The 70,404-nt window shown below is 47.7% G+C and overlaps 4 protein-coding genes across 6 annotated transcripts in view; 3 read left to right on the top strand and 1 right to left on the bottom strand.

The window, feature by feature from the left end:
* ARHGAP36 (Rho GTPase activating protein 36) overlaps positions 1-15,406 on the top strand; it is a gene marked incomplete in the record, with an annotated part of 89,955 nt that extends 74,549 nt beyond the window's left edge. The window contains 3 exon segments of the mRNA XM_034782071.1: positions 2,024-2,200; positions 9,123-9,220; positions 13,785-15,406. Coding sequence (XP_034637962.1) covers positions 2,024-2,200; positions 9,123-9,220; positions 13,785-14,046 — 537 coding nt within the window.
* Positions 15,407-21,363: 5,957 nt separating this feature from the next.
* LOC117883190 (centrin-2-like) lies at positions 21,364-32,282 on the top strand. 3 transcript variants are annotated; one of them, XM_034782277.1, is made up of 5 exons: positions 21,364-21,413; positions 24,052-24,207; positions 25,996-26,124; positions 26,709-26,846; positions 31,317-32,282. In XM_034782277.1, the coding sequence occupies exons 1-5, from the start codon at positions 21,411-21,413 to the stop codon at positions 31,401-31,403; spliced, it is 513 nt and encodes a 170-aa protein (XP_034638168.1). In that variant the 5' UTR covers positions 21,364-21,410; the 3' UTR covers positions 31,404-32,282. The 3 variants fall into 3 exon arrangements, with proteins under 3 accessions (XP_034638168.1, XP_034638169.1, XP_034638167.1); XM_034782278.1 differs by lacking the exon at positions 21,364-21,413 and adding an exon at positions 21,624-21,869; XM_034782276.1 differs by lacking the exon at positions 21,364-21,413 and having other exon boundaries at positions 23,923-24,207.
* A 4,766-nt stretch (positions 32,283-37,048) lies between these two features.
* Positions 37,049-46,793, bottom strand: LOC117883189 (glutamine amidotransferase-like class 1 domain-containing protein 3A, mitochondrial). Its single transcript, XM_034782275.1, has 4 exons — positions 46,610-46,793; positions 40,951-41,122; positions 39,105-39,306; positions 37,049-37,757 (listed from the first exon to the last, which is right to left on the bottom strand). The coding sequence occupies exons 1-4, from the start codon at positions 46,715-46,717 to the stop codon at positions 37,565-37,567; spliced, it is 675 nt and encodes a 224-aa protein (XP_034638166.1). The 5' UTR covers positions 46,718-46,793; the 3' UTR covers positions 37,049-37,564.
* A 4,626-nt stretch (positions 46,794-51,419) lies between these two features.
* LOC117883436 lies at positions 51,420-66,986 on the top strand. The gene is given in 10 exon segments (XM_034782727.1): positions 51,420-51,605; positions 52,106-52,219; positions 55,485-56,027; positions 56,030-57,169; positions 57,756-57,855; positions 58,554-58,702; positions 58,877-58,989; positions 60,940-61,029; positions 65,040-65,162; positions 65,754-66,986. Coding segments are annotated over 10 exon segments (2,637 nt in total). The 5' UTR covers positions 51,420-51,544; the 3' UTR covers positions 65,958-66,986.
* Positions 66,987-70,404: the final 3,418 nt, after the last annotated feature.

The raw sequence follows: 70,404 nt of genomic DNA, 5'->3' as shown, positions 1-70,404 counted from the left end.
TCAAATGCTTGTGCACCCATACTGTATGTATCTTATTATATGGAGATATACCTATCTCATAGAACTGGAAGGGACCTTGAAAAGTCATTGAGTCCAGTCCCCTGCCTTCACAGCAGGACCAAGTACTGTCCCTGATAGATTTTTGCCCCAGATCCCTAAATGGCCCCCTCAAGAATTGAGCTCACAAACCTGGGTTTAGCAGGCCAATGCTCAAACTACTGAGCTATCCCTCTCCCCCAAGTGTCCAACCTGCAGCACCACTGCAGCACAGCTAGGGCCTGAGAAGGATGCCTGGGACGTACAAGGAACAGACTGTGAATTGCCCTGACATCTTCTGTAGGGATGGTAACATAGGAGGGACAATGGCAGTTGCTTGCCAGTGATCTGTGCCTCTTTACTTTTCCAGTTTTTGCAGCATCAGAGTACAGTGTTCTAAAAGGATTTCCCATGTTTTCTGAATAGTGGCTTTGTGTTGTGATTGGATCCCATATAAGCTACATCCTTCCCACATTATGCCATGACCTCAAAAGGCATTACTCTTGTACTTCTATGCCTCTGGTTTCCTGCACTATATACTGGATGGCAATATATGTCAAAATTGAAGGACTCTGGTTAATTATTCGGCACCCAGCACTCTGCAGTCCTTCTTCTGCATGAGTCCTGTTCACATTGCTCAAGGACTAGGGGGTTTGAAAACAGTCAGTTTCAGGGATAGTTCTAAATGGTTAAGCTAAACATGGAAATCTGGACTCCCCCATACTGAAAACAATATGAGCCATGCCAGCTCCTCGGTGTTCCTCCAGCCATACCACCTTGTGCTGTGAGCCTGTCAGATCTAGCAAACTAAATGAGGCTGGGTTAAAAATTCCCAGAAAAACGTACACAAAGTAGCATTTGGTGTTGTGACTAGGCAGGAGCACCCTTCCTGCTGTGTCAGCACAGAGCCACTTGTCAGCACAGCATTAAGATAGCTGCAGGAGGTGCTTTATGCCAGATGAGATACACAACTGAAGTCCTGACCATCTGTGGTCATTTAAAGATCCCATGCAAGAATTGGGAAAGTATCCTTGGTATCCTGGCTAAATTTCCATTTAGAGGCTGTAGGCAAAATGAATTACCTGCAGCATCCTTAAATTGCCTGTGCAGCTACAATTGAGCATAATACATATTATATGACTTCCTTGTCTACTTCCTGTCCTGAACTGTTCTATACTGTTTCTGTGTATTGTTTAACAACTGTCATGTTCCACCTCAGAGAGGGCAGGTGACATTTTTCTTGTATATAGGCTGTAGAGCAGGGGTAGGCAACCTATGGCACGTGTGCCAAAAGTGGCACGCGAGCTGATTTTCAGTGGCACTCACACTGCCTGGGTCCTGGCCACCGGTCTGGGGGGCTCTGCATTTAAATTTAATTTTAAATGAAGCTTCTTAAACATTTAAAAAACCTTATTTACTTTATATACAACAATAGTTTAGTTATATATTATAGACTTATAGAAAGAGACCTTCTAAAAACGTTAACATGTATTACTGGCACGCGAAACCTTTAATTAGTGTGAATAAATGAAGAGTCGGCACACCACTTCTGAAAGGTTGCCTACCCCTGCTGTAGAGTGTCTTGGTATGGAACGGACTATGGAAATGTTATTTGTTACTTTATTATTTGAGCTGTGAAACTGAGATCCCAGCATGGGTGGGACAGGTAGAAAGGTCAGACTGATGCTTATAGAAGGTCGGAGGGAAGGAGCTTTCAGACACTGCAAGCCAACTCAGAAAATTCTCCTTGGCCTGGTTGCTGATTTAGTGGAAGCACAATGGCAGATAGAGTCTTTGCTCACAGGGTAGCAGGGACTAGAGTGGAGAAGGAGCATCTCACCATGCTATGAACCAGCCCTGTTCTTCTCCCGGGAAGTGGTACGCAGCAACCTTCCTTTCGCCTCAGTCATGGGGCGAGGGAGAGCACCTGGAGCGAGTTGTGTTACTGGGTCGATATCTGATACTAATTTCTGTGTTTGGTTGTTAGATTCCTGGAAATAAAATGACAGCCTCAAATTTGGCTACAATTTTTGGCCCCAACCTGCTGCAAAGAGAGAAGCTTCTGGAGAGAGACCCCAGTGCCCATGCCGTGGAAATTGAAAACAGCGCTTCTATCATCCTCGTGCTCCAGAGTTTAATTGAGAACTATGAAGCTTTGTTCATGGTAGGGAAAGAGGCATTTACAATGAAATTTCTTAATCTTCCCCTCCTCTTTGCAGTCTCCTGTCATGGCAGTAGAGCAGGGCAGTGGCCACAGCCTGCCTTCTTAGTAGAGAGCTTTGTAACTGGCCTCAGAGACTTGATTTGTTCATTAAGTAAGTGGGGGAATGGTCCCGCTATTGTGTGGAACTTTCCTGGCTTCTGCACTATCCCAGTGAAATGGGCTAGCAGAAGGATCTGAGTCCTCGCTCCCACTTCCTTTACCCAGAGGCCTCCCTGCCCTTGAGGACTCCCCTTCCACTCTCCTGTCTGGCAGAGTCCTCATAACTAGGGTGACCAGACAGCAAATGTGAAAAATCGGGACAGGGGTGGGGGGTAATAGGAGCCTATATAAGAAAAAGACCCAAAAATCAGGACTGTCCCTATAAAATCTGGACATCTGGTCACCCTACTTGTAACCCCGACAAGGCTGGGCCCAGGATTCCTGGGGGGCTCAACCCCCAACCCTGCTGTGGTCAACTAGGACAAGGACTAGGATGTCCCCACTGCAGGGTGCTCTTTCCGCACTGGACACTTCCCTGACCCACTGATCATTTCATACAATTGAAGCAAATACAAGTTATTTAATCAACAATTAATTTAAAAAAGAATAAGGAAAAATGGGAAAGATTAAAGGAAAACACATCACCCCGCTCTGTGGCAGGGAACATTACAAACAGTGTCTCTGGAATGTCAGGGCTGTTCACAGTCTGTTCCTTGTAGGTCCCAGGCCTCCTTCTCAGGCCCTGGCTGTGCTGCAGAGACGCTGCAGTTTGGACACACGCTCTGGTGGTGGCCACACACCTCCGGGCTTTGGGTGGTGGGACCCTTCTTCCCAGTGTCAGCCCCCCCGTTGGGTTAAGCTCCCCTTCCCCGTCTGGCCTGCAAGGACCCTTGGCTGGGGGTGTCTTTCTGTGCTAGGCCCTTTGCCCAGGATCCCTCCTTGGCTGGTCCCAGTTGCTCACCGCACCCAGCTTCAGACTGCTCCAGCTCCAGCCCCAGCTCCACTGTTCTAGCTCCGGCTCCACTCTGCCTCAGCACTGATGCTGCTGCTCTGCCGCCAGCCCCCTGTGCTGCTTCTCTGGCCCCTCTGGCTCTGTGGCTGCAGCTCTGCTCCCAGCACAGGATCTGCTCTCCCTGGGCTGTGTCTCTGGCTATGTGGCTGCAGCCCTGCTCCCAGCACAGGATCTGCTCTCTGGGCTGCTTCTGTGACTCTGCTCCCAGCTCTAGGGTAAACAGATCACCACACTGAAATATCAGGACACGTTGGGGTGCCGTCAGCCCCACCCACAGTCCACCCTCGCGCCTCCCAGGCTCCGTCCCCACTTTGCCCCAGGTCCCGCCCCCTTCCCGCACCCTTACTCATCCCCGGCCTGAAGCTGGCTTGCTGCGTCCCTCCTCAGTCCCCCCACCCACCACTCACCTCCCCGCCCACTTGCTCACCCGCCGCTCACCTCCTCACCGCCCCGCCTGCCACTCACCCCTCCGGCGCCGACTTCCCCTCTGATGGGTGGGTGCTCACCCACCCCCTGCCTCTTCCTGCCCCTGCACCGCCCTCGCCCCGCCCCCATTCCATCCCCTTCCCCCAAGTCCCTGCCCTGTCTCTTCTCCGCCTCCTCCCCTGAGTGCACCATGTCCCCGCTCCTCCCCCGCCCTCCTGGAAAGTGCCAAGCACCGCCAAACAGCTGTTAGGTGGCAGGAAGCGCTGGAGGGAGGGAGAAGCGGGGACGTGGCGCACTGGGGAGGAGGGGGAAAAGGAGGCGAGGGGGGGGGGAGCTTGGCTGCAATTTTCCCCTGTGGGTGCTCCAGCCCCAGAGCACCCACAGGGTCAGCGTCTCCCTCCCACTCGCCTCCTTACCTGAATATCGGGACAAATGGCATCCCGATTGTACGTTGATCGGGATTCATAGATTCTAGGACTGGAAGGGACCTCGAGAGGTCATCGAGTCCAGTCCCCTGCCCGCATGGCAGGACCAAATACTGTCTAGACCATCCCTGATAGACATTTATCTAACCTACTCTTAAATATCTCCAGAGATGGAGATTCCACAACCTCCCTAGGCAACTTATTCCAGTGTTTAACCACCCTGACAGTTAGGAACTTTTTCCTAATGTCCAACCTAGACCTCCCTTGCTGCAGTTTAAACCCATTGCTTCTAGTTCTATCCTTAGAGGCTAAGGTGAACAAGTTTTCTCCCTTGTCCTTATGACACCCTTTTAAATACCTGAAAACTGCGGAGCAAAGGGTTAAATATCGGGACAGACATCTGGTCACCCTACCCAGGTCTGACCTGCTTCCTGGGCTGCTTTTCTGGGCCCTCTGGCTGGCACAGCCCTGTTCCCTAGATCAGCTTGGGCCCCTGCTCTCTTCTTAGCTCGGACCCACTCTGTCTGATCCAGGCAATTCCAGCTCACACGGCGGACGGGACCCACCCTGATTAGCCTGCCTATCCTGTCAATCAGGCTGACCTAGAGCATTGGCCTCTCCCCATTCTTTTAGTATTGGGAGCTAGCCAACCAAAACACCCCCACTGAATGTTAGTAAGGGGAAAACAGTCCCCTTACACTTGTGTTGATATGAGTTGTGTGGTAGAGATTCATTCTGGGCCACATCGTGATTGGCTCTGGCAGGGGAATGTGGGGCAGAAGGTCGCACAAGGAACTCTCTCCCTCTTTCCCCTCCCCTCTCAGCTTCGGCAGATCATGCAAAGGCCAATCACAGAGCAGGCCCTGTGACAGGAACTGCTCGCCTCTTACCACTTTCTGAGACAAAGTCACCCGGATACGGGAGAGGAGTGGCAGGGCCAAGGGTTCAGCCCCATTGCACTGCCCTGCCAAGCAGTGCCAGCTCCCTGGGAGAGGGACCTGCACTATCCTCATTCACAGATGGGCCAGAAGGGACCCTCTTGGCCATTAGTCTGAGCTCCTGCAGGCACAGGCCAGAGAATCATCCCAGAATTTCTCCCTGTACACCCCCCACTGCAGAATTGGCCAGATCTGTTCTGGGGTTTGGTTTTTTTCACCTTCCTCTGAAGCATCAAACATTCTCCATAGCTGCAGATGGGATACCAGATAGGGCGGAGCAGTGCTCTGAGCTGGTACAGAGAATTCTCTTTCTAAGTGTTTGGCTGATGTGCCTTGCTCGCATGCTCAGGGTCAAACTGATGGCCAGGTTTCTATTTGGGAAGAAATTTCCCCCCAGGTCAGAGAGACAGGGACCTTGTTTTTTCCCCACTTTCCTTTGCAATATGGGGTGCGGATCACCTACTGGGATCACCTGGGTATCTCTCACATTTGGGTGAAATTTGATAGCCTGTGATATACAGCAGGGCAGACTAGATGATCCAATAGTCCCTTCTGGCCTTAAATTCTATGAAAACTATGAAAATCGGCGAAGATCATTTCCAGGCTCTGCAAAGTGACATGAAATAACTTTGACGAAATGTTCCAGCTCAGTGAGAAAATCAGGACTGCTTTTGAAAGACAGCACAGATTCCGGCACAAAGAAAGAACTTATGATGGACTATTTCAGGACCAAGAAAGAGATGACCCATGAGGACAGACAGGGTCAGAGGAAACTACCTAAAGGCTCAAAAGGAGATGACAACGCAACTGTCATAGCAACTAGCTTCTGCACATGTGCTTGTATCAATAATACAGGCGGAGCTGTCACCTGCTCTCTAGCTTACTCACACCTATTCCAAAGGCATTCCACTTCTGCATAGGGACAGGGAAAACAATCGGCATCTCTAAGACACGCAGCCCTATGTGTTTGGGTTTGTATAATAAAGTATATTCAGAAAATATATCTCTGGGTGAAGAGGACATCAATCATACGAAGGCATTATGGAAAGTAGCAAAATCATATGGAGCTCCAGATAAGATAATTGCAATTATAAATGTTAGGTACAAAGAGTCCTGTAGTGTTGTAAGAATTAAGAAGCTGGTTTAAGTCTAAGTTTGGTGTAAGACAAGGGGGCATGGAATCATCACTGCTTTTCATCATGTTCTTTAACTGCACAGTAAGAATGTTAGATGAGTGGGAGGGTGTGACATTGGAGGATCTAGAATTAAGCTCCTTTGCTTATCCAGATGACATTGTACAACTGGCAGACACATTTGAATTAATGATAATACTCTTTGCTCCCTTGGAAAATTGTTGTAGTCCTTGTGGACGTACAATAAATGCCAAGAAGATGAAGTGGTTGTATCTTGGAAAAAGGGTAACAGATAAAGTGTTGAAAGGTAGCAGTGGTGATGTCGCAGAACAAGTAGAATGCTATGTGTATCGAGGAAGCGTGGTCACTCCACCAAGGGTTCCATCAAGGATGAAGTTAAAAGGCAATGTGTCTTAGCTACAAGTGCTGAACTGATTAAATGTATGGATTGATGAAAACATTCTGTTTGGTTCCAAAGTGAAAATGTATCAAACCAGTGAGCTAACAGGGTTACTCACTGGTCTGGAAGCAGCATCATTAAATAAAACAGACATCAGAAAGGCAGTCGAGATGAGTTCTTTGAAAGATGGCAGGTGTAAAGTGGAACAATTTAAAGACAAACGAAGAAGTTAGAAGGAGAGTAGGAAGTGAAATCAAGGTACTGGATTGGCTACAATTGACAAAATTATGATGGTGAGGTCACTGCTGAAGACAAACAAATGAAAGGGTGACAAAGAAAATAATCCAAGCACAACCAAGGTCAGTTCAACCTAAAGGCTGGCCACTGACTAGATGATGAAACATGGTATGCAGGGACATGACCAGGCTAGGCAGGGGAAAGGTATCTATATAGCAAAAGTGTGAGCCCACCCATCAGTTTCCTCCTCTTAAACATCAACTCAAGGGGAAAATGTAAAAAAGGTTGCATCTAATACATAAGGAAAAACCCACAACAACACAACAAGCAATGAGCTGTAATAGCAACTGGAGGTAACTTGTACCTGTACCTCAGTGATCAGTATGCTCCATCCCCAGTTCTCAAGTGCACACAGTGTTTCTAATTGGGCTGCATGCCAAATGCAGGCTCTGCCAGTTAGAAATAAGTCTTAGGGGACATGGCTTGTCTTTTTGCTGCTCATCAACTGCATCAAGTGTGGTTGGCTCCTGACTCCAGCTCACCTTTATTTTAACACATATGATGTAATAGGAAGATGTATCAATCACCACATGAGTCCCTGAACTGTTACAGCTCAGCCATCTCCACTTGACTTTCAGCATCCCACACCAGCTGTGCATATAAGTGAATCTGCAGCGCCACAGGGTATGTAATCTGGGAATGGCTTCATCGGTCATGGCAGAAGCAGCGATGAAGACCCCATTAATGTTGTGCTATGGGAAAACAGTTCCAGTCTCAGCCCGTTTTTAATAATTCTGGTATCATGCACTTGGTCTCGTACTCTATGTACATGTTCAGGAACCTGCTGTGATGATTCATTGAGGCCTGCGTCACTAAATAGTACCCTTCTTGGCCATGTACTCCTGGGCTTCTCTCTTTGCAGGCACAGAAAGGGCACATGAGTTCAGTCTCTAGTGCAATACAGATTGGGAAGCCCAGTTATTTAAATCCCTCAAAGACTTTTATTGGCCTTCCATGATTTCATGATTTTGGGCTACTTCTATGTAATGCCATGCAACTAGAGCTGAGCAAATTGATTTTTTTTTTTTTGGCTCAGGAGGCCAAACCAAATAATCCTGAAAATATTTCAGTTTGGTTCAAACAAAAACTGCATTTATTTTTGGTTTCTCTCACTGAAATGAGAAAACTTAAAAAAAAAATCATTTCAGTTTGAACAAAACATTTTGTTTGACTCCAAACAATTTTTTCTTCATTTTTTGTTTTGTTTTTGTTTTTTACAAAATAAATTAAATTTCTAAACAAAATTCTGTTTTTATATTGTAAGTCCAAACATTTCATTTCAAAATGGCTGAAATGAAATGTTTGACTTTTTTGAAAAAGTTTTCCATTTTTTTACTGCTCGAAACGATTTGCTGAATTCGATCTGAATTTACTAGCCTCCATCCAGCTCTAAATGCAAATTTCCATGACAGCAGCACCCAGGAGGACCTGTCTGGGGAAGCGAGTTTCCACAGCTCAGTCCTTCCAGTTGTGGTCAAGGGGCAGATCCCTAAGCAGAGCATCACTGCCTCAGTGACTCCCATCCTGGAGTGCGGTACAACATAAACTGCTCCATGAGGAGGTGTGGGGGTGGAGTTGCAACAATAACTCCCTTCACTGCTGGTCTCACTCTCTGGCTCTCCACAAGTCCTGCAGCAATCTCCTCCGCCACCATGCTGCAGAACCACAGATACCTGGTGATGACTTCAAAGCCCCAGCAGGAATCTCTCTGGGTGACAAGGCATGCAAGTTGAGCCATCTTCCTGGCCTTTATTTTGAGACAAAGACTGAGAAATTATACCTATTGCTAGGGTCTTATGGGAGTTTGACATCTTCTCCCACAATTCATATGGGCTCCCAGAAGGCCTTTTGAAATCTCCCAGAAGCCACGGCTTCAGGAAGATGTGCTGGAAAGTGCAACCACAACAATAGAGTTAGTTTGGGCCCATGGTGCTCTGGGACCACACTGGTCAGTCCTACTAGTTCAGTGATCAATTCTTTACTGCCCACTTTGCCCATTGTCTAGAAATCCCTGCAGAGTAAGCTCCCAGTTTGACAACGCAGCCTTGTTCTCTGCTCAAACTCGCTAGGAAAAGTGTGAAGTAATATATCCATGTAAAGTCAGTGCATTGTGTTTGTGGGTAAACAGCACAAGTCTTTAGGCCTTGCATCAAACTCTTGTGTGTTTGGAGGGCAGTGGCTTAGTTGTTTCTGCTTGTTTTTCCTCTGAGAGGAGCAGGTGCCATATTTACCTGTCTCTGTGACTCTTGCAGGTGTCTTCAGAGGTGCAGCATGACATCCTAAGGAGGCTGTTTCAGACAGAGCCTGATGTCATTGACTATCTCTTACGCAGGAAGTTCAACACCACTCTGTAAGTCCTTGTCAAGAAAGAATTTGAAGTGCTGCTGCTGGGGTGCCTGGGCCATTAGCTCTGCAGAAACCAAGCTTTTTGCAAAATGGCAGCAAATTCACATCATCAGTGACAATTTTGCAAATTATTCCTTCTGTTCTCTTTCCTGCCTCTCTCACTCTCTCCCTCCTCCCCAACAGCCCTTTCTGTCCCCTCCCTCTGAATTCCCAGTCTTTTGTCCCCAGGCCCCTCCTTCTCGCCAAAACATTCCCTACCCCTACTTCTTCCTGTCCCCCTCAAACATCACATTCCCCCTCCATCTTCTCCAGGCCATTCTCTCCTTCCTGCCCTAAAAGCTGCCCTCTTCATCCCCTTACAAAAATTCCTCCCATCTTCTGTTTGCTCCCCCTCCCAAATATTCCTCTGCTCCCAATGTCTCTCTGAGGCATGCATCTACAGTGCCTCACTGAGCCCTCCTGACTCCATTCCTTTCAAGGTACATCTACACTGCAATAAAACATCTGTGGCTGGCCATGTCAGCTGACTCAGGCTTGCGGAGCTCGGGCTGCGGGGCTATAAAATTGCAGTATAGATGTCTGAGCATGGGCTGGAGCCCAGGCTCTGCTACCCATTCCCTCTCGAACTCCTTCCACAAACCCATTCCAAACTACCTTCCTGGATGTTGTCTGTGCCTGCATGCATGCACCTGTTACTGTCTGCCTATGCCTACGTGCGTGTGCACCTGACAGTGTCTATGTGCACCTGTGTGAATCATGCTTGTGCCTTTGAGTTTGGCTGTGTATGCATACATAGACTGTGTTTGTGTGTTTGTGCCTGTATTTGTGTATGTGCGGGCATCTGTGCCTCTGTGTATACATTCATAGATTTCTAGATTCCAAGGCCAGAAGGGACCACTGTGATCATCTAGTCTGACCACCTGGATAACATAGGCCAGAGAACTTCTATCAGATTATTCCTAGAAAAACATCCAAACTTAATTTAAAAATTGCCAGTGATAGAGAATCAACCATGACCATTGTTAAATTGTTCCAATGGTTAATTTCTCTCGCCATTAAAAATGTATGCTTTATTTCCAGTCTGAATTTGTCTAACTTTAACTTCCAGGCATTGGATTGTGTTTTACCTCTCTGTACTAGATTGGACAGCCCATTATTAAATATTTGTTCCCTATGTAAATACTTATAGACTGTGATCAAGTCACTCTTTAACCTTCTCTTTGTTAAACTAAATAGATTGAACTCCTTGAGACTATTACTATAAGGTATATTTGCTTAATCATTCTTGTGGCTTTTCTCTGACCCCTCTCCAATTTATCAACATCCATCTTGAATTGTCAGTACCAGAACTGGACACAGGATTCCAGCATCGACCGGCCGCACCAGTGCCAATTAGGAGGTAAAATAACCTCTCTGCTCCTACGCGAGATTCCCCTGTTTATGCATCCCAGGATCGCATTAGCCCTTTTGGTCACAGCATAGCACTAGAAGCTCATGTTCAGCTGATTATGCACCACGACCCCCCAAATCTTTTTCGGAGTCATTGCTTCCCAGGATAGAATCCCCCATCATGTAGAGATGCCTACAATCTTTGTGTAGATGGATACACTTACATTTAGCTGTTTTAGAACACACATTGTTTGCTTCTGCCCATCTTACTAAGTGATCCAGTTCGCTCTGTGTCAGTGACCTGTCCTCTTCATTATTTACCACCCACCACAATCTTTGTGCCATCTGGAAATTTTATCAGTGATGATTTTATGTTATCTTCCAGGGCATCAATAAAAATGTTAAATAGCGTAGGGCCAGGAACTGATCTCTGCAGGACCCCACCTGTAACACACCCGCTCGATGACGATTCCTTGTTTACAATTCATTTTGAGACCTATCAATTAGCTAGCTTTTAATCCATTTAATTTGTGTCAAGTTAATTTGATATTGTTTTAGTTTTTTAATCAAAATGTCATATGGTAGAAATCAAATGCCCTACAGAAGTCTAAGTATATTAACTATTACCTTTACCATTCAAATTTGTAATTTTCATCAAAAAAAGATATCACCTTAGTTTGATAGGATCTATTTTCCATAAATCCATGTTGATTGGCATTAATTATAATACCCTCCTTGAATTCTTTATTAATCAAGTCCCACATCAGCTGCTCCATTATTTTGCCTGGGATCGATGTCAGGTTGACAGGCCTATAATTACCAAGCTCATCCCGTTTACCCATGCACCAGTACCTGTGTCTGCTTGTGTCTATGTGTTGTGAGACTCATAGGCCAGTTAGCTCAGGTATTTTTAGGTTGACAGGCTGCTATCCACCCAGGGCCTCAAAGATTCTCAACCCGTATGGCTTACTAAAAGAAATGTGACTGCATCAATTTTATACACTTTATTAAAATGCTTAAACTAAAATCAGACCAAGAAAACATATCACCAAACCTAAGCTATTATTAATAAATATTAAATTAACTTAAAAATAAAGCGGCTATCAAATCATGATCAATTCAACAACCCAAACAAGTTAGTCTCTATATTGGATTGGTGTGCAAGCATCAAATTAGTTAAATCATCACATTAATAACAAAAACAATCAATACTTATAAAGTCGACAAAAGAATCTGAGAGATGGCTGTCCACTTGGTTATAAATTCCAACTAAAGAATTTCACCAATGTCAATGAAATCTATAACTTAAAGCTGCTTCAACCTCTTAATACTGAAACCAAATTATTATCTAATGTCCAAACCACAACTTCAAAGCCAATTATAAGGAATCATTTTTAGACTTAAGTTCTCCCCTCCATGCCCCCTCACTTCTCCCAAAATGTTATAATACAGACTTTAGCAGCATACTTGTGAAAAGCAGAAGTTTGACAATTATTTACCAGAAATTACAGATGACCACCTCAAGTTTCTTAGGACCTTTCGACACAGAACACACTTTCATGAGCGTGTTTGTGAGACAATATTTAGGACTGTTGAAAGCTGGGAACTTTTCTTTCTGGGGTTTTCCCTGTGTGGGCTTTATGGGTGATTAAACACAGGCATACAGTCACATGTCCACCTTCATACTCTAAAAATAAAGAAAATTAAAATGCTGGGATGTCTCCCAGTTAATAAGAAACAAAAGATTTTTTTTTTTAAGAAAAGAAAAATAAGATACTTATGATCACTGGGGTTCCAAACCTCTAGCTCTCACTATCTTCTGGAATCTCCTAGAGCAGGAGCTGAAGGTGCAGTCAAGGAGCCAGAGAATGATGATCTGCTGGCTGAGTGCTCCTGGCTAGTAGGCCTTCTTCGGGGTACGGAGGCTGATCCAAGGTTGGCATGGCCTGGCTGTTGATGCCATAACTTCCTCTCACCAAGGAGGCCAGTCATGGATGTTCAGCAAGGTTAGCCTGCCTTTAGGGAGCTTGTTGACTGGAAAGGTAATGCTCCTTGGACTTCCCTTGGATCTTCTGGTATATAAATTCCGCTTGCTGCACCTCTCCTTCTGGTCTTCGGACAAACCAGAAGCAAGGCCCAGTTTGACACCATGTGAGCTGGTCTAGTCAAGTTTGAATTAGGACAGCGTTAGCAAGCATCAATTGGGAAAGTCCAACTTAGCCAGCAATCTAAAAAATATCTGGTGGTTGCTTATCACAGAGACTGTTGGTCTCAAACTCCCCCGAAATACTGAAAATTCAGACAGGTGAGACAACTTTTGGTTTTATTGAGTGAAAGTTCAATATACAAACATTTATAAAAATAGCTAACAGGAAAACCCTAGCAACAGAACTAGTCGCTGAACAATAAATTAATTCATCAGCAAAATTAAAAATGAATTCATACTTAAGATAAATTTAGTCATCTGCAGTTTCTTCTCTGTTATTCTAAAAAACAGACAAATGCTCTGATTCTTCTTGCAAACAAGGCAATTACAGGAAAGTGTCTGTTTTGGAACTGGTCTCTAGGTCAAACAGCTTGTTATCTGAAATCTATATAGTGACAGAAAGAAGAATAGCTCATCAAGATGAAATCGATTTTAAGTATGTGTATTTTATATAAAGTCAGTATGCCTATACAAGCTATTCTCCTTGCAGTATACATGCAGCGGGGCCTGTGTGTTTGCCTAGGCCTGTGTCTGCCTCTCAGTTTGTGTGTGTGTGTGTGTGCACGCACGTGTGTCAGCACTGCATGAGCGCGTCTGGCTCTGTGTTTGTGTGTGCATATGTCTGTGGGTGCATTTGTCTGTAGTCATCGCTGCCGCCTTGCTGGTTAAAGTGGGGGTGCTTGGTGGGTGAGCCTGACCCCTGGACCACGGTGGGATGGAGTGGGAAAGTTCAATGGTCCAAAAAGTGCTGAACAGCACCACAACATCAAAGATAAAAACAGTCAAGCAGGCTAGCCAGTAAGGGGTAGCAGCAAGCTTTGCCAGTGCCCCATATGAGCTGTGCCATCTGACTGAGCCTGCCCAGTCGGAGGAGACAGCCCATTGCTTGGAGCCACTCCTGACAGCCTTTCTGAAACTTGCTTGAAGGTCTGAGTGGTTTGAAAGGTCACCCACAGTTTCTCTTTTCTCCTAGAAGCACAGACAGTGATACATCTACAGAGAAGCATCCTCGCTCCCTACTGGCCAGCCAAAACTGCATGCTGGCAAGTGGTCAGGTTTCCTCGCATCTGTACAGCCACGTCTCATTCCTAAACCTGCATATTGAGAATAGGCAGACCCAGGGCAGCCCAAGCTCCACCCTCACTTTTAATACGTACCAAACAGGGCAACTTGTCCACCACAAAAAGAGAGACTTGGTCACCCAGGAAAGAGTAGGGACATCTTGGGAAGCATAAATCTCTGAGGGGACTTCTCCATTCGCAGTTATCAGCCTTCTAATTCATATCAGTGCATCTCCCCAGGTGGGAGGCACTAGTATAAATTGCACAGATGTTTCACTGCCATATAGCAGAGCTAGACCAGATAGTGCTACACATGTAGGAGCCCTGTCTACATTAGTACTCTCACTGTTGCTGCCCTAGGGAATTACATTCTGATTTTTGCCAATGTAGACAAGACCTAAGGATACATTAAGCTGAATTCCTGTCTGGCCTCGCCAATGATTAGCAAGAACATACAGAACATGTAGAGTTATTTAAAGGGTCTTCTGTAAAATTCTTGTTTGTTAAAGTCTGCTGGAGAGTTAGCATATCACAAAGCTCTGTGCGCGTGTGTGTTCAGGAGGCAGTGTGCGCACAATGGCAGGGAAAGCACAGTTTGTGTGTCTGTGAGGCATGATGGCAGTTTGTGCCTGCTGCTGGTAGCAAGCCTAAAAAGCCTTGGTGCTGCATTTTCATCTATCAAGAAACCTAAGCTGGTGCAGAATATGGCGCCTGTTTGCTAACGTGAGCAGTGCATCTAGTGGCAGCTCAAGTTTCCTGCGCTCCAGGATCTGCCTGTTGGTTTCTGGGTGGAGTTTAAGGTGTTGGTTTTGGCCTATAAAGCCCTGACCTGCTTGGAGCTGCCTACCTGAAAGTTATTGCTGCCCATGCTGTGCTGCCACTAGCAGTGGCCCTTGAGCTGGACCCTTATAAAAGGAGTGCACTGTCTGCTAGGGCCCCTTTCCTTCAGATCACTCACTGGCAAGGTCCTCAGTAGTCCCAACCTGTTGACCTTCCAAGGCATATTGCAAAGCTCATTGGATGGGATGGGCACAGGGGTAAGCAGAGGCTGCTAAAACCACGTTCGTCTAGGAGGAAAGTGCACTGGGATTTTCAGCTAGACAGGCCACACAACGTAGTGGGCCGGGGGTTAGACAAGGTTGGGAAGGAGAAGTGGTGCTGCTCTGGATGATGCTTTGTAACTCCCAGGTTATTGTGTCTGTAAATGTGTTGTAAGCATCTCCAGAGCTTTGGATGGGAACTCTTTTGGCTGGATTTTCTTTTAAGTCAAAATAAATAAATATATATGCAACCAAAAATAGTAACTTTAACATTTTATAAAGGCATAGTAGCACCTCTGTGTTAAGATTAGATCCAGTTTTTCATTTGAAGCAAGATTTCAACCTCTTTGTTTTGTATGGAGAATGCAATGTATCTCCCCCAAATTTACGGCTCATGAATTGTGGGTAAAGACTGAATTTTCTGAGCATTTTCAACTACATCTGTTTAAGTTAATTACAAATTAATAATAATTAAAATGGAAACTTTGAGATGTTTTTCAGCCTCTGCCCTTTTTTCATAACCCTTTTGCTAACAAATGGCGGGTTTGTGTCATTCACAATTTCCGTCTAATTAAAACTCATTGCCAATTATCCTCAAATATATATTTATAGTAATTAGACTGGAATAAAAGGTAACATTTCCCCCCGTATTTTCCTTATAGTCCATTATAGTCACATTTTCCTTTACTCAGAATAGGTACCATTTTCCATAATTTACAGTGGGATTGAAGCAGCCAGTAATGGTGGTTATTACTTCATGGGGTGGGGAGGGGGAGGAGGAAAGTGAGGGGAGACAGAAGGATGGTGCCCCTAGTAAAGATGGCTACCATTTCCCATTTTTAACAATGGAACTGAAGCTGACCAGAGCTGTGCTCAAGAAAAGTGGCCCTCATTTTATTAGAGGCTTTGCTATCATACTTCTTAATCTTCAGATTTGCCAACGTATGACAGAAGGCACTGGAACATATGAAAAATGTCTGAAATTGGGAACACTTGTGTTTGTTCACTATGCCATAATCTACAGAGTACAAAATGTTTAAGGACATTCTCTCTGTTTAATTCATACAAACTCCTTTTTTAACAGGAGTTTTACCATGTGTCACCACCAGGCACTGCACTTCTATATTCTCAGCAAGAGTGTTACTACTTGAGCTACAGTAACCTTCTTTGTGGAGCAGCCGCTAGAGCAGAGCAGACAGACACACACACACACACCCCTCTCTCTCTGTAGACTCCTTGAACTAAGGACTCTGTTTAATTCTCAGCTGTCTGAGACGGCTGTGGTCTTGTGGTTCAAGCAGGAATAGGAATAAGACATTTTGGCCTGTATTCCCAGCTCTGGAAGGGAGAGGCATGTGATGTACTGGGAAGAGCAGCAGTTACAGGCAGCATATTCAGATTCTGTGTGAGGGGCAGCGTGGAAGCAAAGTGGCTCGACTTTATTCTTAGCTCTGCTAGAAATGAACTTGTTCAATTTCTTAGTTATCTTATTTGTAAAATGAGGTGGCTGATACTTGATTGCCACATAAAGAAGATGTATGAGCTTGTTGCTGAGTAACAAGCTCTGGGAAGTGGAATGGTTGAGCTGTGACGGTGTGGACCCAGTGAACCTTCCCCAAGAGAAAGGGCATTTCCATAAGGGTGTCTCCTTGTCCTAGTCCCAGGCCTAAACTTAGCCCACAGAAGCCTACCCTTAGTAACCCTAACTCTAGGTTGCGGAGCCCTACTGACCCCAGGTGTAACCCTAGCCTAGAGAGGCCTACCATTAGTAACCCTATCCCTATCTTGAGGATCCATACTGGCCAAAAGCCTAATCCTAGGCCAGGGATCTCTACCCTTAGTCATCCTAACCCTAGTGTGGCAAGTTCTAGTGACCCCAAGCATAGCCCTAGCCTAGAGAGACCCTACTCCTCTAGTAACCCTCACTCTAGATTGAGAATCCTTACTGGGCCCAAGCTTAATCCTAGCCTGGGAAACGCTATTGGCCATAGGCCTAATCCCAGCCTAAGAATCCCTACCTTTGGGTCTCTAACCCTAGCCTGGGGAGCCCTACTGGCCCCAGATCTAAACCCAGCCTGCAGAGCCCAACCCTGAGTAAGTCTAACCCTAGGTTGGGAATCCCTACTGACCCAATGCCTATTCTTAGTAACCATAACCCTAGCCCAGGGAGCCCGACTGTAGGGCCCCTACCCTTAGTTATTATAATCCTAACCTGGGGAGCCCAGCTGGCTCCAGGCCTAACTCTAGCACAAGGACCCCTACCCATAATAAACCCAATCCTAGCCCTGGGAATCTTACCCATAGTTACCCAAACCCTAGGGTGCGAAGCCCTACTGACCTGAGGCCTAACCCTAGCCCAGAGACTCATATCCTTTGTCACCCTAACCCTGGCCCAGGGAACCCTACCTTGTCACCCTAACTCTAGTCCAGGGGATTCTTTTAGGCTCAAGACCTAAACATAAGATGGAAACCTTTACCCTTAGTAATGTTAACCCTAGCCCGGGGAGGCTTGGTGACCTCAGCCGTAGCTGTAGCCCACAGAGGCCTGCCGTTAGTAACACTAACCTTAGCTTGAGGATCCCTCCTGGCCACAGGCCTAATCCTAGCCTGTGGAGCCCTATCCTTAATAAACCTAACTCTAGTGCTGGGAGCCCTACGGGGCCCAGACCTTACCATAGGCCAGGGATCCCTACACTTGGTAACCTAAGCAGAGGAACACTACCCTTGGTAAGGCTAACCCTAGCCTGGGGAATCATACAGACCCCAGGTGTAACCCTACTCTAGAGAGGCCTACCATTAGTAACCCTAACCCTAGCAGGAGTGTCACTACTGGCTATAGTCCTACTCTTAACCTGGGGATCCCTGGCCTTAATAACCGTAATACTAATTAGGGAAACCCTACTGATCTGAGGCCTAAATCTAGCTCCTAGGGGTCTATGCTAAGTAACTCTAACCCTAGTCCAGGGTGTCCTACCCTTAGTAAACCTAACCATAGCACCACAAACCCTACTGGCCACAGCCTAGTGACCCCTACCCTTGGTAACCCTAACCTGAGCCCAGGGAGCCCTAACTTTAGTAGCTCTAACTGTAGCTCGGGGAGCTGTACTGTTGCCAGGTATGACCCTGGCCTAGAGAGGACTACCATTAGTAACCCTGACCCTATTTTGAGGATCTCTGCTGCCACAGGTGTAAGTCTAGACTGGGGATCCCTATCCTTAGAACCCCCTATTTTAGGCAAGGAATCCCTAGCGACCCGAGGTCCCTAGCGCAAGTCACATCAGCTGCAGCCTGCCAACCCCCTAACATTGTCCCACTGCACCAGCAACTTCAGGAGCTGCCTGCCAACACCAACTCTACCAGCCAACTCAGTAGCTGCACACCAACCCCCTAGGCCTGCCCCCTTTGTGCAAACTGTCTCGTGTCACCCACCAACCAACTGACCCCAATGCCAAACACAACCCCTCTCAGGAGCTGCCTGCTAGCCCCACCCCCACTGCTCCACAGAAACTTGGCCAACCTTCTAACCTTGCCCCCCAGCAAAAGCTACCTCAAGAGATGACCGCCAACCTTCTAGCCCCATCCCCTATTCAAGCCTAATCTTAGCTTGGGGAGACCTTTCCTTAGGGTACCCCAGCTTGGGTTACTAATGAGCCTCAGGCCTAATTCTACCCCAGGAATCCCTACCCTTAGTAACTTGACCGCTACCCTTAGTCACCAAAACTCTAACCCAAGGATCCCTACCAGTTCAAAGCCTACATATACCCTGGGGACCCCTACCCTTCGTATCCCTAGCCCAGACAGATCTAGCGACCCCACGTGTTGCCTTAATCTGGGGTGGATTCCCCTTAGCAACCCTAACCCTGCATTGAGGCTCCCTAGTGGCCATAGGCCTAATCTTACCCTGGGAATCCCTACCCTTAGTAATGCTAACTTTAGCCACAGGAGGCCAACCCTTAGTAACCATAAACCCTAGCCCAGGAACCCCTACCATTAGTAACTCTAACCCCAGCTCAGGGAGCCTTTTAGTAACCCTAACTGGAAGACCCCAGTGGGCCTCAGGCCTAACCTTAGCATGGAAACAAGTCTCCCTTCCTCCAAATAAAGTTGCCTCGCCACATCCACAAGGGGGAGAAAGGGGAGATTCATTCCCATCCTGCCAAAAGCTTGAACTGCTTCTTGACTGCCCAAAGCCTACCCTCTCTCCACACCTTCCCCAGGAGTCAGTATATGCAGCTTCTAAACTGTTAGCTTTCGTCCTGTCAAGAGGGGACAGTGTGGAACTAAAATTAATTAAAAAAAAAAAAATACAATACAAGGCATACTGAAATGATTGGGTTCATTTTCAAGTTTAATTTGATTTAAAAACCCATTCATTTAAAGAAGTCTTCCTGTCTGCCTGTATGAGACTGGAGCGGTGTGTGTGGTGCCTGAATTAGTAGGAACATAATAACGTATTCTGGTGCTCTCAAGTGGCAAAAATGCCTAATTACATGAGTGCTTAAAAAGTAAACCCATTTTCAGTTAAATGTGAGAAGCACTTATAAATTAAGTAAGGAGACTTACATAAATAAGTTACACGTGAAAAAGATTTGATCATCCAGTATTTAATGCTTCTGCATGCACCATCTGTACTGCTGGCCTCTCCCTCAGCCTTCCCTCTCCCTTTTTCAGAAATGCATCTACTCTTACAGAAAGTGCCATGGGATTTCAAATCTCCATGCAGCTCAGTTTTAAGCCCTCATCCCATTATTAAATGGCATGATCATACAGATGGATTTTGAGAGGAAGCAGGTACCAGTGGCCAGGTGTGTACTTTGACCAGTCCCACTGCTGCAGAGGGTGTAAATCAGTGCAGAATTTGCCCCATTCATCCTCTAACCTCTATTCACATTCCCCTATACAAGACTGCAACACTTAGAAGATGGAATTTCATCTGATATGCAATACAAGTAATGCAGCATGCTGAGCTTCTAAATGTTCATGTTGCACTCTCTCCATCAGCTGCACTGTTAGAATAGTATCACAATCTCTGAAGCACATAGATGGCATGAGTCCAGTACATCTTGCTATGCTGCCTAGTCACACGAAGTGTTGACACAGCACAGGATGCATGCACATACTTAAAAACCAAAACACAGCTGGTTTAAGTTCAAGTTAAAACATAGCAGCTCTACCCTCCTCTTTAAGGAAAAAAGAATACAGAGCTTTGGATACATTCCTGTTGCGTAACCAAAGAACAGCCCCTATTTCCCACTGAGGTTTCTTGTATATATTGCTGTAGTCCTCCAGTAAACCTTACTTGCTAGAGTTTATTTCCATCAAATCTCCCTCTTAATGGGTGAAGTGCAGGGGAAATCAGCGCTCACACAAAGCTGTGAGCAGGCCCATCAGGAAGGCGAGGCACAGTTTATCCTTCTAATTACTCCTGAGCTTGTCTTCTGTGGAATCACAAGGCAGGGTCACTGTCAGACACTGCCCTGGGTACTCACCTGTCCAGGGCCCCCCCCGGGGGGGGGGCAAGTGGGGCAATTTGCCTCAGGCCCCAAGCCTCGCAAGGGCCCCCACGAGAGTTTTTCGGGGCCCATGGAGCGGGGTCCTTCACTCGCTCCGGGGGCCCAGGAAAACGCTCGCGGGTCCCGGGCCCCCGGAGCTTCTTCCGCTCCGGGTCTTCCGCGGCAGTTCGGCGACTGCGGGTCCTTCCACTCCGGACCCGCCGCCGAAGTGCCGAGTCTTCGGCGGCGGGGCCCCCTGCCGCCGAAGACTCCAGGCCCCCTGAATCCTCTGGGCGGCCCTGCGCCTGTCTGGAATGAGTCCCCTGGCCTCTCTGGTGATCCATCTGTTAAAAGGGTGGTGGCAGGGGGCACAGGCAGGAAAGACGCTTCTCGCACGGCAGCGGAGGGCAGAGAATGCAGCTTCCCTGGTGGCTGTCCTTCCGCCTACATGCCCACAGAATGCAGCAGTAGGATTTCTGCTGCAATGGAGCAGGCTTCCGTTTATTTCATTTACCTTCTTGTATCTGAGTTTCTCTCCATGCCCTGATGGAAGCAACCCTTAAACACCGAAACCCACAGAGAGAACCGGGCTAGGCTGCCTTCGGGGCGCCCCGCTCGCAGCCCCACATGATGGGGGGCTGGAAGGAGACTGCCCCAGAGCATGGCAATGCTGTTCCCAGAACGAGCTGTGCAGGCACAAGGGGCACCTCACCGCCAGCCCAGGCCGATCGGCGCTCCCCGGAGCTGAACTCGCAGCCCCGCCACCACTCGCTCCCAGCCACTAGACTCTCCCAGGAGCCCCAAGAGCTTCCCTAACATACATCACCGCCGCCTCAGCCAGTCAGCGCCTCTTATGGCGCCCCTCCCACTCCATACCTCGGCCAATCGCCATGCAGAGTGGTCTCCGCCTTTCGTTGCCATAGTACCGGCAGGGACGGGATTAGCCAATGGGGTGGGGTGGGGTGGGATTGTTGTCGGCTTGCTGCCCCTGTCGCGAGCGGGCGGGATGGTGAGTCGCGCTGGGGAGATACGGGACCCTACCCCGGGTCCCTAGGGTGCGTCCCCTTCCGCCCATTAGGTCTGCTGCCTCGCCCAGTGCCTCCCCCGTTCAGCCCCATTCCGCCCCTTCCCCCACAGCCCCGCCCCATTCTACCCACAGCCTTGCCCTGTTCAACCCCTTCCCCCTGCAGCCCCGCCCCATTCCACCCTTCCCCCACGGCCCCGCACGATTCTGCCCTACCCTGCAGCCCTGCCTCTTCCTTCGTGGCCCTGCCTCCGTTCCACCCACAGCCCCACCCTTTCCCACCCCTTCCCCCTGCACCATTCTGCCCTTCCCCCGTGGCTCCATCCCCGCTTGCTCCTTTCTATTGCCCCACCTGTAGCCTGGAGAAGCTCGGTACCTGTGCTGCGGCACCCGGGCCATGGTGGAGAGGAAGAGCTCCCCCAGCCCGGGCTGCAGCAGAAGGTAGGGTTCCCAGGTGTCCAGTTTTTGACCGGAACACTTGGTCGTGAAGGGACCCTGGCAGCTCCAGTCGGCACTGCCAACCGGACCGTTAAAAGTCCAGTCGGCGGCGCAATGGGAGCCCGCCACTAGGACAGGCAGGGAGCCTGCTTTAGCTCCGTGTTACTCCCAGAAGCAGCTGCCAGGTCCGTGCGGCCCCTAGACACGTGGGTGGCCAGGAAGACTCCGCGCGCTGCCCCCACCCTTAGTGCTGGCTCCACAGCTCTCATTGGCCAGGAACCACGACCAATGGGAGCTGCAGGGACGGCGCCTGCAGGCGCGAGGGCAGCGCGCGGAGCCCTCGAGGCCACCCGTGTGCCTAGGGGCTGCAGGGACCTGGTGGCCGTTTCCTGGGAGCTGTGGTAAGCGCCACCGGGACCTGCACCCCTCCTGCACCCCAACCCCCTGGCCCAGTCCGGAGCCTGGTCCTGCTGGGGCAGCTCCTGTTTGGTGTGAGGGGTGCAGGTGGGAATGGGGTGTGTATGTGTGCAGGAGCTCCTATTTGGTGCTCAGGGTGGGGATGGGGATGTGGGGGGGTGCAGGAATCAGGGCTGGGGAGGTGTGTGTGGGGTGCAGGAGTCAGGGCAGGGGGCTGGGTGTGTGTGTGGGGGGTGCAGGAGTCAGGGCAGGGGCTGGGTGTGTGTGAGGGAGGTGCTGGGAGTGTGTGTGGGGGTGCAGGAGTCAGGGTGGGCAGAGGGCTGGGGGTGTGGGCTGGGGTCATGGGGGTGCTCACGGCAGGGGGCTGGAGGGGGTATGCCCCAATTCCAGCCCTTTCCCGAAGGCCCCACCCCACCTCTTCTCTTCCTTGGAGCGGTGAGCGTGCTGAGGCTCCGTTCTTCCCCCTTCCTCCTGCCGGCAAACAGCTGATCGGCGACAGGGAGAGGGGGAGGGGAGGGAATGTAGCACCCTCCGGGGAAGAGGCAGGGGAGGAGCTTGGCTGCCGGCAGAGCCTGCCCTGCTGCAGCAGGAGCCGGCAGCATCAAGCTTCTGCCCCCAGAGGAGAGAGTGGGGGCGAGGAGGGGGGGGCGGAGAAGAGCGGGCCAGGCCGGGCCCCTTTGGACTGTGGGCCCGATGCCATGGTGCCAGTGGCGCCATGGTAAATCCAGTACTGGTTGGAGCCCCAGCCACCCTCCACACACACACACACACACACACACACACACACACATCAGTCTGACTTGGGTCAGTGATAGGATGAGGGTGACTATATTTCCCAAAGGGAAATCAAGACACCATGTGGAATTTAGGGGTGTCCCCCTCCCCTGTATGGGGCTGGCCTTCGGGGGTTCCCATGCCCCCGTGTGGGGCTGGCCCGAGATGTCTGGCATCGCTGCTCACCCAAGCCCCACCGTGCGGGGCTGGCGTTGTCGCTCACTTCCCCCCTGAACATTCTTTCACACCTCACTAGGGGGGCAAGCCCCACTTTTTTGGCAAAAATTGGCATTTGTCCTGTTTGCTCTTTCCAACTGATCATCACTTGGCAAGAGCAAATGGGACAAATGCCAAGTTTTGCCAAAAAAAATCAGGACGTCTGGGACAGGGCTTAAAAAGGGAACTGTGCCAGCCAAAACAGGATGTATGGTCACTGTAGTTGGTGAGCGCTCTGGGGGGCATGGATCAGCATTCACCTCATGCTCCCCATCAGTACCCAGCCCAAGCTGGGGGGAAGCTAATGATCCAAACAGTGAACCAAATTTGGTGAATCCTGGTCACGTGCCACCTGAGGTATGTTGCACATATGCTAAGAAGTGAGCAGTCTAGACTTGGGTCCTAGGCCCTGCTAGTGGGGGTAGGTCAGGGCCAAAGTCTCACTGAGACTCGGGTCCAAGCCCTGCCATTTTGCAGTGTGGATGCAACTCAAGAGGCAGATCCAAGTCAGAAGGTCTGCGTAGTGCAGTATGGATGCATTAGCATGGCTGTGAGACCCGAGTCCAGTAATTCTAAGCCCAGTTTACAATGCAGTGTGGACGCTCAAGTGTGGGCTTGGAAACACTGAGTCCACAAGCTCGGGTCCCACAGACCCAGATTTATAATGCAGTGTAGACATACCGTGGGAGGTGCCCTTTGTGAGACAGGGTGGGGCAGGCAGGCTGGGTCCCTAATGCTAGTGATCCACCTGGTCTCTTGTTCTACTAATGTTTCCAAGGCTTCCAGCCCCAAGAAAGTGATGGAAGGGGCAGTGACCCGGAAGAAGGTGGCACCCAAGTTGGTACTCACTGAAGAACAGAAACAGCAGTTGCGAGAGGCCTTTGATTTGCTTGATACCGATGGCACTGGTACTGTCGATGTGAAGGACTTGAAGGCAAGCAAGAAATCACAAATACACTGTGTACTTGTTGCAAAAAGGCCTAGACCAGCAGATGGTAAAACAGGTCTAGTGCTGTAGCTTTCAATGCTAAAAACTTGTGTGTTCTAGAAAACTCAGGGGTTTGGGTAAGAGAGGGTTTCCTCCAGCTCCATTCTTCTCACCTGACTGCTCACTGGCTCCCCTGCCAGCTGCCCCTTTCTTCTCCAGCATCACTCTTTGGGATATAGCTGACCAGACAAATCAGGGACATGGATCCAGAAACTCAGTTTTGTGGTTGTGGGTAAGAGTTAAAAAATCTCCTCCCACTGTCATGCAAACCACTTTGTTTCATATCCAAATTAAAGATCTCTTCTGTCGCATTCACATTTGCTGCACCAAGATAATATAGTCTATATAGCAGGAATTTTCATAGAATCATTGGATATCAGTGTTGGAAGGGACCTCAGGGGGTCATCTAGTCCAACCCCCTGCTCAAAGCAGGACCAATCCCCAACTTTATTCTAAGGTTCCCAGAAACCAGGTACTACTGCATAATATACTTTGTGTGATTCTTTACAACTAAGGGGTAATACTGCAGTAAAAATGAAACACACATTCTTTATCTCTGTCTATGTATATAACCCGTAGTGGTGAAATAAATATTTCCCTAATCATCTATAATTGGTAGGTGTTTGAGGGGACTAGGTGCTTCAAAGGCCTGGGAATGGGATGTAGTGCTTTTTACTTCCAGATTGCTGGTTCAAATCCAACCCAAGGCAATAGTGACTGAAAGGCATTACAAAATGTATGCCATCAAATGGCAAAGTGAAATAAATTGTGTAGACGTCTCAGTCCTGGTATCCCAATCACAATAGAAAACCACACCATCAGTGGCATTAATTGATCTTGTTGGCATCTCAGCAGAGATGCCAGTTTGAATGGACCTTGCAGACTGAACATGCTTAGACCTCTTAGCTGTAGTGCCTCCAGGGAAAGTTTGAGGCACATTGGAAAGGCAGGGTGGCGGAAGTCTGCATTGCTGCAGTCTATTCTGTATCTGTTTCTATGTTCCAGATAAACAGATTCAGCCTTCAGGGCTGTTGATCTGGCATGTTTCACCAACACTAAATTCTGTGTCTCTTTCATACACTATTTAAAGGACATTGTCCACTTAAAAGTCACATTTCTGTCTGAAAATGTGTGACCTACTTTTGTTATATAAATCACCTAAGGTGAGTGTAATTGAACAGATTAGAGAAGGAAAAACATTTTCTTTTATTCCCACCCCGCAATTTGTTTACATAGTGCTTCTGACAACAATTTGGAAATAGTCAGTTTCACTGTTTCCTCTGTCTGGTAAGTCAGTTTCCCCTGTGTGTATCTGGGACTGTCACACAGAAGCAAAGGAGAGAAAAGCATTTTAAACTGTGTGTGTGGGGGGGAAGTATTGTGAAACTTCAAAAATTGGCAGAGAGACTCAGGGCTTGGTGTAGTATAGTATCATTCATTGGCGCTGTAAACTGGATGCTTTAACTCTGAATGCCAAAAAGCAAATGTATAAGGTCAAAGACATCAGGGGCTTGTCTGGAATAACTGCTCCACATGCTGCGCAGGCCATCTGGGACACCTGCTCTTTGTCAGATCCGTTGCCTTGCTAGCGTTTATTATTTGACTTGCAGTAGCACCTTGCAAGCACCTTGTGCTTCCATCCCCATTTTTTTTTTCATAGTATGCGATGTGGTTTCAGTTGTCTCCTGCTCTTTGCTTCTGTTTGCATTGCCAGCCTATCTTCCATGTTTGCAGGTATCCATAAGAGCCCTTGGGTATGAACCCAAGAAAGACGAGATGAAGAAAATTGTATCAGAAGTTGATAAGGAAGGATCAGGGAAGATCAACTTCGATTCCTTTTTGTATGCGATGACTCAGAAAATGGTATGTAAATCGGGTTAGCCACAAAAGTCCTGGGCATCCTTAATATGAAGGTCTTTGATGGGAATTTAGAGCACTTAGGACCCAAGAGAGTCCAGCATTTCCAATTCAAAATACTAACCAGAATTCAATAATATTAGAAAGAGAGAGAGGGGGGAAGCCAGGTTCGCTGCTAAAGACAATCATGAACAAACAAGTGATAAACAAACAAGAACAATTTAACATCCATAGAGAATCCTTATGCAAGACCCTCTGAAACACTTCAGCCTACCTGTTGTGCTATCTCTGACACCTGCCCTTTCCCTCAGTAGATTTAATCCACCTCAGTCTTAACTTGGACCACTACCAGGATATTCCTGTCCTGGTCTCTCAGACTCTTGCAACTTTGTTCATGGCTTTTCCTTAAGTAATAAAAGAGAATGACAAATGTAAAATAGTGGCAACAAATGAACTTTGCAGTGACCAGGTGCCATTCAAGATATATTCTTTTAGCTTAGATTCTTAATAATGTGCATGAGAAGGGATGTTAGAATGCTGGTGGATCACCTTCACCTTTGCATATTATCGTTCTGCACTTCTTTGTTAAGTCTGAGCCAGAATCCAGAGAGGACATTCTGAAAGCTTTCAAGCTCTTTGATGACAATGGAACTGGCAAAATCTCTTTCCAAAATCTCAAACGTGTGGCCGGTGAGATTGGGGAAAACCTCACAGATGAGGAGCTGCAGGTTTGTAATGTACATCTCTTTGCCTTCGCACAATGTTGACATGAGTCTTTGTTTCATGGAAGATTAATTTAATTATTAGAGGAACTGTGCAATGTTCTGAAATATTTTACTTTCCTAGTGGCATCTTCTTGTTGCTACTCTAGTTTGTGGGTGTGTAACACTGACAGACCACAGTCATTGGCGGGCAGGATCAAGCCTCGGGCCTCTGGAGCTTAGTGCTCCAAATGAGCTAAAAGTTATATGGCTGTTAGCTAAGGCTGTAGAGCAGCTCATTAATCTCTCGCTCTCTAAGTCAGTGGTCTCCAAACCTTTTTATGCCCAAGATCACTTTTTGAATTTAAGGACAACCCAGGATCTATCCCGCCCCTTCCCCAGAGCCCTGCCCCACTCACCCCAGACCCCACTCTCTCCATTGCTCACTCTCCCCCACTCTCACTCACTTTCACGGGCTGGGGCAGGGGATTGAGGTTTGGGAGGGGGTTTGGGGTGCTGGCTCTGGGAGGGGGGTCAGGGCTGGGGAAGGGGATTGGGGTGCAGGAGGGTGTTCGGAGTGCAGGAGGGGGTGCTGGCTCTGGGAGAGGGGTCAGGGCTGGGGATTGGAGTGCAGCCTTCTGCCGGGTGGCAGTTACCATGGGCAGCTCCCAGTTGGCGTCACAGTGAGGATAAGGCAGGCTCCCTGCATGCCCCAGTCCCACACCGCTCCCAGAAGGGGCCAACCTGCCTCTGCGGCCCCTGGGAGGAGGGGTAGGCGGCATGTGGCTCTGTGCGCTGTCCCTCTCTGCAGGCGCCGCCCCCAAAGCTCCCATTGGCCACAGTTCCCCATACCCAGCCAATGGCAGCTGTGGGGGTGTGCTTGCAGGCAGGAGCAGCAGCGTGCGGAGACCCCTGTCACACACACCCCCGGGGCTGTGGGGGCATGCTGGCCACTTCCGGGAGTGGCGTGGGGCCATGGCAGGCAGGGAGCCTGCCTTAGCGGCAGCCCTGCTACACCACCGGAGATTGCGATCAACTGGGAGAGTCCCGAGGATCGACCAGTCTATCATGATTGATGGGTTGGAGACCAATGCTCTAAGTGGTCTCAGTGCCATTAGATGGGGCAGAACACCACACCCAGGAGGTGTGTGGGTTACATACTTCTCCTAGCTGAGGAAGCATGTCCCGAGCTTCAGAGACTTCCCAGTTCAAATCCTGGACGAGCCCCTACTTATAACACCGACAGACCCTGGTCGTCGGCAGGCAGGATCGCACCTGGGGCCTCTGGAGCTTAGTGCATGAGCCTCTACTGCAGGGGTCTCAAAATCTGTGGCCCAAGAACCTCCCCACTGCAGTCTGCATAAACTTTTTAAAAAGTTCTTTCATCCTGCCGGCTGATGGCGCTGGAGGGGGTGCAGGAGGGGAGCAGGCAGGAGAGATTCACACAGGGCCGTCTCCAGGGTTTTGGCCGCCCCAAGCAGCCAAAACAAACAAACAAACAAACAAACAAAAAACAACAAAAAACAAACAAACAAACAAAAAGCCGCGATCGCGATCTGCAGCGGCAATTCAGCGGGAGGTCCTTCACTCCCAGGCGGAGTGAGGGACCATCCGCTGAATTGCCGCCGAATACCTGAAACTGCCGCCCCGTCCCGAACGGCCGCCCCAAGAACCTGCTTGAGAAGCTGGTGCCTGGAGCCGGCCCTGGATTCACATGCCCCTCTCCCCAACTTTGCTCCATTCTGCTGCTCCGGGGACCCTTCCAGGGGTTGCACTCGGCAACGTGTCATTCACCTCGGGCAGTTTGGCTCCCTGCAAACGGTTCCCTATCCCTGCTGTTGCCGGCAAAGCCACGGAGGAGAGAGACCCATGCATCTCCGCTGCCTGTGGACAGGGCAGTGTGCAGCAGAGCTGCCTGGCTGTGCCTCTGCATAGGAGCCGGAGGAGGGACATGCCACTGCTTCAGGGAGCTGCTTGAGGTAAGCACTGCCCCAAGCCTGCATCCCTGAGCCACCCCTCCCCGCACCTCAACCCCCTACCCCAGCCCCGATCCCCCTCCCACCCTCCAAACCCCTTGATCCCAGCCTGGAGCACCCTTCTGCACCCTAAAACCCTCATCCCTAGCCCCACCTCAGAGCCTGCACCCCCAGCCAGAGCACCCCCCCCAGTGCACCAACCCCTTGCCGCAGCCCTGATCCCCCTCCCGTCCTTTGAACCAGGGCCGGCTCTGGCTTTTTTGCCGCCCCAGGCAAAAAAGCCTCCCGCCGCCCCCTGCCCCCCGGTGGGGAGCGCGGCAGGGAAGGGTGCCGAGTCCGGCCGCGGCCCCACTCTCCCCAGCTGGCCGGAGTGCTGGGGAGGGCGGCGAGCCTGCCGCGACCCCGCTCTCCCCGGCTGGCCGGAGCGCCGGGGGAGGGCGGCTCTGCTCTCCCCGGCGGCCGGTGCGCCGGGAGGAGGGCGGCGAGCCCGGCCGGGGCCCCGCTCTCCTCGACCGGCTGGAGTACCGGGGAGAGGGCGGCGAGCCCGGCCACGGCCGCACTCTTCCCAGCCAGCCGGAGCGCTGGGGGGAGGGCGGCGAGCCTGTTGCGGCTCCGCTCTCCCTGGTGGCCGGAGCGCCGGGGGGAGGGCGGTGAGCCCGGCCGCGGCCCCACTCTCCCCGGGTGAGCGCCGCCCCCCTCCAGGTGCCGCCCCAAGCACATGCTTGGAGGGCTGGTGCCTGGAGCCGGCCCTGCTTCAAATCCCTCAATCCCAGCTCTGAGCACCCTCCTACATCCCAAACCCCTCATCCTCAGCCCTGCACCCCCAACCAGAGCCCTCAGCCCCCCACATCTCCCCCTCCACCCCAGCCCCCTCCTGCACCCTGAACTCTTCAGTTCTGGCCCCACCCTGGAGCCTGCACCCCCAGCCAGAGCCCTCACCCTCTCCCGCACCCCCACCCCAATTTCGTGAGCATTCATTGTCCGCCATACAATTTCTATACCCAGATGCGGCCCTCTGACCAAAACGTTTTCCCACCCCTGCATTAATCGCTCTCTCTCTCTTGGGCTATGTCTACACTGGCAATTGAATGACAAAACTTTTACCACAACAAGTGCCAATATGAACAGCGCATTGTCTGCAGGAGCACTCTCTTGCTGACAACGCAAACACTGATCGTTGAGGGTGGAAGTTTTTTGTCAGCAGGAGAGCCGACAAACAGCAGCTAAACTGCACGAATTTTAGCGGCACGGCTGTGGCGACACAGCCATGTCACTAAAAGCTGTGTAATGTAGACAAAGCCTAAGTGGTCTCGGTGCCACTAGAATGGGACAGAATAGCACATCCAGGAGGTGTGTGGGTTATAAGTGGGGAGAGGGGATTATGAGAGGGGATTTCTGCCTTCATCTGAAACATCAAATATTGGCCAGAGAGGGAGGTCGATATTGGATTCCACAAACAGAGGATCTGCTGTGACAAATTATTTGTTACTTAGTGCAGATAAGCAATAATCATTCCCCTAATAGATGACAAGACTGGAACATCCCTTTTTTACCTTTCTATTTGCTTTAGGAGTCTTTCCTGGAACTCTCCCATTTCCCTATACCTAAAAGGGTCATTCACTTTTTTTAGTTCCTATGCAATGAATGGACAATGCAAAGTGATGTATCATGGCCTGTTATGGTTACATCTCATCTGATGAGAGCAGTGTTTCATTTGTAGTATGTGGCTACTCTCATTTGGCTTTGTGATTCTCCTTTTTTGCACCACTTAGACAGTGATAGTCCTTCTCAACTGTATGTATTTATATAAAAATCATCACACGTCAGTAATGCATTGTAAAGACAGAACAGTTGGAATTTTACAATTGATCAAACTCCAGGAATTTAGACCAACATGCCTGGACATTAGCAGAACCGGTAGTATATTTTCTCACCATAGAGAGTCTTGTTGATAAAACGATTATAAGAAAACTTTGCTTAATAACAAAATGGATAAGGAAAAATCCTGCTGGCAATCTTTTTTTTCCCTTCTAGTCTGACATTTACAGCCCTTTTCTGGGTGAGCACATGTAAAAGGATTCAGTAGCACATACACTATTGCAGCCACTACTTACAGCTTGTAAACTCCGACTCTTCACTGTGTCCTCACCAGTGGCTTAGTGGAGTTGCAGTGCTCTGGATTTACACTGTTGCAATACATCAGGAACTTCTTCCCCAACACTATATTACCCTATTTCAAGCTATGTATTGGGTAAGTGCTTTGAATACTTAGGATGTGAAAGCTGCTTGAATAAAACCCTGTTTGCTTTCCATTCCTCTCCCCTAATCTGTTTTAATGTGCTTCTTCCGGGTGCAGTTTGTCCTTTGTAGAGATCCAGCACAAGACCTATGCACTGCTTAGGTCCCATTTAAGCCCTGTGTTGAGTGCTGCATAGACCTTGTGCTGAAACTCTGTGAAGGGATGAATTCCATCTTCTCTGAGCCCACCTAATCTGGTCTCTGAATCCTTGTTGTCCTGCAGGAAATGATTGATGAAGCAGATGTGGATGGAGATGGGGAAGTGAATGAACAGGAGTTCCTGCGGATTATAAGGATGAACAGCATGTAGCTAGATGTTTCTCTTTTCTTTTTATTCACAGTTTTAAATACGGTTGGTAGGTACATCTGTTTTTTCTCCAGCCTCTCTCCATTCTCCTGGGGTTAAAAAATGGGGGATCACGATCAGAATTTTTCAGAATCATGGTTGCAGTGGGACTGAATTACTGATTTTTAGCTGTCTATATCCTAATGTTGGATTCCATTGCAGAATTTTTAAATTATCTCAAGTAGCATTCTGGGTGTAGGTCAAATATTGACTTGTTTTTTGATTGTTTTCATGTTCCAATGTGATAACTTCATTCCCCTTTTAATTGTTTCCAAAAAAGGCAGGGGAATAGACTTTCGTGAATAATAGGAAACATTTTTCAAAATGTACTTTTTAAGAAGGAGCCAATCCCAGAGTCCAATCCCAGAAACCCAATCAAAATCTGTTCCTGGCACATACTTAGGCCCTGATCCTGCAATCAGATCCATGCTAGTGGACCCTGTGCCCATGCAGAGACCCATTGACTTCAAAGGGCCTTCCTGCAGGGGTCTGTCCATTCAAAGCCAATTGCAGAATGGGTCCTTATTTGTCTATAGCATTCACCTAAAAAGTGAGATGCATGTATCTGAGACTTTTAAGTTGATTTTGATTTAGCCCAATGTGGGAATTTGAGGTGTTTCACTTTAGCAATGTGAGAGTCCCAGTGCAGTGAATTGGTATAGAAAATGCATTGCAGATGGTGAACTCTGTCATCACCCTTCCTGAAGTACACACTGAGTTGTCATCAGTATTTTATCCCCTGGCCTGATTTTACACTCTTGTTTGGGAAACACTGTTTTCATTTGTTATATCCACTGGCACTAATTATTTTCTGTATCCCAATAAAACTTGTTTATAACTTTTTCTCTTCATGGATTAGTTCTCTCCACTGCTTTGGACTCTTCATCCATAGCATGATATTCCACCTAAATGTTTCCCTTTTATAATTTCAGCCCATTGCTGCCTCCACATCCCCACAGGGATTACCCTCAAAAGTTAATTCTGATGGTGTATGGATGAACTTTGGTACTCAAGCCCACTGCATTGTGGAACTCCTGCACCCACTGAGAGCGATTCTGGGGCTAGTGGGAGAGGATTCCTGCTTTCTGTATGCTAGAGAGTGCCTTGGAGAGCAAGGACTGTAGATGCACAGGGTCTCCATACAGCTCACTCTGGCTACTGCAAGTTTCCTTGAGATCCATGCATAGCGTCATGGTATTTAATAATAGGGTTTTTGGATGAGGCCTTAAAAGTGGAGTGTGATGTATTGAGCATATGTCTGTGTCAAACTGTGAACTCCTTTTTGTTTTGTGAACAACATTTCTGATTGTAACCTTAATTGTGGGCTTCCCTTTACTTGTAACCTCCATATTGGATTAAGGCACCCACTTTGTGCTGAAACTCAGCCTGGCCCTGACAAGACTGTCTGTTCTAGACACTGTCCTGTTCACGCTGGGCTGTAGGACACTTCAAGGATGTGACAATGAGAGAGCCATTAAGGGCCATCAAAGTTGAAAGACTCTTTCCTAGTGGAACAATGGGTTTTCTATCAGTAGTGCCATTGACTTTGAATGATTGTCTACCCAGAAGCCTCTTGTGGAGCTGTAGTCTGGAATTCCTCTAGATGAAACACATGGGCAAAAAAAGGGCAAAGGTGGGTGATTTTCTGAGCCAGGGACAGACCACCACCACATGCCAGATGACCAGGCTAAGGAGAGGAAAGGCAGAAAGGACTGCCTAGCCTATGGATTCTGGCCAAACCTAGGACTCGCGGGAAGGGTGAGATCAGACTCAGAGGGTGCATTCAGGACTCTTGTTTTTTCCCCAAAATTTGTAAAACTCTAGTGCTTTCAAGATTAAAAGCATCTGTAGATAAGAAATTCCTTTGCTAAGCCTGTGCTCCTTGCTTGCCTGCCATGTAGTCCCTGAAAGGGTTAATCAAGTTCAGAATGGTGGAACTCAGATCTAATGTGTATAAGCAACTGGGGGCCCAGGAGGCTGAGGCACTGGTTTCAGGGTTAAGGTGTCTGGACTGCAGAGCCCCACGTCCCAAGGAAGGGATTCAGACATGAGGCCTTGCCTGGGAATGTGCCTTAAAGACTCCGAGCTAGGAACAGTGACCAAGCTCTGATCAGACCCAGTTGGCTTAAGAACACGTAGATCCAGAAGTTGGGTCCAGTCACAACAGACTAGTGTCTTTCCAGGGAGGAGGGCTGAGCCAAGTTATGACATTGAGGTCCTGTCTGGTCTGCATGGATATTAAAGACCCTGGGCAGTTTAAATGAGAGCAGAGGTTTGGCCCTGTGATCCTTGCCCAAAATCTCCCTTCACCTCCACTGTGGTGTTGTGTCTTGTTTGCAGGTTGGGTCTTGTCCTCTTCCCTAGAGATGGCTGCATTTCAGTGGGTGCCATATGTATCTAGTTTGCAAAGCACTCCAGGAGCCTTTGGAATGCGGATTGCTATATAAGTGGAAAATATTTAGTTAGCAGAAAGCAACCAAAATTTCAGAAACTTATCTACGATTTTATATCATGTGCAGCACTTCTCAAGACCAGATTTATGGAGGATCATTTTGGATCTGCTAAGTCAGGACCTCTCTAACTGTGGCTGTCCCTTCACCAGTTGGGTAAAGGAAATGAGATACCCCTAGAAGTGCTAGCTAAATGGGGGTGTATGTTTGACCACATTCTGGGAGGCAAGTGTGTGGTTGTATTATTTGAATTTGTTTCAATGAATCATGTGTTTATATACTAGGTTTTTCTCCTGTAGCACAAAAGAAATTCTAGCAATGGTGCAGGCCCATTGCTATAGATTATAATCAAGTCACCCTTTAAGCTTCTTGCCTAGGTTGTTTTCCCAGGGCTTGTAACTGGTAATTCCCTCCATCCCCATTCTGCTGGAGCAAAGGCAAAGCAATGACATGCACAGTATTCATTAATATAATGTGAAATACAAAAATAAATTCTGGTGTTCAATCAAACAGAGGCCAGCATATATAAGATGTTTGTAATTTTATTCAGTAAAAATGACACGTTTTGGATCTGAGTAATGAATACCAGTTCATGTCTAGTTATCAGTGTTGTTGGAGTCTCATGGGGAATACAAGCCCTGCTGTGTCTTTAAGGGAATCTAAGTCATCTAAAAATTAAATACTCTTTCCCAACCATAGATGCCTGAAATGGATTTAGAATAGGCAAGTCTAACTTTGCCCGGATGAGGAGGAGAATGATGGACGCTGAAGATGGAGCTTTGTACACACATTTTCTTGGGTTGGCTTCCAAGTTCCACAGAAAAAGTGAAAAATGAAATTTTGATAGGAAATAGCTCCCTCCTTAGAGGTTTTACTCTCTAAGTCCCCATTTCTAAGAAACTTTCAAAGCTTACATTCCTTCCCATTTCCGAGGTAGTGGGAGATGGGGGGGAACTGAAGCGTTATGTTTGTGTGTGACACCCCTTTATATGTTGGCAAGATGGCAAAGATGCATCATATCTCAGAAGGGAAAAAAGCCCATTAATATCAAAATTCTAGGACTTTAGATAAACTGATGGAAATTTCAGGTCAATCTCTCAGAGTCTGGAATAACCCAGAAAAATCCTCTGCCATTCAGCAACCTAATGACAATTGCTACATGTCAGGCCACTAGAAGTCTGACATAAGCATGAGATTGTGATGTGCCTAAGTACTATTATTATTGCCAATGCTTCCATTTCATTGCCAGTGTACGACAGGGTATTTGTGAGTAAAAGTGGCAAGATCTTAGCGATAAAGATGCCCAGGTTTGTCTAGAGCAACGTTTCTCAAATGCGGCCACCGTGGACTTTTCGTGCAGCCACGACAGCCTCCTGGGCGGTGACGGGGGGGTGAGGGAACCATCAGCCCCTCCCTCCTTGTTGCTCCTGGATGCGCCATCCTGCACCACCTCTGGAGAGAGGTGGGGCACAATGCTGCAGGAGCAAGGTGAGTTCTTGACCCACGTTGAGGGGAGGGGGGTTGGGCGGCAGGCTCCAGCGGCAAGACTTCAGGAACCTGGCCATGCGGCCCCAGGCTCTGACTGCACCGCAGGGCAGTGGGTACTGACTCCCCCAGCTCTAGCCACGCAGCCCTGGCCTCCAGCTGTGAGGCTTCAGCCTCCGGCCCCTTGTTCCAGCTGCATGGCAACAGATGCTGGCCCCTGGCTCCAGTCCCAGGCTTCCGTCATGCAGTGTCAGGCGCTGGTCAAAGGCCCCGGTCCCAGCCACACAGCAGTGGGTTCCAACTGCAGGGCTTTGGGCGCCAACCTCGGCCTCTGGCCACAGGGCAGCAGGTGCTGACCCCAGCTCTGGCCATGGAGCTTCAGTTGGCCTTTGGCCCGTATTTCCAGCCGTGTGGTGGCAGGCACTGGCCCCAGGCTCCAGCCATGTGGCCCTAGCTCCTTGCACTGATCCTCTGCCCCAGCTGCACAGCAGTAGGCGCCAGCCCACAGCTTTGTTCCAGGGCTCTGGCCACGCGGTGGCAGGAGCTGGCCCCGGGTGCTAACTCCTGGCCGAGGCTGCACAGCAGCAAGTGTTAGCTTCAGCCATTCAACGGTGGGCGCTGATTCCTGGCTCCAGCCACGCACTCCTGGGCTCCGGCATCCAACTGTGGTCTCTGGCTGTGCGGTGGCAGGCACTAGCCATGGGCGCTGACCCACAGCTCCGGATGCATGGCAGCAGGCTCTGATCCCTGGGTCCAGTCATACAGTTCCTGTCTCCAGCTCAGGGTTCTGGCCACAGGTACTGAGCCCTGGCTCTGACCGCCTGGCAGCAGACACCAGGCCCTGGCTCTGGCCATGCCACAATAGGGTTCATCACCCACCCCTATCGCCTCTGGCCCCTGCTGCCTCCCCGTCCAGGGCTTAATGGGTCCTGGGGCTTGCTGAGAAAAGTGATATTAACAAACATGCAAGTATCACTTCTCACAGCAGACTTATCAGCTATCTGTGAAAAGTGATACCTGTAAGTTTGTTAATATCACTTATCACTTTTTGTAGCCTCCCAGGTAGCTACTAAGTGTGCTGTGATATTAACAAATATACAAATATCACTTTTCACAGCAAGCCTCAGGACCCACTAAGCCAGGGGTGGGCAAACTTTTTGGCCCGAGGGCCACGTCGGGTTTCGTAAATTGTATGGAGGGCCAGTTAGGGAAGGGGGTTGTAGCCTGGCCCGCACCTCCTATCTGCCCCCCTGGGGACTCCTGCCCCATCCAACCTCCCCTGTTCCCTGTTGGCCCCCCCAGGACCTCTGCCCTATCCAACCACCCCTTCTCCTTATCCCCTGACTGCCCCTGGAACCCCTGCCCCTGACTGCCCCCCTGGGAACCCTGTCCCCATTCAACCCCCTGTTTCTCCCCCAGACCGCCCCAACCCCTATCCATACCCCCGACCACCACCCCGAACTCCCTGCCCTCTACCGAATCCCCACCTGCCCCCTTACCGCACTGCCTGGAGCACCTGCCGCCGCCACCATGCAGCTCAGAGCACCAGGTCAGGCCAGGCTCTGCAGCTGCGCTGCCCCAGGAGTTCACAGCCCTAGCGCCCAGAGCATTGTGCCGGCGGCAGGGCGAGCTGAGGCTGCGGGGGAGGAGGAACAGCGGGGGAGGGGCCAGGGGCTAGCCTCCTGGGCCAGAAGCTTGGGGGCTGGGCAGGATGGTCTCGCGGGCCACATTGCCCTCCCCTGCACTAAGCCCTGGATGGGGGGAGGGAGAGCTAAAGGGGGAGGCAGCATTATTTTTATATTGAGTCTGCCAAAAAACCCTACAAATATACATTACAATGAATCAGATATGTATCTGTCCATATTTAATTGTTTTTCCTAAAGTTAATTAAGTATTTTAGGAAGAAAGTGTCCGTGTGGCCACCAGTGGGAGTTGGTGGCCGTACTCTGAGGCCACCAAAAATTTTGTTGCGAGAACCCCTTGTCTAAACGTCTCCCTCCTTGGTAGCTAGCAGCAGTCCAATGGGAAAGGGCTCAGTGTGATTAGAAATAAGCTTTGTGGCACAAGGGTGTAGGGAGAAGGACAGCAGTGGCCCACTCTCAGTGGCTGCTCTCCATTACTATGTATCTAAAGTTTATTTCAGAAGACTTGGATTCCCATCATTTTCCAGCATGTTCTGTAGTCAGGCATTCAGGCAAGTTTCAGCACTTCTTTTATCATCTTTCCAATACCATCATAGACTTCATGGACCGGGGCATTGCACATGAAGGCACTGGTCGTCACCAGCTTGTTCTTCACATCCACATGAATCTCGTCTACATGCTTGTTCACATGTTTGCAGCCAAGTTCCTTCATGACCTCTGCAGTCTTTGCATAGGGCCACCTAAAGGAAGAAGTGAGAATAAATCAGGTGTGTGTAGCTGATCCTGACACAGAGAGACTCTGCCAAGGCCTTAGATGGAAAGGATCCTTTCTCATTAGGTGTCCCACAGCAGTAGCTAGGAGTCTGCTATTGCTAAATGAATACCCCTCAGGTAAGAGACCACTGTGTGGAAGACAGTGTATACTGTGCCAGAGGAATTCCTCAGAAGTCAAGGAATTAAGCAAACTCTATACTACTCCCTCTCCCTCACTAAAGTAATCAAAAAGCCTCAATAAATTTAAACATTAAGGGTAGGTCTACACTACAAAATTAGGTCTATTTTATAGAAATTGATTTTTAGAAATCGATTTTATACAGTCGACTGCGTATGTCCACACTAAGCGCGTTAAGTCGGCAGAGTGTGTTCTCACTACCATGGCTAGCATCGACTTACGGAGCGTTGCGCTGTTGTAACCTCTGTCCATCATGCCCTTAGAGATTTTTTCAAATGTTTTGGCATTTCGTCTTTGGAACAGAGTTCTGATAGCACGTATTCGTCTCCCCAAACAGCGATCAGATCCAGTACCTCACATTCGGTCCATGCTGGAGCTCTTTTGCGATTCTGGGAGTGGGACTGCATGGTCACCTGTGCTGATGAGCTCGCCATGCTGGCCAAACAGGAAATGAAATTCAAAAGTTCCCGGGGCTTTTTCCTGTCTGCCTGGCCAGTGCATCTGAGTTGAGAGTGCTGCCCAGAGCGGTCACAATGGAGCACTGTGGGATAGCTCCTGGAGGCCAATACCATCGAATGATTTCCACACTACCTCAAATTTGACCCGGCGATGTCGATTTCAGCGCTAATCCCCTCATCGGGGAGGAGTACAGAAATTGATTTTAAGAGCCCTTTAAATCGACAAAAATGGCTTTGTCGTGTGGACAGGTCCAGGGTTAAATCGATCTAATGCTGCTAAATTTGACCTAAACTCATAGTGTAAACCGGGGCTAAGACTCTAAGTAGCATCCCTCTGTAAAGCTACAAGTAGTCCCCCTCCCCCTGGTACCTGTATTGGGTTATTGACCAACTCTTCTCAAACAAGTTAACTCTCCTTCAAACAGCAGATGCCAGCACAATACACTTCCTTCCACTGGGATAATTCAGCCCCAGCTTTCAGCCCCTTTACTACAATGATCTCGGCCTGGTTAGTGGAGGAGAAGAGGTACTGTGGCAGTATGTGCCATAAATGACATAATGAGCATTGTGAATCACTACCCTGGTGTGTTTCCTACCCTTGGGTTGAGAGATGTGGACCGGTGTGCTGTGTCGATCCTTCAGAGTCAGATTTTGCACTAGGGCTCGGCGACACTTACTTCTCACATTCTTTGTCCTGTCCAACCGTCAGCTCGCATCCTGGGAAGATTTTGGCTGCCAGGACTGGGGAGATGCAGCACATGCCAATGGGTTTCTTGGCAGCATGGAATGACTTCAAAGTGTCCTCCACAACTTTAGAGACCATGCAGTTCTTCCCCTGTGTTGCCCAAGTACTGAGGTTCTTAGCCACTCCAAAACCACCTCAGAATAGGGAAAGAGATTAAAAATAGGTGATTGTTTGAATGTAGGATTTTTTTTTTGCCAACTCACCTATTTCACTAAAATGCTTAACTGAATTTGGTGCAGTGTGGCATTTATCCATGGTCCAAACATATTTCAATAAAACCTCAGCAAGCCACCATGTCCGCTGAATACCTGCAGCTCTCTCTTAGGCCTGGCATAGTTTTGCTGGCATAGCTAAGTCAGTTGGGAGTATTGGAGGGGGAAAAAAAAAAAAAAAAATCACACTCCTGACAGATATAACAATGCCAACAACAAAAAAGTAGAGACAGTTATACCAGCTGACGAGTACCTGATTCAGTATTGCTTATTTAATTCAGGTAACTGGTATAAGCTGTACTGGCACTAGAATTCTTTTGGCAGCATAAACTGCATTTCTGCTAAATGGGTTTGCTGGTATAGCTCCACTGGTGTAGTTATACTGGCAAACCCTTTGTAGTACAAACAAGGCTGTAAGCCTTACCTGCCAATTACCATCCAATAGAAACGGCAAAGAATCCTCGTGGTCTCTAAATAGAGTTAATCTGGAGATGTATTAGTGCTTTATTCACAAACCCACTCCTCTTCCATTCTCTTATTTTTCTAAAGTAATGGTGGAACATGCTGCCAAAATGAAGAACAGGAGTACTTGTGGCACCTTAGAGCCAAAATAGTTCTCCTAATTAAATCCTCATCTAGGGTCTGAGCCTGTGCTCATTGAAGTCAATAGCCATGCTTCCATTAGTTACAACAGGTGCAGGAGTGATTGGGCTTTTCATCATTTGCTCTTCCACTACCCCTCCGTGATTCTTCTGTCTGCGCTAATGGCTGAACCAGGTACATCTTGATGATGTTTTCTACTAAAGTCAAGGAAAGAGAAGCATGGCAGGTTCTGTGGTGGATCAGAAGTATTGTGGCCCACTGACTAGAGCACTGAAGTGAGACTCAGGAGGGCTGGGCTGTAGTTCTGGCTCTGCCATTGGTCTGTTGGGTGATCTAGAGCGAGTCCCTTCACCTATCCGTGCCTCAGTTTCCCCATCTGTAAAATGGGGATAATGATAGTTATGCTCTCTGTAAAGCGCTTGAGATCTACCAGTGAAAAGCTGTAGATGAGAGGTGGGTATAATTATTTCCTCCTCTTCTCCCAGATAAGCACCTTCACTTCTACAGCCAGTTAAAATAGAAGTCACATCAAAGCACATCTATGCCAAGCAGTCTGTTAGTGCAGTTCTCCTAGTGTGCTGCTGCTTTTCTTAAGGCCAACAAATCTTTTCTCTCCCAACCTCCAAAAACCACCACGAACAAAAAAACTCCTCTTCCTGGTGACTCATGGTGGGGCCTCTCCAGGTCATGCCAATGGAGAGCTGCTCCCTTCCATGGGATCTCTAAGGGGATGTCTATGCATCAGCACAGGTAGGCAGACGCACTCTAGCTCTGCTTGAGCTAGCATGCTAAAAATAGCAGTGTGGTCTCGGCGGCTCACGCTAGCCACTTGAGTACAATCCTGCCCAGATCCAGGCAGCTAGCCTGTGCTGCCATGGCCACACTGCTATTTTTAATCCGCTAGCATAAGCAGAGTTAGTGCTTATCTGCCTACCCATGCTGGGAGTCCACAATCAGCCCTACCTGGTATGATCAGGGCATCCAGTTCCTTGACATTAAGCGTGGCTAGGTCCTTGATGTTGCCTCTGGCGATTCTGGCACTCTCAACCAGCACGTTGCGTTTCTCCTGAGTTGGCTGCCCTTTCACATGGTCCACCACGTGCATTTGCTCTATATCTGGAGCATAGAACTCCCCCTGGGACAGAAGAGATGGCAAGGTCTGTTATCTTAAGGCTAACAGCAAGCCATGGTTCCTAAGCAGTATCAGACTTTGTCGTAGTGAATGAGGGTGACTTGGTTGCTGAGTTAGAGGGAATTCGACAACAAACCACAACAGCAATATGGCAGTAGATCTGAGCAACTCAAATGCTGACCTGTGACCAGGTTATTGATGTGAGAGTGTATTGTCAGAATAAGAAGAGAGAGATATTTTTTTAAACTTCTTGGGCATTGGGTGAAAAAAATTTTTAGGTGAAAATGCAGATTTGGTGACCCTGAAACATTGTGTGAATTCATGTTGACTGTCAAATTATTACACTGTTTTCAAAATATAACATTTCAAGTTTCTGCTTTGAAATGACTTTTAATTTAAAAATTTCCTCCAATTTTATTTTTTAAATAATTAAAAAATGCTTTAAAATATTTGAAGCTGAAACAAAACATTTCAGTTTTGTCAAATCATCTGATTTGACTGGAAATGAAAAATTCAACGTTTTGATTTGCCAACAAGTTAAAAAAAATTAGGGCTGTCAATTAATCACAGTTAACTCATGCGATTAACTCAAAAAATTAATCACAATTAAAAAAATTATCACACTGTTAAACAATAGAATACCAACTGAAATTTATTAAATATTTTTGGATGGTTTTCTACATTTTCAAATATACTGATTTATATTACAACACAGAATACAAAGTGTACAGTGCTCACTTTATATTACTATTTTTGATTACAAACATTTGCCCTGTAAAAACGATAAACAAAAGAAATAGTATTTTTCAATTCACTTCATACAAGTACTGTAGTGCAATCTCTTTATCAAGAAAAAGTAACTTACAAATGTAGATTTTTTTTGTTACATAACTGCACTCAAAAACAAAACAATGTAAAACTTTAGAGCCTACAAGTCCACTCTTTTCAGCCAATTGCTAAGACAAACAAGTTTGTTTACATTTATGGGAGATAATGCTGCCTGCTTCTTATTTACGTCACCTGAAATTGAGAACAGGTGTTTGCATGGAACTTTTGTAGCCAGCATTGCAAGGTATATACATGCCAGATATGCTAAAGATTCATATGTCCCTTCATGCTTCGGCCACCATTACAGAGGACATGCTTCCATGCTGATGATGCTCGTTAAAAAAAAACTAATGCATTAATTAAATTTGTGACTGAACTCCTTGGGGGAGAATTGTATGTCTCCTGTTCTGTTTTACCCGCATTCTGCCATATATTTCATGTTATAGCAATCTCGGATGATGACCCAGCACATGTTAGTTTTAAGAACACTTTCACAGCAGATTTGACAAAAGGCAAAGAAGGTACCAATGTGAGATTGCTAAAACTAGCTACAGCACTCAACCCAAGGTTTAAGAATCTGAAGTGCCTTCCAAAATCTGAGAGGGACGAGGTATGGAGCATGCTTTCAGAAGGCTTAAAAGAGCAACACTCAGATGCAGACACTACAGAACCCAAACCACCAAAAAAAAAAATAGACCTTCTTCTGGTGGCATCTGACTCAGATGATGAAAATGAACATATGTTGGTCTGCACTGCTTTGGATCGTTATTGAGCAGAACCCATCATCAGCATGGACGCATATGGACATATGAATCTTTAGCGCATCTGGCATGCAAATACCTTGCAATGCTGGTGACAACAATGCCATGAGAACACCTGTTCTCACTTTCAGGTGACATTGTGAACAAGAAGCAGGCAGCATTATCTCCTGCAAATTGTAACCATACTTGTTTGTCTGAGTGATTGGCTGAAGTAGGACTGAGTGGACTTGTAGGCTCTAAAGTTTTATATTGTTTTATTTTTGAATGCAGTTATTTTTTGTACATAATTCTACATTTGTAAGTTCAACTTTCATGATAAAGAGATTGTACTATAATACTTGTATTAGGTGAATTGAAAAATACTATTTCTTTTGTTTTTTACAGTGCAAATATTTGTAATAAAAATAAATATAAAGTGAACACTGTACACTTTGTATCCTGTGTTGTAATCAAAATCAATATATTTGAAAATGTAGAAAACACCCAAAAATATTTAAATAAATGGTATTCTATTATTGTTTAACAGCGCGATTAATCGCACAATTAATTGCAATTAATCTTTTTAATCACGTGATTAATTGCAATTAATTTTTTAATTGCTTGATAGCCCTAAAAAAATATTTCTTGTTTTTACCCAAAATAATATTTTTGGGGGGCTTTTTGAAATTGCCAGTGAACCAAAAAGTCTATTATTTTCCCAGCGCTAATCTGAACTAGTGTCAGACAAAGAGTTAGGACTGTTTGGCGGCGCTTAGGTCTTTCTGGGAGGGAGGGAGCGAGCAAGCGGGGAAGCTGCCTGTGACGGGTTGGATCACAGAAACCCCTTGGGAGCTGCCACCAGATGTGCAAAGACTACCCCTGCTTCTGTTTTCCCTGCCAGCTCAGGACTCCAGCACCCTGTCTTGCCGAGCTAGACACTTCTATCTGGCTCCAGACACAGATCCAGGGTCAGAATCTCCTGTCCCAAAGCTGCAAGTTTACCTGAAAACAGCTCGCAGTAGTGTGCTTGTCTTTAGCACTCAGATGCCCAACTCCCAATGGGGTCTAAACCCAGATAAATCCGTTTTACCCTGCATAAAGCTTATGCAGGGCAAACTCATAAATTGTTTGCCCTCTATAACACTGATAGAGAGATATGCACAGTTGTTTGCTCCCCCAGGTATTAATACATACTCTGAGTGAATTACTAAATAGAAAGTGATTTTATTAAATACAGACAGTAGGATTTAAGTGGTTCAAAGTAGTAACAGACAGGACAAAGTAAGTCACCAAGCAAAATAAAATAAAATGCGCAAATCTATGCCTAATCAAACTGAATACAGATAATTTCCTCACCAGTTCCAGAGTGCTCCCTTTTACAGGCTAATCTTCTTTTAGCCTGGGTCCAGCAATCACTCACACCCCCTGCAGTTACTGTCCTTTGTTTCAGTCTCCTTCAAGTATCCTGGGGTGGGGTGGAGAGGCTCCTTCTTTAGCCAGCTGAAGACCAAAATGGAGGGGTCTCCCACAGGTTTAAGTAGACTCTCTCTTGTGGGTGGAGACCTCCCTCCTATGCAAAGCCCAGCTCCAAGATGGAGTTTTGGAGTCACCTGGGCAAGTCACATGCCCCTTCATGACTCAGTCTTTGCAGGCCAACGCCATTGTTCACATGGCATCTTGCATGTCTCCAGGAAGACTTCTCATGCGGATTGGAGCATTCCAAGATGCATTGTTCCCTAAGTGTCTCCTGATCAGGTACTTAACCTGGCGCATTCCTTCCTAAAGAAGCTGACCAAATGCCTCACAAAGCTTACTTAGAAATCAGGCAAGCGTACAGCCCATATTCTTAACCTCGAGTAGAAAATGATATATATGTACAAATAGGATGAATAGATATAGTAGATCATAACCCTTGCGGAGATATGTTACATGGCACAGGCAGCACAAAACATATTCCAGTTATGTCATACATACATTTATAAGCACCCCCTCCCCATAAAGCCTTATGGGGTACACTGTCACACTGCCCCCCCAGCCCTCCCGGCAGGCAGGGCCACCCGGAACACCCGGAGCCTGCATCTAAAGCTCCTTTCGGAATGCGGTCTTGTGAGCATGGGCCGGAGGACTCAGGAGGAGCAGGGGCAGCCGCGCAGTCAGCAGCCGTAAAGAAGCAGCGCTTTCCCCTTCAAAGCTGGCCGGAGAGAAGTGGCGCTTTGAAGGGGAAAGTGCTGCTTCTCTCCAGCCGCTGGCTGCGCGGCTGCCCCTGCTCCTCCTGAGTCTTCCGACCTGTGCTCGCAGGGCTGCATTCCGAAAGGGGCTTTAGCGCTGCAGGCCAGGGCCCCAGGATCCCCTTAGCCCAGGACCCTGCAGCCCCTAAAGTCCCTGCCTTCCGGGTGGCCCTGCCTTCCGGGTGTGGGGCGGGCAGCTCCCAGAATTGCGGTTCCCAGAATCGTGGCCATGGGGGCGTTGCCGCGCTGCGCAGAGCCACCTGCACACCCCCTGCACCAAACAGGAGCTGCCCCAGGTAAGTGCTCAGCACCTCCTGCTTCCCCAGCCCTGAGCCTCCTCCCGCACCCACACCCTGAGCGCCCTCCCGCACCCTAACTCCCTCCCAGACCCTGCACCCCCAGCCCTGAGCCCTAGGGGTAAGCCAGGGACACCTCCCCACCACAGTACAGTACAGTACTGTAAAGTATATAATGCCTTTTGTCTGCCCCCAAAGAATTTCCTTGGAACCTGAGCCCCTGCATTTACATTAAATCTTATGGGAAAATTGGATTCATTTAACATCGTTTCACTTAAAGTTGCATTTTTCAGGAACATAACTACAACCTTAAGTGAGGAGTTACTGTAGTCCTAAACTTTATGGAGGAAAAGTTATACCAGTTTCCTCCATCAGAGGGCTCCTTAGGCTAAGGGATGAAGAAGGGACCTGTAGCACTCTGAATAGTCTTTCAGTTTTGTGAAAGAGGGAAAGTGAAAAATACAGGAAGAAAAAAACAAGAGGAGAAAATACAGTTTCAGAAAGAGGGAGACAGACACCTTTTTTTTTTGTAAACAGGAACTGAGAATGTGAACCTTGAAACTTTTATCCTTTATCCTTAGCTGATGTAAAACAGCATTGTTCTATTGACTTCAAAGGAGAAACAATCATTTATAGAAGTTGAGGATTGGGCCCAGATTTGTCCTCTGCTGGGAGCAAAGGGTGATCTCATGCAGTGTTCTTGCACTCAGACAATTTGGCTACAGTTACTAATTCTGTATTATCAGCTTCTTGCTGGCTGCTATGATTTTCTGTTTCAGATTAACTGGCAAGAGCCCTTTCAGAGGCTTCTGTTTTTATTTTCTGCCTCAAACAGGAATTTAAAAAGCAGGTGTGGCAACTGGCCATTTAAAAGAAACAGAGAGAGAACTGCAGAAGTGAGCAAATGTCTAGGTCAAAAAGAACACTAGAACTGCAGCGTAGCAGAGGAGGGACATATTAGGGAAATTGCTTAAGGAGATTTAGATTTTCATGTATACAATTGAGTCCAGACAGTCCATTTTCTACTGCAAGATTTCTGGCTGCTAAAGTGGTGAGCTCTGGATAGAGGAAGAAAGATACAGAAATAAGAGACTACCTAGGTTTTTTTTAATCACATTCCCCTAGTGATCAAGTTCGCTGGTGCTGGGTGCAGTGCACGAATTTAGATAGATAGATAGTGTCTTATCTAGATTTTTGTACAGTACCTGCCACCTGATCACTAGGGCAATTTGATTATCTCAGCAGCAACAGGAATTAACACCTAAGGAAACTATGACTTACTGCTCCAATGCACCCCAAAATGATCCATCCAGTGGAGGAGATGGTAAAGAGCAGCCCAGGGCAAAAGGATATATAGCCAAGATAGACCTTGGTCCTCAGAGCCAGGGTGCTTCTTACCTGTGCCCCCTCTCTGCTGAGATGCACCAGCACGGCAGAAGACTCATGGATTTCACTGCCATCATACACCCCGCAGCCGGACAGGACAATGGCTACCTTCTTGCCCATGTTCAGACTCAAAGTAGGTGGATTCTCTGGGAGGCTGGAGTTGCTGTCTCTCTCTGTTCACTGCCCTGAGCCTTTTATAGCAGGAGATCCCGCCCCAGAACAAGGCAGGGCTGTATGGGCTGGACAGAGCCCTTTACGGGTAGGAAGTTTTCTATTTCTCCAAAGCAGGCTTTGATGTGTACATAAATGTTGTGCAATCAGCAGCTCCCTGTTAGCTCTCCTTGTGCATTGCCATAGGGGGAATTCGCAGCTAGCCGGAGCTGTTTGTTGGCTACCCGTGCTCCTCTCTCCTTTCTCAATCAATTTTCAATTGTATTGCAGACTAATGCACAGGGACTTTTATATGTATAATGGCATGTAACAGAGCCATGCATTGGGCTAAACCTCTAGTTTAAATCCTATTCCAGTCAGTGCAGTTACACCAGGGATGTACTTTTTAAAATGTTTAGTTGCACAGGCGGTGATCCCTTTCCATTGTTAAATGTCCTCTGTCTCTAAGCTCGGTCTCCAAACAGCAGGCTTTCTACAGACACTTTAATTCTCTGGACTTTGGGCCATGAATTTAGAAACAAGGGGCTCAGTTCTCTGCACCTTCACACTAACTTTACGCTAATGTAACTCCACTGACTGCAGTAAAAGTGGTGTTACAGAGGCAAGGGCCTGGGAAAATCCATCAACGTGAGCAATCATCATTTTGATACACCCACCATTCTTTCAGTTTATAGGGATGCTCTCAGCATGCGGAGGTGCCTAAATTTCCATTCCTTAAAGGCCGGTAAGTCTCGTGCAGCATCCCTAAATAATGTTAGATAGTTTCCCGAGATTATTTATGAAATACCTCTTGTTTGGGTCTCTACTGAGATATAGGCTTTCTTTAGCAACAATACAGTTTGGGGTGCTAATTATTTATTACAACTATGGATAGCATGCCCATCACCATGGCGTCTGTGTCTGCAGTTTTTACTGGCATACTTTAAAAAACAATGACACCAGGCACTATGTGTTCATGGCTATTCCTTTATAAACCAGAATGAGCAGTGCAAACATTAGAGAGGGAGAAAAGTCCAATTAAGGTCCATTTAATCCCAATGCACATTTGGTCCTACACTGCTTTTACTAGTCCCAACGCAGGTGCCCTGCATGAAGGGTGTGGAAAAACCCAACTGATATCTATGGATGCAAATAGTGTGCAAATTCACTCCTTCCTGGTTTAGATACAAAACTGCCAAGTCATGCTATAGTTGAAAAAAATATTAGTTCTTCCTCCTTCAGACAATTAGATGGAGTCATATTACTGAGTAGATATAGCTTGGATAAACAAATCTAGCACACACCACAAACATAATCCATTTCTGTATGTTACAAACTGGCCGAGCTGTCTCCCATTTAACAATACCTCCCCGTGCTAAATGGTGCTGACCCCACTGCACACCTGTTAATCATATATTAGGGCCTGAGCCAACCCCTGTTAAAGTCAACTAAAAATTAAAAATTGTCTACAGATGGAGTGACTCTAGAATATCTATTCATGTATTCCAGAATAACTATTCTTGGTGGGCCCTGGTCTACACTGGGGGGGGGGGGAGAGGGAGGGATAAATCTAAGTTACGCAACTTCAGCTATGTGAATAACGTAGCTGAAGTTAACATACTTAGATCAACTTACTGTAGTGTCTTCACCGTGGTGAGTCAACTGCTGCCGCTCCCCCGTCGACTCTGCTTGAGCCTCTTGTGGCGCTGCAATACAGGAGTTGACGGGAGAGCTCTCGGGGGTCGATTTATCGCGTCTAGACTAGATCCCTGGTGGATGGATTGCTACCCGCCGATCCGTGGGTAGTGAAGACATAGGCTAGGTCTACACTACAGGGGCGGGGGTCGACCTAAAATACGCAACTTCAGCTACGTGAATAGCGTAGCTGAAGTTGCGTATTTTAGGTCGACTTACCTGGCTGTGAGGACGGCGGCGAGTCGACCGCTGCCGTGCCGCCGTCAACTCCGCTTCCACCTCTTGCCGCGGTGGATTTCCGGAGTCAACAGCAGAGCCATCGGGGATCGATTTTATTGCATCTTCACTAGACCCGATAAGTAGATCCCCAATAGATCGATTGTACCCACCTATCTGGCGAGTAGTGAAGATGTGCCCATACTGTAGCAATCTTATTCTGGAATAAGAGTGCCTTACTCCAGATTATTTAATCCACTTTAGATAAGAGTGTCTACACATGGAGTTATCAGGAATAGCTATAGCACTTTAAATTCACGCTCTTCGTTAATCTGAATTAACTTTCAAGTGTAAACAAGTCCAAAGGTATCCCACTGACTTGAAAGGGCATTATGCTATCAAAGAGGGGTGAGTATAATTAAATGTAATCATCACCTCAGGCATTTAATGAAAACCAACTTGGGAGCAGTAATGGGAATTAAACTGCTCTAGAGGGGAGATTCTGGGATGAAGCACAGCACAGAACTGTGAGCCCTTAAAAACACTAACATTGGATCATACTCAGCCCTCATCATGATCTCAATCCTGAGAAGTGCTGAGTGCCCCCAATCTAACTAAAGTCAATGGAGATTCAGCAGGAGCTCAGTTCCTCACAGGATTGGGTCCTATGTTAGTAATTATGTAGATACAAATTGGTGGGAGGGAGTATTTAAATGCTGGCCAATGCTGTAGAAATTTTCCCACAAAGCTCTATTAAGGCCCCTGTTTACCACTGTTTTCTGACCAACTTCCACTCGTTGTGTAACTAACATCACCACTTAACGCCGTATCTGGATTTGGCCCAATAGATACATTATACACTGTGAGCGCTTGAATTGCTGTTTGGTTCTGGTTTGTCTGAGCATCTTTGCCTTTTGTGGTTGTTACTTGTTCTGCCATGGCCCCCTCACTTCTCTAGCAGGCTGTATTCATCAAGTGATTGCTCAGTAAATATGTCTCTGAGACTATCCTATCTGTTAACTCCTCAGACTAAGGGCGTGGCTACACTTGCAGATGTAGAGAGCTATGAGTTAAACCAGCCTTCGTAGAGCGCAGTAGGGAAAGCGCTGTAATCTGTCCAGACTGACAGCTGCCAGCGCACTGGCGTGGCCACATTAGCAGCTCTTGCAACGGCCACAGAGAGCAGTGCATTGTGGTAGCTATCCCAACATGCAAGTGGCTGAAATGTGCTTTTGAAATGGGTGGGGTGGGGTGGAGTGTGACAGGGAGTGTGTTGTGTGTATGTGGGGGGAGAGAGAGTGGGTTTTTGGGGGGCTGAGAGCATGTCAGCATACTATCTTGTATTTTCAGACAGCAGCAGACCTCCTCCTCCCCCCCGCCTCACTCTCTCGCACACACAGCATTCCACAGTAATGGTTGCTTTGTCTCGGAGCAGATAAGCATGCTGGCTGTCAAACGGAGCTTTCAAAGGACATATCCAAAACAATGACAAGAGTGGCCACTTGACTTAAGGGGATTATGGGATGTTTCCAGAGGCTGATCAGAGTGCAGTAATGCAACACCTCGTTCACACTGATGCTGGGGCACTCCAGTGGGGGCGCATCAAACGTTATTCTACTCGCCAAGGTGGAGTACCAGGAGCGCTCTAGCCATGGCACGTGCCTTGCCAGTGTGGACGGGTAGTGAGCTAGTGCGCCCAGGGCTCCTTTAATGCACTGTAACTCGCAAGCGTAGCCAAGTCCTTATATGACGTTGCTATTATAAGACAGGCCCATCACATAATGGGCAATGGTCTGACCTGGCAGCTACTTTCTTGTAAAGAGAATGTGACGTTCTAATGCAGATTGCAGCTATTCTTGGCATTTTAAAACACCTTTGCTGAGCAGTTTATAGCTCCATTCACACTCCCACTGGAATGTAGGATAGCTGTCCCACACATCTGGCCATCCCATGAGTATCCGTATACAGAACTTCACCCTCTCCCATTTTTCTGCATTGTCACTTGCTTTGAGGAACATTTGGAAGGGTAGCAACTATCTTTTCCAGTTCTCTGCCAGGTTCCCTTTTGGACTGGCTTCGTTTTTGCTAAGACCTAGTTCTCCGCTAACCTTATGTCAACACAGGAGTGCAGGTAAGATTGGAGTTCACCTGATATGGCTCAGAGTTACAACGGTTAAACCCCATCATAGGCTAGGGCTCCAGAACCTGCTGTTTCAGTGGTAAAGGCAGTGGGGCAACAAAGACATTATTATTGTGGGACAAAAAGACACAGAACATCCAGGCTGGATGGAATCCTCTTTGTAGGGCAGCCTGCAGGGGTGGCATAATCACATACCCTTGAGCAGGCCTGATTCTATCCAGCTAACAACAGCAGGGCACACACCAGCCAGTGTTGGCATTTCTAAATGTGTTAGGAATTAAGGGGAATACTAAGTCCAAAATCAGGAGGCATGACGAAACCCAGGGCCACTCAGAGAGTGAGGGTGTGCTTGTTAGAACCAGCAGATGGATTTTTTTTAGAACTATTTTATTCAGTACCCAAACTGTCCCATTGGCAACAGGGGAGCATGAAAATAACCTCTGCCAATCATTTATAAGGTGTCCTTTTAGCAAGAGTTAATCAAGAGTAAAATTAACAGGCCTTCAGGGAAAGATAGGAGCAACACAGGCTGAGTCACAGACTGAAGTTTATTACGCTTAACAGCCCACTTGTATTTCCTTCTCTGCTACTCACAAGGGAAATATAACTGAAGCTGTTACTATTAGGGAAAGGGGTGGAGTGCTGGGAGGAACAGCAGCCAGTGGAGTAGGTTTGACTATAAAGAGCTAGGAAAAGGGAGAGAGACAGCATTTCAGACTGCCTTTGAGTCTTCAGCAAAATTGGTCATGGCAGAGGGCCGGGTCCAGTCACTTCATTACTCCATAGGGCTCCTGGGCATTGCTTCAGGTAGGAAACAAGTTTACCTGGCAAGGGAGGCTGGTGGTAGAATTGACTTTCTTGTATAATGAGGTTACACATTTTAAATAGGGACTAACTAGATTCTGTTATGAAAGAAAGAGTTCTTCCCCACAATGGGTTCTCTGAATCTTCCTTGCTTGGATAAAACCCTTAGATCTATAAACCAATCTGCATAAAGCAGTCAATAACATGTTTGTCTTGCCTTTCAAACACTGAGCTGAACTTTTCTATTTGGTTGGGAGTCAAACCTAAACTTTCCAATATAGTGTAGTTTCTAACAGAATTCTTTATTGAGATTCACTTTCCTCTTTCTTTTCTCCTTCTGTCTCTCTTCCCTGGATCCCTCTTTTCCCCAATTGCTCTCTGTTTCCATTCCTCTTTCTTGATTCCTTCTTTCTTTGCATTTTTCTGTTCCTTCTTTATCTCCCCCATCTTCCATTTTCCTGGAAAGCTTTTAAGAAGTTTCTTTTCCCCTGTGTTCCATGCAGGATCCCTCTTGCTAGCTGTGCACTCCTACAGCTTCACCAGCCCAGCCCCTCTGATCCCCAGCACGGCTCTGGGAGTCCTTCTGTTTATTATATCAGCTCTCTTGGCATATGCAGGTAAGACCAGGAGCACTGGCACCTAACAGACCTTTCTGCAGCTTTATACATATTTTTGTACTGTTGTACTATTTTGCCAGCAGTTTTGTCAATGTGCAGAGGGACTTGAGAAAGAAACATCAGTTCTAAATGAATCATTTACTGAATTAGGTTCACTGCACTGGAGGTTCGCTCATTATAAATACAATTTCCAAACTCTGTAAGAATGATAGTTTAAGGGCAGTCAGTGAATTAAACAGTGTGTTAATAAGTGTCAAGTATCAGAGGGGTAGCCATGTTAGTCTGGATCTGTAAAAAGCAACAGGGAGTCCTGTGGCATCTTTAAGACTAGCAGATGTATTGGAGCATAAGCTTTCGTGGGTGAATACCCACTTCGTCAGACACATGTTAATAAGTAGTTTGCCAAGGTTATAATCAGTTTAGGGGGAAATCACAGGTTATCATCACAGGTTATAAAAAGTTTCAAACTATTTTGACTGACTGGGGAATTACTCATGTCTCCCCACCAGGGGGAATGAAGAGATTGATGCTTAGGTTTCAATACATTTATTTTAAGGGAGGCATTAATGGGATTGCCTTGTATTGGTCCTGGCATTTTTCTAGATATTAAACAAAATGCTAACCAGAGGGGAGTGGTCATGGGTAACAAAGCTTTTAAACTCTAAGTACTGGGTTCAGATCTACTCTCAGCCAGTGCTGCCCTAAAGCCTGATCTAGAGCCCACTGAAGTCAATGGGAATCTATTGATTGGCCTCACTGGGCTTGGGATGAGGCCCTTAGCATGGAGCAGCTTTTTGAAGGCCCTTGTGAAATGGGTTGGTAGCCTTGGTTCAGCCCAGTGGGCAGGTGCTGTCTTCACATTAGGCAGTGATCAATCATGACAGAGGCCAGTGAACACCCTAGGGTTGCCAGGTGTCCAGTTTTCGACCAGAATGCCCAGTCGAAAAGCGCCGTTAAAAGTCCAGTCGGTGGCGCACTGGGGCTAAGGCAGGCCCCTAGATGCAGGGGTGATCAGGGAAACTCCGCATGCTGCCCTCACCCCCAGTGCCAGCTCTGCAGCTCCCATTGGCTGCAGGGGTGGCGGTTGCAGGCGTGGGCAGTGCGCCTTGCGCAGAGCTGCCTAGCTGTGCCTCTGTCTAGGGGTTGGGCATGCTGGCTGCTTCTGGGAGCAGCGCAGAGCCAGGGCAGGCAGGGAGCCTGCCTTAGCCCCACTGTGCCACTGATCGGGGCCGCCTGAGGTAAGTGCCACCTGGCCGGAGCCCAGACCCCAAACTCCCTACCCCAGGTTGGAACCCCCTTCCACACTGCAACTCCCTCCCAGACCCCGCACCCCCACCCGCATCCCAACCCCCTGCCCTAGGTTGGAACCCCTCCCACACCCAAACTCCCTCCTAGAGCCTGCACCCTGCACCCCCTCCTGCACCTCAATCCCTTATCCCAGCCCTGAGTCCCCTCCTGGAGCCCACCCCCCCCCAACTCCAACCTCCTGCTCCAGCCCTGAGCCTCCTCTTGCACCCCCCAAATCCCTCATCCCAGCCCCACTTCAGAGCCCATACTCCCAGATGGAGCCTGCACCCCCTCCCGCACCTGAACTCCCTGCCCCAGCCATAAGCCCACTCCCGCATTCCAAACCTCTTGGCCCCATCCCGGAGCCCCTTCCTGCACCCCAAACTCCTCAGCCCCAGCCCCACCCCAGAGCTTGCACCCCAGCCCGAACCCTCACCCACTCCCGCTCCACAACTCCATGCCCCAGCCTGGAGCCCCCTCCCGCACCCTGAATGCCTCATTTCTGGCCCCACTCTGGAGCCCGCACTCCCAGGTGGAGCGCTCACCCACTCCTGCAGACCAACCCTCTGCCCCAGCCCAGTGAAAGTGAGTGAGTGGGGGAGAGCAAGCGACGGAGGCTGGGTGGCTGGAGTGAGTAGGGGTGGGGCCTCAGAGAAGGGGAGGAGAAGGGACACGGCCTTAGAGAAGAGGCCAGGCAGGGGCAGGGCAAGAGTGTTCAGTTTTGTGCAATTAGAAAGTTGGCTTGAAACCAACTTTGTACCCTTGTACCCTTAGAGGTGAATTGCCTAATTATTACTCCAGTAGTTTGGGGGCATAAACACAAAGGGTTAAATTATGGCCACCCTGCACTGATATAAGCATGGAGAGCCTCTTACCCCTAACACACTTGTGCAGGAGCAGCCATGACTGGGTTGCTAACTACATGGGAGCACTAAAGGAGAGGTCAGTCAGCACTGCAGTCTCCGGGGGAAGTGTGTCAGTGCAAAGCAGCTATAACAACTGCTGTTTCTAAGGTTACTGCACCTCAGCCCCCTTGAGGCATAGCTGTTCCTCCATTGCACAGGCACAATGCCACAATGCCTTGCTCTATCAGTGCTGCCGCTCCCCCTCCCAACATGGCACTGGTTCACAGGGCCATAACAGAACGGAATGGAAATGGGGAAATTCTTGGGTGCCAAGTTCCAGCCCAGAATGAGCATCTCCCAGCCTAGGTATAAACTTCACAACACTAGGGGTTAGTAATGTGATCATGGAAATCCTGAGGCACCATGGAAGGTGCTTGTCTAATATAGGAAGCGAAGAGGGCATGTAGCATGTTTGTAAAGTTGTAATATTGTTTTGGGGTGATAGCTGAATTCCATTCAAACTCACATTCAACTTTAAGTCTCTCTAATCAAGTTCTTTGTCCACTTTTGGAGACAGGGCACTGTACTAGATTGACCTTGGGTCTGACCCAGGCAGGCAGTACCTAGGCTTCTTTGTGAATGACTGGTTATGTATTAAGTGCCAACAAGGTGCTCCATGCTGTACATGACATATAATACACACAGGCTCTGCCCCAAAGGTCTGGCAATGTAAATTAGACAGAAATGGAGCGGACAGGATGCAACGGGAAACCCAGAGAAGGGAGCACCAGCACTTTTTTGTATTAGTCTATTGTGACAATTATTATTGACTTATGGGCATCATGGAATTTGGACGAAGAGACGATAACGGCTTGGGGGACCCAGACTAGGCAGGGCCGTCCATGGACAAGGGTTGGAGGTGTGGAAAATGGAAGAGAGTTGGTTGTGGGAACATCTGTAAGTTCATTATCATTAAAAAGTGATGCAATTTACATCAAAATGTGGTGCTGGGATGTGTCATTCCGGCACACTGACAAACACACCCAATTGTCCTGGTGGTGTCTCTACGAGTTGGTGGCTTCCGAGACATAGTGACCTGGCATTCCTGCTTCCTTTGTTTATTTCCCTTGTAGGAGTTCAGAAGAGCCTGAGAAGTGCCTCCTTGTTCGTGTCGCTGTGTCTCACCATCTCAGTGCTGTGGTGCAGCTATGGAGTCATCCACATCCTGGCAGGGCAAGGGGTCCTGAATGGCACTGGTGATTTCCGCAATGCCGTGGTGCCCGGCCTGGCGACATTTACTCTGGGGCTCCTCATCATTGGGGTGGTGGGCTTCCTTCAAAGAGAGCTCATCCTTGCCATGGTTGCTTCTTGCATTTCGCTTGCCTGTGCCCATGAAATTGCCATGCTTTATAACACGGCTTTTGGTTCCTCGGCAGTGGCTTGCAATTATATGATTGTCTGCTTCCTTGGGGGCTATTTTGCTATGGGGAGGGGTCTTTATTTCCTCAGCAAGAAGAAAATCACCTTTCCTGGCACAGATCTAGGCAAGAGTAAGACCAATGAGCAGGTCCAAGCCAATGGTGCCAACACGAATGACTTGGCAGTCATTGGTCTGATCTTGAACATGCTGTCTGCCAGCGTCTTTGGCTGCAGGCTCCTGGGAGTGACCAGCAAGCTATTGTGGGCCAAGTACCTTGGCTTTGGGCAGCTGGGATTTACCAGATTGGGGTCTGCATTTTCTCTTACCGTGCCCTGGATACGTTGGCTGCCACATTCTTTGGTTTCACCTCTGTGCTGAAATTTGCTGGAGGCTATTCCCTCCTGTACCGGATCTGGCAGCAGGATGAGCCGGTTTTCCCCATCCCTTTCTTGGTGGTTTTTGCTATCCTCTTTGCTGTCTTGGCCCTTTTCATCACCATTAAAAGCCTGGTGGATGGCCTGTATTTGCTCTTTTACGTGGCCTACTGCATCGCCCTAGCCTGTCACCCTCATGGTTATTTTGAAGGTGGTCCCCAAGGCGTAGACGTGGCCATCTTTGTAGCCTCGGCCCTTATGGCTCTCATTTACCAGTACAACATGAAGGCGAGTGCCAGAATCCCTACAGGGGAGGGAACGGTCAAGGCCTTGCTCTCCCACAGCAGTCATCTCAAACTTCATGAAGGGAAAGACCTTCATGCTCCCTACCTTGGCTATTCCAAGTATGCCGATGCCGAGGTGCTTGGCTTTGCATGCAGCGTCCTTGCTTCCTTTGCTATCACGATGACAGTGGACCCAAGGGCACCACTTGCTACTGTTGTTATACCTTGGGTGGTGATAGCCGGAGGGATCCTTAAGATTTTATGTGGTTCAGTGGCCTTTGCCCGTGGTAAGACCTTGGAGAGCAGTGCCTTCATTCTCTATGGGGTCATGTGGATCATCTGGGGCTTAACCAGATATGGTGATCTCTATGGCACTAGCAGGGGCTTCCAAATAGCTGTAGGCATCATTGCCCTCATGCTTTTCAACTGCTTCATTGTCTTCTGCACTCTCTTCCTAAGCATTTCCTGGTTCATTTACTCCCTCACCTTCTTACTCATACTCATCAGCTTCGTGCTGGATGCAGTCAATGCCATGCCAGCTGGCTATGATATTGCTGTCACCATCATCTTTGGGCTGGCCAGCTTCTATTGCTTCCTTTCTGCCCTTTTCAACAGTACCTTTGAAGGTTCCCACTTCCCTATGGGTAGGCCTATTGTGAAGCTCAGTGGTGTTGGGGGAGGAAGCACCAAATGCCTTCACTTGCCTGCTAGGAAAGCTTCCTCAGTCAAGCAAATTGCAGGTAAGGAAAATGTATAGTGGAGAGAACAGGGGTAGGGGTTAACTGAGGGGTTTCATATTGAAGGAAGTCATGATAGAAGAACTAAATTTTTTCCCCCGTCTGAATCTAGAAACTTTGATTATACTATGGCATTTTGACCAAAGCAATATGGTCAAACTGTTAGAGCAGAAGAGTAGGGGTCAAATGCTCTGCTGGTGTAAGTGGGAAAAATTCCATTGAAGTCAATGGCTTTGCACCCACTTATGTGGTTCAATGTCTCCTGGTTCCTGTCCCTGGCTGGTCATCCCATCTACTTCATACAAATCCAACAGGCTGGCACTGCAGCATGACACAGCCTCTGGGAATCCTTGCTGGGATATTTCAAGGGGTAGAGGGGGAGGGTTACTCTCTGGATAGTGGGACGCCTCCTTGCCTGTCTGCATGTAACCTATAACTCTCCTTTAATGAACACTAGAAAATATACTGTAGTGGGCAACACTTTAGCAGCCAGGGGATGAAGCCGAGGTCCCATAGTAGATCTCTTCCATCTATATCTCTTTTGTGAGTTTATCACCCAGCAGTTCTCTGGGTTGTTTCCTGTTCTTAGAGATCATGAAGAATGGAGGAGCTTGTGGCATCCCCACAGACACAGTGTACGTTCTGGTGGCAGCCTGCAATCGACCTGATGCCGTAGAGAAAGCTTACAAGTAAGTGTTTTCACTACAGGCCCAGTGAGGGCTTCTTCTAATAGTCTAATGGAGACTCTAGCCACAGGCTGTAAGTGGCAACTGACAGCTGCTGTTGGGCAGTGTCTGCTGCAACAGGTCTGAAGGTGCAAGGGCCACGATTCAGCCCTCATAAGAGCAGTAAGCCTGCGGGTGAAGATCAGGGTTAGAAGAGGGAACAACTAGCTGGGTAATTGTCCCCTAGAACATCCAGCAGGAACATCACCCCTGCCAGCTGATGGAACCAATTGGCTGGGAGATCACAAGACTGTACAAAGAACAAAAAGTGGGGGCAGGCAGTGGGAACGCACTGTCAAGATAAAAATCATATTCATGGGAAAAACTCCTCCTCTGGGTCTGATTTCTTTTTCATGTTGTGCCCCCAAAATTAGTGGACACTTTTGAGAATTTGGGCCTAAGTGACTTGCTCAGAGTCACACAATGAGTCCGTATCATAACTTGGACTAGATCCCAGGTCTCCTTCCCCCCCGCTGAGCTGAGGGCTTTATCCGCTGGATCATGCGGCTTTTACTACAAAGGCTCTTGTGCTTGGCTGAAGTGTGCAAGGGCATGTCTGAGTCTAAACCTCCCCCAAACTGCTTCCATTGCAACTGGAGAAAATAATTCCCAACCTCCCGTTGGGTGCTAAAGAGCATTCCTTTCTTTTGTCTTCTTACCAGGACTAAGCGCCAGGCTCAGGATCGCCCCATGTCACTCTGGATTTCTAGTCTGAAGCAGCTGGAACCTACAAAGCATTTGTTCAACCCCATACTGTGGGATTTCATGGCGGCTGCCTGGCCATCTCCCATTAGCCTGGTGGTTGCCAGAGGTGAGAAAATATTGTTGCTGTCAAGCTTTCCACAAGGCGGAGAGTACTGCTGATCCAAAACACAGCAACACTGTGCAACGATGCCAGACCATTCCTCGTTTAGTTACAGGGTACCACGACTGTTTGTAGACTCAACCCCCATCAGTAAGTGTTGTGTGGCTGTTTCCCTTACAGGGGAATGGGTGGACTTCCTGGGGATGAAAGACTCTGCCAAATATGTTGGTACCTCTCAGAGCATCGCCATCCGTATCCCCGACTGCTCCATCACCACACATCTCATTGATCTGGTGAGTGACCAACACACATCTCTCTCGGCTTGCTAAGATCAAGCAGCAAGAAAGGTGATGGGTCTAATGATCACATGGGCCACCATGAACAGGTTTGGTGTCAACAACTAGAATTCAGCACATGGTGCAATGGCTAGGAACTGGTGTCAGGAGACCTAGGTAGTTCTCCCAGCTCTGTCACTGTCTAATCTTGGGCAAGTCACTTCACCCCACTGTTCCTCCAAATGTAAAATGAGATTATGTAAAGCCAGTCAGGAATTTGATAGAAAATTGCCGATTTGTCAAAACCAAAACATTTAGTGGAAAGGATTTGGAAAAAATGTTTTGGAAGTGTCAAAACCTGTTTCAATATTTTCAAAACAAGAAATGCCAGTTTTCCTGTTCTGAATGATTTTTTGTTTTGCGATTGAAGCTGAGTAAATAATCATAAAAGATCAAAATTGAAACAAAGTGTTTTGACTGACCCAAGCCAACAGTTTTTTTGGATTTTTGGCTCCTGAAAGTTTTGGAGATTTTGACATTTCATTCCGATTCAGGATGGAGGAAAATGGTCAAAATCTCAACATTTTTCATCGGATTGTACAATCCTTTCCAGCCCAGCTCTTGGTGATACTCACTTTTGTAAAGTTCTGGGGAAGAAAAGTGATGAGTATTATTATTACCGGCCCGTAATATTATTTAAGGTTAAGGTTGAAGGAACGCATAGCAGTTGTTTGGTTGAACATTTGCTTACAAGAATGTTTCAAAAAACCCAACAATCCAAATGTTAGAAACCTAGAAAATGCATAATTATCACCCCCCTTGTCCAATTCGCTGTATATTTACTAGAAAAGTTCTACCTCCGATTCACATCTAACCTCGTATTTTGAATGCAATATGATCCTTTTTTGGATTGTAGGTGTGGACTGTAGAGCAAATCATGCTTATTCAACCTAAATTATGGAACCAATGCTGTTGCTCCATAAATAACCCCCAGCAGTGGTACGTGGGGTGACAACATCGCTGCCCTGTGTTAGTATAATGCAGAGGTGGACAGCTGTATTTACCATACCAAGTCACAGAAACAGCTCAGTCCAAGGATGTGATCCACATAGCTACCATCTCAAGGCAACTCCTCTCTCTAATGTCACAATGCCACATGCTGAACGCTCTTTGTTTTCCCATTTGATACATCCCTAAGGCCATTTCCTCTGGCCTTTGCCGGGTAGAAAAGCTTTTGCCCTTTCCTGCTTTGTGCTGAGCACTTCTCCTGCTGTCTTCCTTATGAACTCTTGGTGGCAGCAGCAAATGAAGGTGTGGCCGGGTGCAATTCAGTGGCATAACTGCTGCATAGAGCGCTGCAGCAAACTTCCTACAGCAATGCTGACCATTGCACCTATGCCCCATTGATACTGCTCCAAGTGGGGCTACATTGATCACCCAGAACAGCGGGATGGCTGGTGCTGCTGTACTAAGGCAATTTATTTGGAACCTGATCCTGACCTTCCACAAATCAGACCCCTTCCCCACCACTGTGTCTGTGGGCCTCTGCTGACGAAACCATGACACCCTTCCTGTTCCTTTGATAATTTGCTTGCTGCCCATATTTCCATTGGGGTTCCAGTGTAATTTACTGTCCCATGAAATTAAAATGCTTCATTCCTTCCTGAGGAAATGTGCTCCAGGAATTATCTTAGGGCAGTTCTCTGGCCTGTGTAATCCAAGAGGTCAGACTAGATGATCACAAGGGTCCCTTCTGGCTGCAGAATCTATAAGACCTCCTCAATTCAGCCTAGTTTTCCGTATCTTCCTCACTGTACTGCTGTCCTCACACTCACACTCTGGCATCCTCCTTCAGTTAAAATGTGTTTCAACAAACAAAACAAAGTGAAACGAGTCCGTGAGCATTATTGTTTCTGTGCTGGAAGCTCTGATCAAAACCCACTTTCTCATTTTGTTCTCATTTACCAGGTTGGCCCCATTGCAGTCACATCAGCCAATCCAACTGGAGAAGCAGACACCACCCACCACAATCAGGTGTATGCCAAACTGGGAGACAAGGTAATCACCATGTGCTTCTTCACATTCATCCTGGGATCTGAGGGAGATGTGATCACAAGGTGATATTGATTTACTCCCAGCTGGCAAGTCGTGGTTACGACTAAAATCCTGAGATAGATTGTAAATTAGAAACTCATTGAGGCTTATCCCAGAAGGGCCAGGGAGGGAGAGAAAGAAGGCTGGAAAAATAAGGAATCAATATTAACACAAACATTTTTGTTTTTAAATGCACAATCTGTGACCCACCACTGTGGTTGGTTTCTCTTCAGATCCATAAGGATGTGGGTGCCATAGAGCATTTATGGACCTAGAAGTGATCAAGCCCTTGACATTCTAATGTTCCAAAGCCCTTGGGGATGTCAAAGATTTTAGAACCCTTGTTGTCTTTTGTTTTAGTTTTCAGAACTAAAGTTCTAAATCTATGACCAATGCTCTAGAGACTAAAACCACTGGGAGTTCTAAAACTTTCTGAATCTTAGGGGACTCCCGTTTTCCATGAGCACTGCCAATTAAATTACCAGATTCTTGTATTTTCCAGTTTTTAAACTCTGAAAGCAGAGTTAATGCCTTAAGTAATCCCATGAATGTACTGGATATTTCCCACTGAAAATACAGAACTTGAGACAAGTTAATGGCAACTTCATGTGAGGATGACTTAGGCTCACAACTGTTCTTTCACCATTCTCACATCTGACCATTCTGACATCCTACACATACAAAGGCAACCTTAGAGATGCTCAGCAGATGTAAACCAGGAAACGAGAGGGAGTGTGGGCTATATTGGCAGAGAGAAAGGAGAGTCAGGACAAAACTGGGAGGAAAGATCAAACCAGTATCTTAGATGCCTATATACAAATGCGAGAAGTATGGGGAATAAGCAGGAAGAACTGGAAGTGCTAATAAATAAATACAACTATGACATTGTTGGCATCACTGAAACTTGGTGGGATAATACACATGATTGGAATGTTGGTGTGGATGGGTACAGCTTGCTCAGGAAGGATAGACAGGGGAAAAAGGGAGGAGGTGTTGCCTTATATATTAAAAATGTACACACTTGGACTGAGGTAGAGATGGACATAGGAGACGGAAGTGTTGAGAGTCTCTGGGTTAGGCTTAAAGGGGCAAAAAAACAAGGGAGATATCATGCTAGGAGTCTACTACAGGCCACCTAACCAGGTGGAAGAGGTGGATGAGGCTTTTTTCAAGCAACTAACAAAATCATCCAAAGCCCAAGATTTGGTGGTGATGGGGGACTTCAACTATCCGGATATATGTTGGGAAAATAACACAGCGGGGAACAGACTATCCAACAAATTCTTGGACTGCATTGGAGACAACTTTTTATTTCAGAAGGTTGAAAAAGCTACTAGGGGGGAAGCTGTTCTAGACTTGATTTTAACAAATAGGGAGGAACTCGTTGAGAATGTGAAAGTAGAAGGCAGCCTGGGTGAAAGTGATCATGAAATCATAGAGTTTGCAATTCTAAGGAAGGGTAGAAGGGAGAACAGCAAAATAGAGACAATGGATTTCAGGAAGGCAGATTTTGGGAAGCTCAGAGAGCTGATGGGTAAGGTCCCATGGGAATCAAGACTGAGGGGAAAAACAACTGAGGAGAGTTGGCAGTTTTTCAAAGGGACACTATTAAGGGCCCAAAAGCAAGCTATTCCGCTGGTTAGGAAAGATAGAAAATGTGGCAAAAGACCACCTTGGCTTAACCACGAGATCTTGCACGATCTGAAAAATAAAAAGGAGTCATATAAAAAATGGAAACTAGGACAGATTACAAAGGATGAATATAGGCAAACAACACAGGAATGCAGGGGCAAGATTAGAAAGGCAAAGGCACAAAATGAGCTCAAACTAGCTACGGGAATAAAAGGAAACAAGAAGACTTTTTATCAATACATTAGAAGCAAGAGGAAGACCAAAGACAGGGTAGGCCCACTGCTTAGTGAAGAGGGAGAAACAGTAACAGGAAACTTGGAAATGGCAGAGATGCTTAATGACTTCTTTGTTTCGGTCTTCACCGAGAAGTCTGAAGGAATGCCTAACATAGTGAATGCTAATGGGAAGGGGGTAGGTTTAGCGGATAAAATAAAAAAAAGAACAAGTTAAAAATCACTTAGAAAAGTTAGATGCCTGCAAGTCACCTGGGCCTGATGAAATGCATCCTAGAATACTCAAGGAGCTAATAGAGGAGGTATCTGAGCCTCTAGCTATTATCTTTGGAAAGTCATGGGAGACGGGAGAGATTCCAGAAGACTGGAAAAGGGCAAATATAGTGCCCATCTATAAAAAGGGAAATAAAAACAACCCAGGTAACTACAGACCAGTTAGTTTAACTTCTGTGCCAGGGAAGATAATGGAGCAAGTAATTAAAGAAATCATCTGCAAACACTTGGAAGGTGGTAAGGTGATAGGGAACAGCCAGCATGGATTTGTGAAGAACAAATCATGTCAAACCAATCTGATAGCTTTCTTTGATAGGATAACGAGCCTTGTGGATAAGGGTGAAGCGGTGGATGTGGTATACCTAGACTTTAGTAAGGCATTTGATACGGTCTCGCATGATATTCTTATCGATAAACTAGGCAAATACAAATTAGATGGGGCTACTATAAGGTGGGTGCATAACTGGCTGGATAACCGTACTCAGAGAGTTGTTATTAATGGTTCCCAATCCTGCTGGAAAGGCGTAACGAGTGGGGTTCCGCAGGGGTCTGTTTTGGGACCGGCTCTGTTCAATATCTTCATCAACGACTTAGATATTGGCATAGAAAGTACGCTTATTAAGTTTGCGGATGATACCAAACTGGGAGGGATTGCAACTACTTTGGAGGACAGGGTCATAATTCAAAATGATCTGGACAAATTGGAGAAATGGGCTGAGGTAAACAGGATGAAGTTTAACAAAGACAAATGCAAAGTGCTCCACTTAGGAAGGAAAAATCAATTTCACACATACAGAATGGGAAAAGACTGTCTAGGAAGGAGTACGGCAGAAAGGGATCTAGGGGTTATAGTGGACCACAAGCTAAATATGAGTCAACAGTGTGATGCTGTTGCAAAAAAAGCAAACATGATTCTGGGATGCATTAACAGGTGTGTTGTGAGCAAGACACGAGAAGTCATTCTTCCGCTCTACTCTGCTCTGGTTAGGCCTCAGCTGGAGTATTGTGTCCAGTTCTGGGCGCCGCATTTTAAAAAAGATGTGGAGAAATTGGAAAGGGTCCAAAGAAGAGCAACAAGAATGATTAAAGGTCTTGAGAACATGACCTATGAAGGAAGGCTGAAAGAACTGGGTTTGTTTAGTTTGGAAAAGAGAAGACTGAGAGGGGACATGATAGCAGTTTTCAGGTATCTAAAAGGGTGTCATAAGGAGGAGGGAGAGAACTTGTTCACCTTAGCCTCTAAGGATAGAACCAGAAACAATGGGTTTAAACTGCAGCAAGGGAGGTCTAGGTTGGACATTAGGAAAAAGTTCCTAACTGTCAGGGTGGTTAAACACTGGAACAAATTGCCTAGGGAGGTTGTGGAATCTCCGTCTCTGGAGATATTTAAGAGTAGGTTAGATAAATGTCTATCAGGGATGGTCTAGACAGTATTTGGTCCTGCCATGCAGGCAGGGGACTGGACTCGATGACCTCTCGAGGTCCCTTCCAGTCCTATAATCTATGAATCTATGAATGAATAGCTCCACTAAAGTCAATGGAATGGTGCCGATATACACCAGCTGAGGATCTGGCCCTTGAGTTTTATTTAGTGCATTAATTCCACTTTGCATTGATCAAAGTCACCCAAGATCACTGGGTGACTGCTGGAAATCACCAGGGATTTCTGGTGACTTTGGCCAATGCAAGGTGGAAAAAGGAGAGGGAAGGGATGGGAATCTGTAGCATGGCTAGAACCTGTAGATAATGCTAAATCCATTGAGAAAGGGGAACTCTCCCCCCTTTAACCAACTGCCTGAGAAAGGCCTCATAATATGACTGTTGCTTACTATCAAGGTGGATGCGGTTCTATGCGATGGGCCTTCTCCAGAGAACATTGCCTCCACTGTTGTGGACTGCACCAAGATTGAGAGTGGAAACATAGGGTTCTTCAGGGTCGGCATTGTTCCCAAATCCCAGGTAAACCATCTCTTTTCTGTATTTCTCTTTCCCTTCTCACTCTCTCTCTTTCCCTTCCCCACTAAGTGGGTACTGGAAGGACAGGGAGGCACCTAAGATCCACAGGGAGGCAAAGATATCTCCAATAGTCTAGTGCTGGAGAGCCAGGGACTGAGAGTTAGGATGCCCGTGTCCTATTTCTGAGTCTGGTGTGACCCTGGGCAAGTCACTTCCCCTCTCTGTGCACTAGCTTCTCCATCTGTAACATAGGGTTTATCATATGTAAAAATCATTTGCCCATTTATGTAAAATGCTTTGAGATCCAAGGTTGAAAGATGCCTCATATGTTAGTGCAAAGGGTTTTCCTTATTCCACTAGATTAAAAGATGGTGGGGAATCTATTGCTAGTCAGCAGCTGGGACTTTGAAATGTACGTTCTTCACTTGTACCAATCCAAAAGTCTTTGAGCTAAAGTGAAGGCTGGGTGCAACTCGCAAGAGAGAAGGGCCAGCCAGTGTGGCTTTAAAAACACTGTGGCATCCTGTGATCGCAAAAGAAGCTAGTGCTGTTGCCACTCAATATCCAACTCCCAATCCTATTTGTCAACTCCAGGTGCTACAGATACTGGAGCAGGTGCAGAGGAAACACATGCAGGGCCATACCAATGGCAGCGTCGCCGTGGCGGGCCAGAAGCAGCAGCAGCACCTCTCCCATGCCATCTCCAATGGGATACATGCTGCTAGCCCAGAAGAGAGTGCATTGACATTATTCACTAATGGTGCATTCAGCGCTGATGAAGAGGGAGGAAAGCTCTGAGCAGCCCAGTTACACATTCACCAGGGAGGGGCTTTCCAGTAAGTGACATGAAGATAAAAATAGAGGATGGGAGAGAGATCCCTGTCTTAGGTGCTGTGAATCCACCCTTCTATGGATACAGCTAAACTGCCTCTGCCTGGGGGTGATTTATAACCCAGGAATGTACAGTGCTATTTTTCCTCATTGGAGTCCACCAGATTTCACCAAATACCATCTATGATCAAACAATCTTACTGGAGTGGCTTACTGGCCCCAGGTCCTTCTTCAAGGGTTTATGCTTCATCCCAATATGAAGACTGGTCATACGGCCTCTGATTTGGGAAAGTCTTTCTGTTAATGTTACTTATATTGATTTCCTTAGGGGGGAACTCTACATGAAACAAGTGATGAACCTTGCTCTCCCGCCCCCATAGACCTTTTCAGAGGCTTGAACATGAGTGCAGTGTAAACATCAAGGTAGATAGGAGATGGCGCCTGGATGTTGGCATCTTTTCCCAAGAAAGGCAGGTACCTAAAGTTTAGCTACTTGGCTCAAAATGAAGATTGCAGAAGTAGTGGAGTTTCAGGAAAGACCCTCCTTTCTGAGGGAATGATATCACCCTGGGAGCTGCTAGTATCTACACTGCAGGCACATTTTTGAAGTATCAAAACTCTTAAACCTGAGAATGCAGGCTTTTGTTCTTAACCTAGGGGCTTTGCTCAGCTTGCCTGCTGAGAGACATTTGGGTCGGGTTCAACCAGTTCCAACTCTCCATTCCCTCCAGGCAGGGAGTTGACACTCATCTATGTAGCTTAGTCTGCCCTGAGAGCAAATTTAATCCCCCCCCCCCCCCCCTGCACTGGATAATAATGTGGCATATGGGGAAACTGAGGCACACATAGGCTTCATAAAAAAATATTACAACAGTTCCCACTTTGTTACAATTCTGAGGGAACAATAAGGCCTTCTTGACTTGTTGAGGAGATGGCTTCCTTCTATGCAAAGACAGAATGTTGCATCATTGACTTATTTAATTTATTTTGCAGAGTCTCTCATTGTAACTTTTTTTACTGATTTTTCAAAAAAAAATCAATAAAACATTTCTAATAAAATATACAACTTGTAACACTGAACAGCATTACCATGCATGGTGATTATCAGACCATCTGCAAACCAGGAGCCATGTCTCTGAAATGAATTTAAACACTTCACAGTGCCCTAATCTGTTATCCAGATATCCCTCAAGAATATAGGGAATTGTTCGTACCCTTCACAAAAGCTGCCCATGTCTCAAATAGGAGAGAGGTCATAGATAACATCAAAATTCATCTGTGGGATGGTTTCAATAGGATTGCACTTTGAATGTAAGCTCTTTGGGGCCTTTGTTCTGTGTTTGGGTCTGGGTCCCATGACTAGGGCTACTAGGTACTATGGTATGCTAATAATAATGCCCCTGAGATGAAGTGGGCCCCATTCCTTAACCAGGTTAAATAACAAGCAGGCATCACTGAAGAAGTCCAAGGTGAGGAGTTTCTGAAGAGGGTTAATCCAGAAAGGTACCTAAGTATCACAGACCTCTTCCCCAAGGACATCTAATAGGGAGCCCCAATGGAAAGCTTCTGGATTCATCATTGTTATGCACCTTGAATAGTACTTTATACCAGTGAGTTCAAAATGGGTTGAAAATTCTGGCCCCTCTCAAAAACCCCAGTCTGGATTCTTTCCTCCTCTCCAGGACAGTTCCCATTGGCCAAGTGGCCAGCCCCCATAATGTTAAATTATGTTCTTGGCCTCCTTTAAATCCTTAAGTCCAACTGGAAAGGCTCACAAGTGCCTCATTTTGCAACAGTGTCTTCTTCTGGCTCTGTAGGGAAGAGTGTTAATGAGCTCCAGAGGGCTTCCCTTCTAGCCCTGCTCAGCAGGAAGGGTGTTGGGTGTACCACAGGGCCACAGGCCAGGTAGGGGATGAAGGGGATGGTTAGGGGTCTCAGAACTCCATCAGAGGGAGGTGATTAAAGTACACCATGACATCATCAGTGATGGGTACATAGGTCCATAAGTTCATTTTGGTTCCATCTCTGAATCCTTTGGGCTGGAAAACTTTGGCTGGAAATCACATGTGAGATTTTCAACACCTCCTCTTCCTGGCTGGGGTTGGAACTAATCATTCCAGAAGGGCCTTCTCAGCAGCACTTTGGCCTTTGCAGTCCCAGAAGTACAGAGGCAGCCATGACAATGAAAAGCAAAACCCAACACAAAAAGAGTATTTGTCATTCTCAGGAAAGATCAACTTCACCTTTTGCTCCTGGAAATGACATCTTAAAACAGGCCTGTTGGCATTGCAACTGGGTCTAGCACCTGTGACAAAGTTCCTCCTCTATCTTGGTGGGTCCTGCGCTTATTGGCAGATTTTCTTGCCTCAGAGATTCACCATGTGGGTTGGGGAACAGCCCAGAGACCCTCCCCTCTGGAAGAACCCACAGTCCAGGTCAATTGGGAGGTTTGGGGGGAACCTGGGCCCGCCCTCTATTCTGGGTTCCAGCCCAGGGCCCCATGGACTGCAGCTGTCTATAGGGCCTCCTGTAACAGCTGCATGACAGCTACAACTCCCTGGGCTACTTCCCCATGGCCTCCTCCAAACACCTTCCTTATTCTCACCACAGGACCTTCCTCCTGTTGTCTGATAATGCCTGTGCTCCTCAGTCTTCCAGCAGCACACACACACCCCTCTCTCAGCTCCTTACTCCCAGCTCCTCACACTCAAACTGAACTGAGCTCCTTTTTAAAACCCAGGTGCCCTGATTAGCCTGCCTTAATTGATTCTAGCAGCTTCTTAATTGGCTCCAGGTGTCCTAATTAGCCTGCCTGCCTTAACTGGTTCTAGCAGGTTCCTAATTACTCTAGTGCAGCCCCAGCTCTGGTCACTCAAGGAACAGACAACTATTCAGCCAGTGACCAGGGTCACTTCAAACAGACTCCTGTACCCCAGTGGCCTGGAGGAAGGTAGGTAGAGAGCTGCTCCTCCTGCTTCTAGGCCCTGGGTTTTCCCTACAACTGCTGTCTGTTGCTGCTGCTCCAGCTACTCTCCTGGCTGGGCTAACCCTCCCCCCACTGCATCTCTACTACCTGCTTGCTGGCTGGCTGCTAGACCCCTACCCCTCCTTGGTTGCTGCTGCTCCAGTTACAGCCCCTTGGGGGGGTGGCTGCTGGCCCACTCCCCGGAGGTGGGGAGAGAGGAAGCCAGCCATTGCTCCTGCTGCTGAGGACACCACCATCGACCTTCCACCTGAGGGGGATCCTTCCTGCTGGCCCCCAGACTGCAGCCTAAAGCTGCTGTGTTTGCTGCTGGGAGCTGCTGAAGCCCCGAAGAGAAGGAGAAGGAGAAGAGTGCCTAAGAACATACCACCGTGGAGGGGGTTCTCATGGACTGAGTAACTTTTGAACTGTGCTCTTGTGGTGGGGGTCTAGACTGTGTTTGTGGGACACAGGGGGTGTGGCGTGGAGCCTGCCCCCTGGTCCATCTGTGTCCCCCCCCCCAACCCCCACCATCAACATCATCATTGCCCCCTCCACCATCCCTACTGGCTACTTACCATCTGCCTCGGGCTCCTGCCTCTGGGACTCAGCTGCTCCCCAAAGCTTGCCACACCCTGTTGCCACCATTGGGCCTGACGCAGCAGCCAGCTTGCAAGGACTTTCTATTTTGTTGCAAGCGCATGTGGGTGCATGTGCCCCCCCCTTTTGGACTGACCTTCCCCCCTGCAGTAAGCCCCCAGCTTTGTCCCTGTTACCTACCCTTTGCCCCTTACAACCTTTTGCCCCTCTCCCTTGCCCCAGCCCCTTGCTAGCTCCAATTTGTTTGCCTGCCCCGTCCTTTCCCTCTGCAGCCTTTGTTTAACCCGCCCCAGCCTCTGAAGCTAGCCTCATGGTTCCTCTGCTCCATTTCCCACCTGCCTGGTTGCTCCCTTCCCCCTGCGGTCCCCTTGCCCTGATTAGCCCCTCCCCTCGTGTGCCCATGTCCCCTCCTATGCGCTTGTACCCCTCCCCGTTTTAGTTTGGATTATGTCTCACTGCACCCCCCCAATGCTGTTATTTCCTCCCTTCCTTGGTGCAACAAGAGGAGCCGGAAACCTTCTCTGAGTCGGTGACTGACCCCTAGCCCTTAATAGCCCCCCATCCACCCGCCCCTTTTTTTGGCGCCCTCCTCCCCTGCCTACAGCCTAGCGGGGAGGAGTGGTCGACCTGCTTCCCCCTTCCCTACCCCTCCTCCAGTATTTGCTCTCCTCCTGTCCTCATTATGGCAGGGGACGAGGAGAGTGAGACCCCTCGGGCAGACCCTGCTGCCCCTCCTCCACCCGCCCCACCATCATCCCCCCAGCCTCTACCTCAACCGCCGCTGCCGAGCCACCTACTACCACCCCTGCTGGAGCGCCGGCAGCAGTGGGTAACGAGGTGACCTCCACTGCT

This window comes from Trachemys scripta, chromosome 9 (genome assembly GCF_013100865.1).
Source record: "Trachemys scripta elegans isolate TJP31775 chromosome 9, CAS_Tse_1.0, whole genome shotgun sequence".
Lineage (NCBI taxonomy): Eukaryota > Metazoa > Chordata > Testudines > Emydidae > Trachemys > Trachemys scripta.
Note: the sequence above shows the minus strand (reverse complement) of the source record. Positions and strands in the feature narration are given on the sequence as shown.

Excerpts from the sequence above, each read along its gene's own strand:
- LOC117883190 (XM_034782276.1), top strand. The coding sequence starts at position 23,938 with ATGCAGTGTAGACATACCGTGGGAGGTGCCCTTTGTGAGACAGGGTGG. Across the intron at positions 24,208-25,995 it reads TCGATGTGAAGGACTTGAAG|GTATCCATAAGAGCCCTTGG; the intron begins GCAAGCAAGAAA and ends CCATGTTTGCAG. Across the intron at positions 26,847-31,316 it reads TCACAGATGAGGAGCTGCAG|GAAATGATTGATGAAGCAGA; the intron begins GTTTGTAATGTA and ends GTTGTCCTGCAG.
- LOC117883189 (XM_034782275.1), bottom strand. The coding sequence starts at position 46,717 with ATGGGCAAGAAGGTAGCCATTGTCCTGTCCGGCTGCGGGGTGTATGAT. Across the intron at positions 39,307-40,950 it reads GGATGCCCTGATCATACCAG|GTGGTTTTGGAGTGGCTAAG; the intron begins GTAGGGCTGATT and ends CCCTATTCTGAG. Across the intron at positions 37,758-39,104 it reads CAGGACAAAGAATGTGAGAA|GTGGCCCTATGCAAAGACTG; the intron begins GTAAGTGTCGCC and ends TTCTTCCTTTAG.